Here is a 72,089-nt window from a genome sequence, read left to right as displayed (position 1 = left end):
TTTTTCCCCTCAAAGTTGTAAAGCCAGCAAACACATTTCACAAACCAGAAAGAGGAAAGAGTCAGCGCACCAAACAGAACGGTCAACAGCTGGGAGAAAATTGACTTGAACTTTATCCAGAGATGATAGGGAAAAGGAATTAAAGGCTGTGGGATGCTTATAGCAAGTGAGAGTATATACAAATGCGTTAGAGGGAGATCATTCAAACATCTTGAACAATTTCCCAAAGATTTCTGATTTAAAAAGCCCCAAAAGATGACTTGGCCCAACACGCCTCTTCTCAGCAGTTTCATGCAAACTTTAACCCACATGCTTCTCATTTATTTACACTTGATGCATCAAACAGTTCTTGAGCACGGGCTGTTTGACTCCTAAGAAATGATTTGAGCCTTTTATAGAGCTCTGCTCCTTTTCTTTGAAGTCAGTTTTGCCAAACTGAGTCTACTTGACTTGGGATTCTGCACTGAGCTCTTGCGTTTTCACACAACCACTTAGGGAGCTTAGATTTCATTAGAGCCACTGAGTACAGTGAAACCCAACATCCAGCCCTCACAAGAAAAAAATATTTTTGTTCCAATCCATGGCAAATAAGATTTTATTTGCTTGCTGATTATTTCTCTGATTGGGGTTTACCACCTTACATTAAATCTTCTCTCAACAATCATTCTTTCCCTTCTCTTGATGTGGTTGTTCAATGATTTGATGATGGTGGTGTGTGTTCGTGCGTGTGTGTGTGTGTGTGTGTGTGTGTAAATGTCATTTTTCCTATTAGGCTCCTTCTAGTACCCCATTGCTGCCTTGTGTTGATTTTAATGATTTTGAGGTTTATTTGATATTTGAAACACTAGTTTGTCTTGAAAAAAAATCTATAGTTATCTATAATAAATATAAATGACTTTACTCCACGATTTCTGAATGAAAAAAAAAAAAAAACCTAGATTTCAGATGGCGAGTTACCCTCAGTGAGCTAGTGTGACCAATTAGCAGCTCCTGTACATAAACCCAGGCCGTGATTGATTCCAAAGCCATGGTGCACTCTAACATGTTGAATGAAATCCCGGTTAAATCCCCCTTGTAAGCATTTCAGCCTCATGAAGTAGGTGTGACAAATCAAAATGATGTGGCTGCACTTCCCAATTTAACTTCTTTAGATATTGTTTTATACAGTGAAAACACTACTGTTGTCAGCTAAGTGTGTTCAACACTCACAGTATTCTAGGGCCTGGTTTACTGTAAAGATATATTTGCACTGGGTTTACATAGTCGATGTTTTCTATAGAGCATCCAGAAGCTTGGTGGGATACCAGGGGTGCTGACATTAAAAGACAGATATTTAATTAAGCGAGAGGATAGGAAATCCCCACTGCTAAGTAAAAACATGTAACTGAACATGTAATCAAACTCAAGTGCAAATCCTGTGGGTGAGCTCTGGCTTGGGTGGCCTCAGTCCATTGACTGGCTGTATTTACTGAGAGCCATCAAGTAACAGTGGGGCTAATCCTTGCTTGGGTTAGGTCACCAGGCTATCACCACTCCCTTTCTTTTAACTACCTCCAATTTCTCTTAAATTCTCTATTGTCCAAATGAGTTTCTCATTAGAACTGTTTCTCCTCTCAGCTTGCAGATTTTCAGATTCCAGTTCCAAAGATAGGCATGTGAACTTCATGTTTCCTTAAATAAATGATAGTATTTCCACTCACAATGAAGTCTTCAAATAAATAGCTAAATGGGAGGAAATTATATTATATTTTACATGCAAATAAAAGAAAATTGGCAAAAAAACATCTAAGTTCTAGAATATTTGAAAAGTAAGGAGTAAGCTATCCTACAATTACTAAAGTGATAATGTTTAAAGATAATTCAACCATATCTTCCACTCAGTATGTGTGAGCATTCGTGTTATTAATAGCAGAAGAAAGCTAACACAAGTTTCCAGGGAGTTTAAGAGAGAACTGCCACCTTTAGAGAGACAGGATGAAGGGAAAGCAAGAAGGTAGCAGTAAGAGGCATGCACCAAACCACACTCATAGCTGTGGATCACATTGATTACTATGAATACTGAAATAGTCATTGTTAGTAAAACCAAGAATAGCTACTCTTGTCAGAACAATATACAATAAGTGGATGAAGTGAAATAGTACATTTTATGATGGTGGCATCATAGTAGCATCAAGGACTGGAGTGCTGGCTCAGTGATGAAGAGCACTGGCTGCTTCTCCAGATGACGTATGTTCAATTCCTACCATTTATAAGGTGCTTCTCAACCATCTGTAACTCCAGTCTCAGGACCTTCTGTGGCTTTTTTCAGGATTCAAAAAAACAAACCATACACATAAAAAATAAATAAACAAATGTAAAATTATAAAATATAACATTAAATTGACATGGATTTCAACCTAATAATATCAATTACTAGATTAAGAACAATCAAAAAGTATGACAGAAGGGCTTTGGAAATAATCTCACCCACACTTCAAGAGTTTACAGAGGGTTGAATGAAAAAGTAGTGTTTCTTAGATAGAAGTGGGACAGGGTTCTCTGAGCTAGAGACCTACATTCCATGCCGGCTACCTTTGTGTGATTCCTGTCTGCTGGAGGGGATAGGAAACTAGGGACAATCAAAACTTCAAAGTTTGAGGCTCCAGCTGAATTCGCTGGCACATTTCAAACTCCGATGTTATCTGGGCCACACATGACATAGATGTGTAGGCTTTGAGAGCTAGGAATCTGTCCGTGGATATAAATGTCATGTATTTAGCACTCAGAAAAACAAAACCAATTTAACCAGCAAAATCCAAAGAGAAACTTCCCAGCTAAATTGAGTCCAGAATGAATGAAGACTGACGTGGGAAGTCAAAATGTCTGGGAATCAGACAAGTCTAGAATCCAGGCAAGAACAGACCTGAAGCTGGGTGGAGTGAGCCTGAAGTTTGGCTATGACTACAGTATTGATTGTGAGTATTGAGTATAGATTATGCATATAGTGGGTTCTAAACCAAATCAAAGACAGTCTTATTTGTGAAACTGAAATGACTATTCTTTTAATTTATGAGGCTGTGTTACCTCAGCTCATTAAATACACACACACATAGAAGGCCCAGTCACCATCTGGGAGATTTGGAAAAGACATTATAAGAATTGTCACAACTGGTTTTCAACTTGGCACAGGGAGTTAAAGGTTGGGCATGTTCTCACAGGATCTCAGTTATGATTTGTTTTTATTCCCCCACGAATAAAAAGGAGAGTGTTAGAAAATGTTACCTTACCAGGAAAGTCAAGGGATGAAAACAGTTGGCTTTTAGCATAAACTATCAATGTCCCGAGAGTTGCCTCTCCTGTCTTTTGCTGCTACCACCTTGCTTATACAGTTCTATTGTTAATATTTACCTTATAAATATTCTAATGCCACGCATCCCACAGTCATACAGAAACCACTTGAACCTTGTCAAGGAGATTATAGTACAGAGACTAGGAAACTTTACATTCTCTTCAAGATGTCCTCCATAAAGCCTCAGGCACAACAGTATTTCAGGAATTTACAATCCAATGAAGAAAATAATAAATAAATTTGGTAGATGATAAGTTAAAGAAAAAAAGTATTTTCTTTAAAATAATATTATTTATTTAATGACTACATGATGGAGGCCCAGAAACAGAAAGTGGAGGGAACCCAGCTTCTAAGAGCTAGCTCCATTATTTGTGTTACATAGGGATCAGAGAGACATGGACCTCTGAGACAAGGTCAGTCCTCTGTGATAGAACCCATCCTACGGTCGGCTGGTGGTTGCAGACCATCTTCCTGCAACTAAAATACTTCATGGGCCTCAAGAACATCAACAGCAGTTGGACTTTTCTTTCTTTTACAGATTCAACACACCAAGTTACAACCAAACACAATGGAATATTTCAGACACCTTGAAAGCCCAGTCGGTCATTGAAACTATCCTAATTATTATAAACAGTGTATGTATGTACTTATGTTATGTATGTATATATACATATATGTGAGTGTGTTTTAATAGACTAAGGCTGTGTCTCACAAAACCAATAAATAAATACAAACCAAGAACTAAATATTTAAACATTGTTAACATCTAAAATGAAGGATACATAGCATGTATATGCAATTTATATTGCTATAAGCACCAGAGACTTGTCAAAATCTGCATTCAAAAAATCATTGCTAAGCCCTGTTTTGTGATATACCCTTCCACCAAAATGTGACTATGGAACGAAAGTGGAGATCGGGGAGAAGTGTCTCTCTCCAAGCAGAGTGTTCAGAGGCAACAGAGGCAACACTTGAACCCAGCCCTCTAAAGGCAAAGGCATTCTACCTGGCGATAGCCAGGTAGCACAAGGGGCCAAAGAAGAGCAGCCCACCCATTTACATTGTCTTAGCTTTGGAGTGTAATTCAGTACTTGGAAAGGGGAGTCGGCAGAACCAGGAATTCAAAGTTATCCTCAGCTACCTAGCAAATACTAGCAAAGCTTGGGGTACACTAGACCTCAACTCAAACAAACGAAGCATATGCATTCTTTATGGTACTTTTGTATAGTTCAGTCACTACATTTTTGAAGTACAATTTTTCTGACAGTCTCATCAGATATAGACAGATGTTGGAGTCACTGTTCTTTCTCAATATACATAATACTAAAAGCACACATGTGTATGTGAACACACTCACAGAGAGAGCTGTGGAGTCACTCAGATCTTACACAAGTGTTCACTTTCTGAGAAGTCATGGGTTCTCCCCGCTAAAGTAGAAATATCAGAATCACCCAGAAAATGGTGGGCTCAGCTAATGCAGAGTTCTTACACAAAGTTTGAGGTTTATGGCGATTGCTCCTATAAACATTTTCTTAATGTAAGCAAAATATTAATCTCATCTATTTTCTAAATGTTTATTGCACAGAATTAGATGACAGCTTTGCATCAAACTATCTGGAATGTTTACATAGTTCCTATTATATAGCAGTAGACCATAAAAAATATTGTTCAATACTTTAGAAAGTTAAATTCATTGGCACTTATTCAACTAAATAATTAAAAAATATATGCTTATGAGCCCTACAATATAGGAATTGACACATATTTGAATATTTTTATTTCTTGAATTTTCTTTAGTGGTGTTTTGAGATAGAGTCTTACTCTATAGCCCAGGTTACTCTCAAACATGTAACAGTCTTCCGAGGTCCTAATGTTGAATTTTAGGAGTGAAGAAGCCCTATACACAGCCAGTTCTTTTTTTTTTTTTTTTCTATTTTTTTTTTTTTACCAGTTCTTTAATCTTAAATATGGCTGCAAGTCTGAGGAGATAACTTAGTGGTTGCAAGCACATCCAGTTCTTGACAGGTCCACAGTTCATCTCCTGGCACCCATATAGGGCAACTCACCCATATAGGGCAACTCACACCCATCTGTAACTCCAGTTCCAGGGTGTTTGATGCCCTTCTTGACTCCACAGGCAAATGCACTCATGTGTAAACCTTCCCGCACATACATATATCCATAATAAAAATATTTCTTTTTAAAAAATCAGTACAGGGGCTGGTGAGATGTATTAGTGGGTAAGAACACTGACTGCTCTTCTGAAGGTCCTGAGTTCAAATCCCAGCAACCACATGGTGGCTTACAACCACTCATAATGAGATCTGACGCCCTCTTCTGGTGTGTCTGAAGACAGCTACAGTCTACTTACACATAATAATAAATAAATCTTTTTTTAAAAATCGAGTACAATTTTAATGTACCTTTAAGGTTTGGAGTTTTTCAGTCCTGAGTGTGTGTGGTTGATATTTTCTCATTTCTTCCTCCAGGAAAACACTGATTCTCAGAAGAAACCTTACATGCTCTGTCATAAGTCACAGCACAAGTGATGACAGGGCTGGCTGGCTGGCTTAGCCTCCAAAAGTACTTGTCTCCAGGGCTAATGACCTCAGTTGGCTCACCAGAACCCTAGGTGAAAGGAGAACAACATTGACTCTACAGAGATAGTCTTTGACCTGTATACACATGACGTGGCACAGCTGCAATTGTGTTTACACACACACACACACACACACACACACACACACACACTAATTAATTAATTAATTAGTTAGTTAGTTAGTTAGGTTGTTAAAGGAGAGATTATAGGACAGACTGGGCCACCCTTACTATTTACATTATGTACATTCAACATCACTTTTGGCCTACTCCCAAATCCTGTGTTCTTACGCCTCTCATCTCTCGGTCTTTTTGTATGTTTGTTTGTTTTGTTTTGTTTCTTTTTTAACCTTTTTAAAAAAACAAACAAAAAAACAAAAAAACCGTCCAGTCACTGTTTGCTTGCTCCACTCTGTGATTTTCTCACCAGCTTTCTCCATTTAATCCAATCCAACTACCATGGACTCTGTCCTAAGGTGAAAGGATTAACTGTTTGGGCTGCAGAGTTGATCCCCACTGTCATCCATGTCTTCCTGGTGGGCATTTGGAGCAAGTTCCTCCAATTCAAAATCTGGAAAGTTTACTGTGCAACTCTGGGATTCTTCAGTTTAAAAGGGGAGGGGGGCGCAGTCCCCTTGTTCCCATTAGAAGAGTCTGTCTGTGAAGTCTTGTTTTGCAATGAGCACCATGTGGGAAGAAAGAGCAGGTTCAGAGCATCATAATAGGCACAAAAATAGGGCCAATTTTCACATTACAGATCTAAATTGGAAAGGAAGGAAATAAAGACATCAGTGGATAAAATTAATGTAATTGGAGAATACTGTAGTCAGAGTATTTGTTTGCTCTAATCTTGTACACGATATAAAAATGTTGCTGCAATGGAGCCCAGCTGCAAGTAATCACAGTGAGGCCCAAGGAAATCAACAGAGATGGTCTGCTAGAGAGGCGGCTGCCTACGGAGCTTTTCCTTGGAGGAAAATAGACACTCCCCAGCAATACTGTGTGAAGAATGAGTTGCAGCTCTGAGAATCCCTATACCTGCACTAAGGCACTGCTGATGGAAAGCGTGAATAGCTCCACAATCTTCATTTCCATGGCAGAGGTATCATATTGTATAATGATGGGCCCCATCATCCAGAGGACCTTGAGTATGGAGACCCTTTTTAAGTGTGTCTGTACATAATGGAGAAGGGATCCCATCTGTTAGTGTCTCAGAGAGTCTGGGAACAAGTGATCTTTTCTTTATATTTAAGTCATTTACTTATTTTCTTCCAAACTTGAATACAGCAAAGCCAGCATCATAAATGTGATGCCAACACACAGATTTCAACTGGAGGATCAACTGTATATTCCTACTTCTTTGCAAATGGATTCAAGAATGAATTAGCCTTAGTTATGAACATCTTGCTATTAAGTAGGAAAGCCCATTATTATTGTTTCGTAAATGTCCCTCAAAGGCCCATGAATTGAACGATTCTTAGGTTCAGGTGCTTTTGGAAGGTAGAGGAACCTTTGAGAAGGACGTACATTAGGGAAGGGGACTCAGTCAGGGAAGTTGGATCACTAGAGGTGACCTTAAAGGGGATCATGGATATTGGTTTCTTCCTGTTTCTCTTTGTACTGGCTAGTTTTGTGTCAACTTGACACAGCTGGAGTTATCACAGAGAAAGGAGCATCAGCTGAGGAAATGCCTCCATGAGATCCAACTGTAAGGCATTTTCTCAATTAGTGATCAAGAGGGAAAGTCCTTTATGGGTGGTGCCATCTCTGGGCTGGTAGTCTTGGGTTCTATAAGAGAGCAGGCTGAGCAAGCCAGGGGAGGCAAGCCAGTAAAGAACATCCCTCCATGGCCTCTGCATCAGCTCCTGCTTTCTGACATGCGTGAGTTCCAGTCCTGGCTTCCTTGGTGATGAACAGCAGTATGGAAGTGTAAGCTGAATAAACCCTTTCCTCCCCAACTTGCTTCTTGGTCATGATGTTTTGTCCAGGAATAGAAACCCTGACTAAGACACTCTTCATACTTCCTGGTCAGAGTGAAGCAGGCAGCATACATAGATCCACTGTGTACTCGGCACCAGACTGTGCTTGCCTCCTCTTGGACTAAAACCAGAAAAGCTACTTGGTGAGGAACTAAAATATTCCAACCCCAGATAATTCTTTCTTACTCTTTAATTTGATTATCATGGGTACTTTGCTACTGTGATAAAAAAAAAATAACATATTCATTTCTATTCTAGTAAAACCTGTGTCTTTCTAGGCATAATTTTTGTAGAAGAGTGAACACTGACTCCTGACTGTGTGTGGGTTTGCCCATGGAAGGGATTGTCTCTCTCTTGGCATAAGGAGACATTCTTGGTTTCCACAGACGAAGTGATACTTGCTGCCTGAGTCACCAATCATTATCCAATATTTAACAAGAGAATGTCAGTAATTTGTTTTGCTTTTGAGCGATACTCTTCTGTAGCTCAGGCTGTCTTAATACTTGAAGTATAGACGAGGCTGACTTTCAACTACTGACCCTCTTGCCTCTAGCTTCCAAGTACTGGACTGCAGTCATGTGAAAGAGTATAGTTTTGATCATACAGCATTAACTTGAAGTAAAGTCAGATGTCAAATTTGCGGGGCTCTTAAACATAAAATATAACATTTCTGTTTACTATTGCCTGTCCTCACAGTCCCAGATGGGACACCCTTAGTCTCATGTGAATCAGAACACACTTCATACAGAGTGTCTGCCACATGTTCTTTGCAGAACCATTTATAACTTGAAAGCAGCCTAAAGCCATTGGACGACATTTGATCATGTGACCCATTCCAAAATGCAATATCAAGGAAAAACTTGTCCTCTGTCTTGCTAGTTCATTTTTCATGGGCAAGCATCAGCACTCTTTGAGGGCTCAGTATTCATTTTTGAATAAGTACTTGACAAGTTTCTATGAGGAATTTTAAGTTTGAGAATCATTTGCTTAACAGATGTCAGGACACTCCTAGAAATTTGCTAAGATTTACAAGTTCTTATATAGTTATTTGCATTTATAAAATGATTTAAGAATCCATTTTTAGTGCCTTGGCTGTTTTTTTCAATTGTGTGTGTGTGTGTGTGTGTGTGTGTGTGTGTGAGAGAGAGAGAGAGAGAGAGAGAGAGAGAGAGAAAGAAAGAGGAAGAGAAAGAGAGAGCATGTGTGTTGGGGTGTGTGTGTATCTGTCTGTGTGTTTGTGTGGATGTGTCTGTGTGAGTGTGTGTGTGTGTGTGTGTGTGTGTTTACAGGGCATAGTACAAAGGTCTAGGCAAGAAATCCCCCAGTGAGCTATAGCTCCAGCCTTAACCCTGTCTTCAGATTAAAACTTACTGACAAGTTTAGTTAAGAATAATGTAATGGTTAAAGCATACTTTAAATTTTAGCTTAATAGCAAACTTATCTCCTGTGTTCTTAGCAGGACTGTAAGTGGATCAGTTAATCTTTCCATAGCCCCCTCTTTCTGAAGTGGACGTGATAACTCCTACAACCTATGCTGTGGATTGTCACAATGATGGATTCCAGGTCCTTTAATCATGATGATTGACATTATAGAACTTTTCCCACACTGGAACTCATGCTACTTGTTTTAGTGAGCTCTGAGGAAAGGACAGGGTAAAGGGGAGACATGAGCTGAACCCTGAACTAGAAACAAAGTGTGGTCCATGTGAGGAAATGATGCTCTGTCCAAAGCAAGGGGCTGTGAAATCTGACATGTGTGCACAGTCCTCATTGAATATCCCGCTCAACTCTGCTGTGGTTCGGGTGCTATAAATTGTAATGTACTCTGCTTAAAACTGATGTGAGAGGATAAATGTGTCACGTTGTAGACCTTTCTCTAGTTTTATTGATATAGAACTGATTCAGAACTAAAACTGTGTTTTCTAATATGACATTTTTGTATAAGTATACATTCTGAAATGAATACCACAGGAAAGCAAGTTAACATTTTTGACCTTTCACAATTATCACCTGTGTTGTGTGTGTGTGTTTGTGTGTGCATGTGTGCCTTGTGTATGTGTGAGGCTGTGTATGCTTGTTAGTATGTGTGCACATTCATGTGCATGTGGGTAGCCATGTTCACATGTATGTATGCGTGTATGTGTACATATATGTGTTCGTATAGAGGGCATTTAAGATGTACACTAAGTAACTTTCAAGTCCACAATACATTGTTTGTTGTTGACTGTAGTTACAGCAGTGTGCATAGACCTGCAAAGCTCATTTTTTTTCTTGTCTAAACAAAACTTTAGAAGCTCTGTTTCCTCATGTACCTCACTTCTTGTAGATTCTGTATATAAAATGTGCTTGCACAGCACTTTTCTTTGTGTGCCCGTTTTTCGCCTTAGTGTAAGGTTCTCTCGGTATACAGTGGTCTAGATGAGAATGCCCTCGCAGGTCCATACGCTTAAATAGTTGGTCTCATTTGGTGGAACTCTATAGGAAGGATTAGTAGATATGGTTTTGTGGAGTACGTGTATCACTGCAGGCATGGTTTCAGGTTTTCAAAGACCATCCCCCTTCCTCATGCACCTCGGTTTTCTGCTTTTGGACAAAAATGTGAGCTCTCTGCTGTTCCTGCCTCCTTGCCTTTGCTCCGCCATCATGGACACCAACCCCAATGAATTCATAAGCCCCAGTGAAATGGTTTGTTTGTTTGTTTGTTTGTTTACTTTGCATATGTTGCTCATGGTGTGTGTGAGTGTGTGTGTGTGTGTGTGTGTACATGAATATGCACACATGTATGAATAGCCATGAAAGCCAGAAGAGAGAGAGTCAGTTTATAGCTTCTTGGAACTGTAGAAAAAAACCTCTTAATTGCTGAGCCATTTCTCCATCTCTCCAGCCCTTGGAATCATTTAATTGGTCTCAGATGACAGAATATCTCATTTTAAGATATGTGTATTATTTCTTTGTGTATATGGACATTTTTTCACACTTTCAATAGATTTACCAGTCAACTTAAGTTCTTGTTTCCCCCGAATTTGTTGTATTTCTGCAATGTTCATGGGGGCTGTAGATCTCTTGACATATTGATTTGATTTCTTTTGTATACAGGGGTAAGATTGCTTATATTGCACCATAGCTCCTTTTTAAACCTTTGATAAATATTCATACCATTTTTAATAATAGCTCTATTAGTTTTATTCCTGCCATCAGAGTACAAGGAAGGGATGCCTTTTCTCCATGGCTTCACCAACATTGTTAATTGTCTTTTGGGTAGTAGGTATTTCAATAGATGAGAAATGATTTGCTAGGTACTGTTGACCCTCATCATGTCAGGATCTAGAATCACCTCTCAGGCAAGGTTCCAGGCACACTGGTGAGAGAAAATATAGATTAGATAGAGGAGGCGGCAAGTCCTACCTTAGCTTGGAAGAATCACTCCATTAAATGGGGATAGCAGGGAAGGACAAAGCAACCTGACCACTAGCATTCATCTCCCTCTGCTTTCTAAGTGTGGACACCAAGAGTTCTGCCTCCTCATCCTGCTGGTGAAGCAGTGTTCCTGTCATGATGAACTGTATTCTAGGTCTGTGAGGGAAAGTAAACACCTCCTTTCAGAAGTCCCTTCTGTCCGGTGTGTTTTGTCATGACAAGGAGACAAACAACAACACCCCTCACTTGGGTTTTAAGTTGTATTTCTCTAATGATATGTTTGCCAATGCTTGCTTTGTTTTTAGAAATATCTATTCTCTGAAATGTGGCTGTGTGTGTGTGTGTGTGTGTGTGTGTGTGTGTGTGTGTAATTCCAAGACTCAGGAGGCAGACACAGGAGCCCTTCAGGTCTGAAACCATCCTGGGGTTCATAGTGACCCAATCTCAAACAAAACAGATCTAAAACAGAACTAAATACAACAAAACAAATAGACAAACATAACATAAACAAACCAAGCATGCAAACCCAGACAGAAAAAGACACATATACACACACACATACACACACACATACACACACACACACACACACACACACAGACAGAGACAGAGACAGAGACAGAGACAGAGACAGAGACAGAGACAGAGGAGGGTGCGGTATGGGGAGAGCTATGATCAAGCATTTTCAGATGAGTCCTTTGCAAATGTCTCAGTGTTTCGCTCACCCTCAGTGTATCCTTTCTACTGTATAACCTCCATTGGAATACAGAAGTTGTTTGTTTGTCACTTTATGCATCTCATTTTTTACTCTTGCTTCTGTTGACAATACTCCTGAAGTGTTATCAATCAGACCAAGATCTTGAGTAGTTTATTTTTTAAATAGTTTCTGTGGTCTTTTATCTATTTTGAATTGACTTTTATATGTGGCATGAGGCAAACTTCCAATTTAACTCCACTGGGCACAGATACCTGGTCTTGGCAATGCTTCCCTTCTCTGTGTACTTGGTACCTTGTCAAATAGAATATGAACACATTTATGCTTTCTATTCAGTTCTATAGACCCATATGTTGCTTTTGTGTTAACACTGCAGATTCAAGGAGTGTGACGTTGGGATATATTTCTAAATCAGGTGGTCTAATGCCTTCAACTTTGACATTTTTTCTTGTTTTGTTTTGTTTTGCTTACAATATTTTGACTATAGTTTTTTGACATTCATACAAACTTAAAGACCATTTTGCTATTAAAATTTTTTATCTGATACTATTGAAGATTTGATCTATATAAAATTTTTTGATATGTAATTATTTTTTGAAGACAGGGTTTCTCTGTATAGCCATGGTATCCTGGAACCCTCTCTGTAGACTAGGCTGTCCTCAAACTTACAAAGATCCACTTGCCTCTGCCTTCTAAGTGCTGGGATTAAATGTGTGCCACTACCATCTAGCTTGGCTTATAATTCTTTACACACCATAAAATCACTTATCTCTGACTTTCTTAAATGAAAATCAAATTTTCTGGAAGATATTTTTGCTTGTATTAAAATGATACAAGGGTGTCACATCTTCTATATTTGATACCCTTTCTCCATTAATAAGTGGATGGCTATAAATTCTAAATAAGATTCTATTGGATTAAAAGAGAAGAAGAATCTGATTTTTAAAGTGTACCCTACTGCTCACCTGAGATTTTCAACAATCAATTGTGTGTATGCAAACCTTCAAAATTAGCATTAAGTCACCATCAGTATTACCTTGTCACAACATAGCCTCTGCTTTGAAACAGGTGTTAAACCCCTATATGTCAGGCTGTGAAAAAACAGCCTGCAATAGCAAATCATAGAATGAAGGGTTGACTGTGGCTCACAGTTAGAGGGCACATCACAATGGAAAGGCACCACACAGCAGGAGCATGTGGCAGCCAGCCACATGGCATCTTTAGTCACTAATCACAGAAAAATAGGGTGGCACTCAGCTCACTTTCTCCTATTCACTTAAAGATCTGAGCCAAGAAAATGTGGTGTTTACATTTATGGCAATCTTCTTTCCTCTGATAAACCTCTCAGGAAACTCCTTAGATATACCCAAAGGTTGGTTTCCATGGTGATCTTGCATCCAGTCAAGTGGACCATGGACATTAACTATCACACAGTCACAGCTGCCATTCACCCTAAACACACATCCCATGAGCCTGTTCCACTTGGCTCATAAAAGAAAACAAGTTTGTTTTAATGAGTAAAGAAATCCAACCTAGATTCTACCTGAGTCTCATGCTTGATTGAGGACATGCCCAAGACCTGGAATCATGGAGAATCCAGACCACATTAGCACCTTAATATCTGCACAAAACTTATCAAAAAACATTGAAAAGAAACAGAGGACAAAGTGTTCTGTCCCTGAGCCAGGGGACAAGTGTACAGCATGTCTCTATTTCTGCCCTCTACTTCACAGCTCATTTGGATCTACTTCACAACATAAAACAATCATGGCTGGTGTGTTAGCTTAGACAGTCTTAGCAAACTGAAACCATGTGACAGAGAGAAACAAACAGGGTTTTAGAACTGGAAAAAATGCTTCGGCTCCCTCGAGTGTGGTGTCAGTAAATCAAACTGCGACCTAATGGAGATGTGACTTTGGCTCTGGAGTTCTTCAGGAGTATCTTCCCAGCCTCACACTTCACTCATATACCTACAGCTTCTTTGGTACTATAAAAGAAGGATGCAGAAGAGTGTGTGTCAGTAATAGTGAAAGCAGAGAGGTCCTTCAGGAAGGTGCCTGTGCTAAGCAAGGATGCATTCCCAACTGTCACAACAGGGAACACTATGAATTTCTTAAATGTAGATTACTGCATATTTTGTGTCTTGTTTCTTTACCAATAATTTCTGGTAACTACTTTACTGTATTTCTATATTACAGTACATATTACTATATTTATATATTTTAATACAATACTACATTACTGTATTTGATATATAATATACCAATAATTTCTGGTAGCTACTTTACTATATTTGCTATATTGCAGTACTATATTACTATATTTATATATTACAATACCACATTATCATATTTGATATGTAATATACCAATAATTTCTGGTAGCACTTTACTATATCTACTATATTACAATGCTATATTACTAGTTACTGCATTTACATTACTATAATACAATTCTATTTTACTATGTTGCAATAATGCTGAGCACTTTATCTTCGAATGCCTGTCCCAAGAATCCCAGGATCTGAAGAGAGACCAATAGCTTCTTCAGGAAAAGGGAAATGGAAGTATAGCCTCCAGCTTGTAAAGATGACTTCTGCATAAAGCCAAACTTTGCTGTTGTGTTGATGTAAATGATTTTTCAGTTATACTTGGAACAGGAAGGCAAAGGTGTCCTTCATAATTTTGAATAGTGGTGTTCATTCACATGTCCCTTTAATGTGGCCATCTTAACTTGCTTCCAGAGGATAGTCGGCACAGCTCACACTGGTTATGGCAATTGTGTTAGAAGGTGGTTTGTATTTGGACAGATCACACCAGGCCAGCACAGCTCCACACAAAGTGCTTTATTGGGGTGAAGCGAGGAAGAGAAGATAGAGGAATGAGAGGGGCAAAGAAGAAGAAGAGGCCAAGAGTTTGGGGTCTCGGCCTTTCATTCAGGCCATAACATAATCATGCACACCACTGAGCACAGGTGAGGTGCACAGGTGAAGCAAGCAGGCGAGGTGCATGTTGGGAATGTACGGCAGTTGCCGTGGCAACAAAAGCACAAGGGTCCTTGTTGCCTAGGGATGATGTCATCTCTGGATTTGGAGACTGGAAATAGCTTCGATACCAAAAGTAATCATACTATTACAGCATGCTGTCACTCATAATCTGACTCTAAAATGACTCTAGTAGTTCAAGTTCACAGAGGAGACCTACAAAAGGCCCAAAATGAGCAATCATGAAGTCTCAGGAAATTTTGCCATGGAATACCCTCAATCAACACATATAAATTATGAAATCTCTCAGGTTATCAGCAGCAAGCATGTTATCTGCAGGACTCAAGTTCGTAAGATATTCCCTATCAGATATGCTTACTCCAAGTACAAAACTGCTGGACTGAATATGTGGATTTTTCTAAGTGAAGAATTATGGTCTGTATGAACAAGGTAGTGAAAGCCAAACATTCAAATGAACTTTGTAAACACCGTGATCAATGGTAGAATATAATTTACCTTTAAAAGGGACACATTTAGATCTTCCTTAGAGATTCTTAATAGACAGGCAATTTATAACCAGCAATTAATCTGTGATAGTCTTTCAATGCATGAGATCATCTCAACTTGTCTGGGCAGCAGTAAACAGGTAATTTCAGAAGATGAAAATAATAAGGAAAATGTATCTATGAGAGTTAGTTATTAAATATACCTCAGCCAAATATGAACTTTAAGACATGATCATCAAACACATTTGCACACCATGAAAGTGTGCTTAACTCCTTTGTTCGATGACTGTGGTTTGGGAATTCACCATGTCTTTCCTGTCCCTGCTTGTTCCCACCCACCTCCATAAGAGTTTTACATCATCTGAGAAGCAAACCGTGTAACCAGTCTAAAAATCACTTCGGTATGAATTATTGATATCACTTAGTGCTATCGATCTGAAATTAATTGTTATAAATCCACATCGAGAGGATCAATGTATTTTTATATTGCTAGCAATTAAAACTGTACTTGGGTGTGAGCACCTGTGTGTTTCCGACAGGGAAAATGAGTTTTGCCTCCATCAGCAACTACACGGCACAGAGTGACCGTTCCTCATTTTCTCCAGTTGTGCAGATACAGTTTTCATCTCCTGTGTTCTGTCAATAATTTTCCTGCACTTAGAAATATTCCTGATCTTCAAATTACATGAGTTATTTTTTAGGGCATCTAGGAGGTTTTTTTTTTTTTTCTAACAGAGAAGAATGCATTAATAACTTGACTGAGCTGGAGAATTTAAACCAACTGGAAGCTAAAATGAAAACACCTCTTCAATATGAAAGAGTTTGTTTCATCTTATTACATTCTATTTTGTCAAGTTTGATTGTTATCTTGTAGAAACCTGTTCTTTTCTATTGAGAGACAGAAAGGGAGTGGATCCAGAGGGGAAGAAGTAGTTGTGGAGGGAGAAAAAACTTATAACTAGGATATATTATATGAGAAATGTATCTGTTTAAATAAATTTTAAAACCTCACGTACAGATAGATATGCAAACATAAATTTTAAAAATTCATGTTTCTTTGGTTATCATATATCAAGTTCTTGATAATATAGTTTCCAAATCTATAACATTATATAATAATCTATATTATAGTAATTGAGTTATACATGTTAAGAACAAGTCTACTGTAAGAATAATTAATAGGTCATCATAACTGAGGTATTATTTCTTTGCAATTATAAGTCAATATATACATAATTGAATCCAAACAGTTTTATTTGTCTATTTATCTATAAATACTATGGAATGTGGGCTCACTTTAGAGGAAAATTTATGTCTTTACAAAGCAAACATTCAAAAATGAAATAAACTTCAACTCCCATTGTATGGATTATAATGTACAATTACATAGTTAACAAGTAGTTTATTATAAATATATGTATTTCTATAATTTACACATTATAGGTGGTAGATATGTATAAATGTTGGTTTTTCCTTTCCAGTTAAAGGGAATGCCAACTCACATTTTAGTCCTCCAGGCTAATAGCCTGGCATACCAAGTGATCAGGAATCCACAGGAGAACGAGACGTGCCTGACAGGCAGAAAGAGATGAGTTAAAGAGAGTCTAGCAGATTTCCTACAGACAGGTTCAGAAACAAGGGGGCTGGCATGTGGACATGCTTTAAAGGACTACGGGGGTGACTCAGGATGTAAAGTGATTACCACACAAATCTGAGGATCTGGCTTCAGACCCCAACACCCGCATGGAGACCATTAACAGGCAGATCCCTTGGACTTCCTGGCCAGTCAGTCTGGATGGAAAATGCAAGCCTCAGGTTCAGTGAGGGACCATGTCCCCAAAACTAATGTGTCTTCAAGAAAGACACCCGAAGCCCATCCCCATACTCAGCAAGTGCGCACGCGCGCGCACACACACACACACACACACACACACACACGCATGCGCGCACGTGTGCACACAGAGACAGAACATGCTTTCACTAAAGAGGACATTCATAGTTACTTTTAATCCCACAAATGTAATTTTCCAACAATCATCAAATAGATGCTCTTTATAATTATTAAACTACATAACTTATATAGTTTAAATTATAGTTTTAATTATGAATGGAGGTAGTCAGAAGACAAGCCAGTACAAATTCACAATCGCTTGACTTTGCTTTGCTTTGTTTCCTGGAAGGCATTATCAGTTGTTTTTCTCATTGTTGGGAACAAACACTTGAGACACTTGAGTAGTGTGAATGGAGGCTTATTTTGCATATTTCTTTGAGGGGATGCAGTTGGTCATAACAAGGAAGACCTGGTGGCAGGAGGCTCCAGAAAGTCTGCTCACATCTAGGTGAACCAGGAAGCAGAAAGAGGTGAATATTGAAGTTCAGCTTGCTTTCTCCTGTTGTCTATTGTATTCTGTTCATGTACACTGCCCTCCAAACTAGAGTGGCCTTCCCTCTTGGTTAATCCTCCTTGAGTTACTTTCACAGTTACTAAAGGAGGGTGTGTCTAGATCTAATCAAGTTAGGAATTGCAATTAACAGATTAACAATCACAAGATCTTAAGCATCTAAAAAATGTGTAGAGCATCAATAGCTAAAGAGATCCAAACTACACAACCCCAACAGCAGCTTATTAATGGTTTATTGCTAAGACCATCCTGGTACGTGCTGTTGAGGGTTGCTGGACCCCATATGACTTTCATAATCCACTTCCTTACTGAAGTACTGTCTTATTAGCAGGAAAGTGACCTGTGTAAATGATAGTCGATTCAGGTATTAACATCTAAAATAAGCCCAGAAAATTTCTTCTTTAGACCTCATGTTTGTCTAGTCCCTAAGCTATGGTTCAGAGAGATTGAAAGTCAAAAGTGGAATGAGAAGACAGTTCAAAAGACCTCAAGATCGGAAGTCAGGAAGAGTCTATATCTGTGTGTCCTTCCTCTATGCAAAGGTTTGTACCCACACCCAGCACTGTGTAAATGGTGATGGTGTGATAATGGGAGCAGAAGTTTCGGTGTTGTTTCTTCTACAAACTAGACCGACAAACTGGTGGTCATTGGAATGTCACATAGTGCTGCTTTTCCATGAGGTATAGAACAGGCAGAATTGTCATAATGATTCGGCTTCTTGACTTTCCAGGCTTTTATATTTGTATTATTCTGTATTATCTAACTTCTCTGAAATTAAATATATATATATATATATATATATATATATATATATATATATAGAAAGGAACAATGGTAAAGGAATAAAAAAAGACATGATTTGTTTGTTTGCTTTTGTTTTCTGCAACAGGGTCTCTATATGTAGCACTGACCCTAGAACTCTCTAGGAAGACCAGGCAGACCTCAAACTACAAAGATCTACCTGCTCCTGCCTCCTGAGTGCTGGGACTAAAGGGGTGTGTCACTGGAAGTTATTTTTTAAATACAAATCAAGCCTCAAATTCATATGCAAGAGAGAGAGAGAGAGAGAGAGAGAGAGAGAGAGAGAGAGAGAGAGAGAGAGAGAGAGAAGAAAGAAAAATGAACACAGCTTTACAAAAATTATTTGCACTGCACAAAGCAAGGAATACAATACAGGGAAATTATTAGCATTTGTTTTAATATCACAGAATTGAAAATACTTTGTAACTAATCTATAACTGGAAGTTCTCTCTCTCTCTCTCTCTCTCTTTCTCTCCGTGTGTGTGTGTGTGTGTGTGTGTGTATGTATGTATGTATGTGTGTGTATGTGTATACCCACATGTGCACACACTGTGGTGGGCTGTACACACACACACACACACACACACACACACACACATACACGAATGTCAGAAGATGACTTCAGGTATCTTTTCTCTGTCATTCTTAGCCTTGCTTTTTGAGACAGGGTGTTTCATTGAATTCAGAGTTGGCATCTTTCCTAGACAGGCTTGCCAGCAAGCCCCCTGAATCTGCCCATCTCTTCACTACCTTAGAATTGTGGTGGACATGCATTGTTAATTCTTAGCTTTACTTTAGTACCGGGGATTCAAACCCATATCCTCATGCCTGAGCAGCAAGCACTTTCCCCACTGTGCCATCTCCCCAGCCCCTCTCCTGCATGTTTAACGCAATATTTGCTTAAGAAGCAGGCTTAGTTTTCCGTGACACAGAAAATTCCTATCCCTCTCACTTTGTTCCAAAATTATATTAATGGAGTTCCTGTCATGGGAATAAATTAAAATGGGGCATACGGCATATGGAACGAGGTGGTATTTCTGCACTATGCAAATTACAAGAAAACAATCCCAGTTAGATCCTACCAGTGACCTCGAGGCTGACACAGGGGAGTTCCTGGAGCCGATGGAACCGTGCAGCGAGTGGGTTCATTCAGCAAAGAGCGTGTGATTGTTAAGAAACTTCATTTAGAATCCTTCAGTGGGAGTTTATGAAAGGACTGCTCACATTTAGGTTAGAATGGGCAATTCCTTGTAGCTGTGTACATTTCATATTGTATTTAAGTCTTGAAAATTTCTGTCAGAATCATGTTTAATGACAGAGAGAGAGAAAGACAGAGTTGAGAACTAAAACCATCATATTGAAATAGCAAAATTCATATTCAAATACTATATTCAAATACTAGCCCTTTCGTAGCAATATTCAAATATGCAAGTTGGCACTAGTTTTTATCAATACTTAATGAGTTACCTATTTTACAAAAGTACAATTTATATTTATGAAATGGATCTAGTACTTGGATATTGATGTAGTAGCTATTGTAGGCATTTTCCCTAGAACAATTCAAACAATGATGTTCATATATCTATATCAAACCAAACTTCATCCCAAGCCAAAATTTATCTTTGCATGAACCTCTCTAAATTTGTTGTCTCTTCAGGTCCACTGAAGACAAGCCTAGTTTTGTTCTGTTCAGTTCTGTTCTGTTTTGTTTTGTTTTTAAAATCAAGGTTATTCTTATTCTACCTAGGACTTGAATATAGATCAAAATTAAATTCATCAAAAATTTGATAGCAAAAGAATTATGTTTGACGTCTAAGATTCTATATCGCATGAATAATAGGACATAAAATAGAGGGAAACACAGAGAAAGGAGGACTTCTGCCAGCATTACTGTGTTCAACAAGTTTCAAGGTGAGAGTCTCTCTGGTTCTGAGAAGTGTGTGCTTTAGCTACAAGCGGCAAATGTTAGGTAAAACCCCAGAGGATATAACTGTCGGTATTCTCTCTTCTTTCTTTCTGTCCTTGTGGCCACATTTTTAAGATACTAAGTATTTATGACTCAACAGTCCTATCAAGAGATCATCACAGCACCGAGGAAGGGAAGAGGAGAGGCCAAAAGGAGCCAGAGGAGGGGACGCTAGGAAGAGAACATTCTGGGGATAAATCTAACAGGAAATCGCTTAGCGAGGCACAGAGCCAACTGCCATATGCCCCAACAAAGATCCCAGCGCCGAGCAGCCCAGGGAGCAGTTCCATCATTAGCCCCTCACCCGGCCCTGGTTGAAACTCATTTAGCCCCATGCTGGACTTTCATTAGGCCAGTCTCGCATCAGATGCTCCCGTGTCTGGGCTCCGGAGCCTTGTGGCCCTTCGCTGGGGAGGAGGCCAGACTCTGAGCTCTGCAGGGACCCAGATGGGAGCTCCTGGCTGACAGATGCCAAAGGGGGCCTCATTGCCATCCCTTCCGTTCTGTTGGCATTCTGTGGCCCAAAACCTTCGGGGTGAGGGGGAAGCAAAAAATCCTGAAGGATTCAAACGCATTTTAAACTTGAATTCTGCTGGAAATAAAATGGATTTTATTGGGGGCAGGGTAGGAAGCTGAAAGGAGAAAACGAATTTAGGCAAGGCATCGGCAAGGAGCTGAACCGATGGTGGTCATTTTCTTTAACCTCCAGACTGTAATGAAAAGTTAACGAAGCAATGGCTGCCATCATATTCAAATGACGCACATGTGAAATTTTGGAGTATATATATTTTTTCTTCTCCCTCATAAGAAAGACGCAGGAAAAATATTCAAAGAAGAGAAGAACTAATACCTGAAGAAGAAGCAGAAGAGAGGTGGTTTCTTCTAAGAGAAAACCGGAACCAGCATTTTGCAGACTGAGCTCCAAAAAATGGAAGGTCTCACAAATCAGTTTTTTTTTTCTTTTTAATTTTTAAATTTGTGATAATTCTATCAAGAAATCCAGATGAAGGACAGGCACGTAGCTGACATTGAGTTTCTTTGTGTTCTTCTGTCCAAGAGAAAATATTTTTGATATTTGAGTTACCGGTTATTCTAAAAGTCACTATACTTCGTTCTTTGAAAGTTTTTTTTTCCAGAAATATAGCAGAACCCCGAATGTACATTTTGCTAACATTTTAAAGTTCTATGAATTTCAGAACAAACAGACAGCATATAGTCTAGGAGCAACAAACCAATTTTTATTTCTTCCTTTCCACCTTCGGTGATTTTATTTTCTTAGTAGTTACAAGCCCATTCTTTCATATGTTATTGCTCATACTAATACAGTCAAATATATCAAATAATTGTCATGCAAACAATTATTTATTTGCTTTTCTATCTAGTATCTTGAAAGTATGTATCTTCCAAAACAGTATGCTGAACGGCAAAATTTTTTATCAATAAAATAAAATAAAAGCTCAGGAAATTTCCTATTTATAGTATTTTCAAATAAAAAATATCTTCTTCTAAATCATATGTTTAGAAGAGATTGATAAAGCATTATTTGAGTATTGTTTAATCCTCAGAAATAGCAGAGACAATTCTCTGCAGAATATGAGGAAATGATGTCCGTGATAAATGAATTGCTGTGGGTCTGTCTGATGTAGAACCTGGTTGGTCCTATTCCACTCTCCTGTCCCCTTCCATCTTCTCTGGGGTGAGGTTCCCAGATACCTTTAGGTCAATGGACCATGGAGATCTTGCCTAGTACAGTGAATCCCTTTATCGTGTGCTTCTCTCCAGGCATCTATGCCTGTTTGCCAATGACACGTAGCTTATTGTCCACTTAATCATCCCGGTCTATGTCAATTTGTAGCCATGTTCTGGAACATTCCTGGAGAGATCTCCATTTACTGGTTTTTCCTCTTTAAGACAGGAAAATACTGGCAATTTCATGTATCTGATTATCTAAATAGTTAAATATCTTGGAGGGGGTGCGGGGGGGGGGGGCGGGAGGACTACTAAGGATTAACATATCCCAGGATGGCTTCTTAAGGGGGAAATGGCATAAAAAAAAAAATGGCATCACTGTGAAAGCCAATCAAAGATAAGAGTCAGAAGCTAAAATTACTGAAACTTGACAAGTGTGTTTCCCACCTCTCCTAAAAGAAAGAGTATAAATCATTGAAAATATCAAATCGGTTTACTATGGCTTTGAGCTTAAGAAGCAGAGTCAATGCAGATATGAACACGTATGTGTGTTCACATATGTGCCCAGATGTAAAGGCGAATACCAAACACGTTTTGTTTTCTTCCCTAAATAGTTTTTTCCCCCACATTTGACATCTCTTGCCTGGGATCTCAGCTTAGCTGCAGTGCTAGCAAACTGGGCCAAGCGCCTCTTTGATGCACCACAGGTATTAGCTATCAGTCTCATGGAAGCCAAGGCAGGTGGGCTGTGTTGAAGCGCCACCTACCGAAACCTCAGCTTCCCCGATCCTGCGCTCTCAAAGCTTGGCATTTTACTACATTAACTGGTTCAGGTGGGGGGAAAAAATCCAGAGCAGATGAAATCCTATTTTTGGCAAGCAGAACTCGAAGAAGTGTGTCATCTTCCGACTTGACTGATTACAGCAGTTTCTCTGTGCTGATGCTTTTGTGATCTTTGCTGAAGAGGACTGTAAACCAGAGAGACTGAGCAGCTTGCGTGTTCGTAAACTGGGTCACTTGTGAGCACACGGAACGAAGGGAGGGGAAAGGGGAGAGGGCAGTTTCCAAAGTAATTTGTCTATTTGTGAGGTTTTATTCTGAATGGACTTGATTTGACCTTCTAGCTCTCATGATACAACCTTACACATTCACACAGTCAAAGCTATGAATGGGTTACATTCCTCCTAACGAAGGTGATTACCTTAACACTCCAATAGACTTCTGCGCGGAGGTTCCTTTAGCTCCTTCAATCGACGGTGCATCCTCATATGACTAAAAGAACACAATGTGCAGGTGAGTGGGATATTCCACTTCACTTTAAAGTGAGAACTGCAACGTTGTCCACCCATCTTGCAAACGGAAGAGCAAGTCTGTGATTGGCTATGAATGTCTTCCACAAACTGACTGTGAGTTAGATATTTTGGGGGAGATTTTAAGGCAGAATGTCTTGTGTGTCATACTGCGGAAATAAATTCATTTTTCTTTTGAAAACAATTCCTTACATGTAGAATGTAACGCCCCCTCCCCCCTCCCCTGCAAGGAGGCTTGCTTGCAGTGGGGAAAACCATTTAGTATGACATAAAGGCATCTGAATTTCTGTTGGCATGATTTAGGGGCAGGGGTATTTTGATTTTCTTCCTACTCATTTTTTAAAGTTATGGAAGTAGCAAGTTCATCCCTCATGGACGCATAGACTATCTATTTAAATAATATACCACAGGCTAATTCTGCCAGTGCCAATGTAATTTTCTGAAAGAAGATAATTTATTTAATATGTCTGTTTTAAATAAGCAAAGTTCTGAGGTCTCTCTAGTAAATATATATTTGCGTGATATATGTAAGAGCTGTGCAGAAGTCTACATAAGCGAGGAAGTCATTTATACACTTAACTGCTAAGGTAACACATTTACATGGGCTCCCTTGGAGACGGTGATGTGTTATTATGTTGACTTTTAGACTCATGGACTCCTGAAGGGAATACCTCTTGCATTGCCATCTCTTTTTTCACAATGGCCATGACCCCTACATTACCAGGGATGTTTAATTACCAAAGTCGAAAGTCAATCATTTTAAGGGATTGGTTTAAAGTCGGAGGAAGGTAAAGCAGATTTTAGAAAAGCGACTGAGTCCTCTTTCTCATCCCTTATTTACACGGTGCATTGGGTTTTCAAAGGAAAAACAACTTATACCTTAAAAAAAAATAGTGTTATTCTTTCCATCATAACACTTTGGGCTTTTCAAGCTCCTTTGCTTTTAAGCCGTTATCGTTAATCAAAATCAGAAGTTGCGCACGCAGGGGAATTACAACCTTACCAAGGGCTGGGGCTTTCCTTTATGGTCCCCCGTGAACTCATTTTGGTTTTTGACTTAAAAAGAACAGAGAATGGATCCCGCCTAGGAAGAAACTTTCTCTTATTTCCAGGCAGTATATGGTTTCTCAGTCTGCCCTGGTAAAACCCACGCTAATCCAAAAGTACACTTGTGTCAGATCACAGCAGCTATCCACTCAGAACGAGAAGAAAAGGCCCAGAGCAGGGCCCGTGGAATCATGAGCACACGGGTGAGGTGGGTTGCCTGTCAGCTTCAGAAATCTTGTCAACACCATATCAACAAGTCATATTGCACTTATCCCTTAGGCAGCATCTCCAGCTAGGAGGATGCTGGCCTTGCATGCTCCAGGGTCACATCATATTCTCGCTTGGCTCCCCTGAGGGAAGCCTGTTCACACTCCAAACTGGAAAGCTCCAGCCAGGAAGCTATCGATGATCCAAGGTAACTGGTGGGCACAGGCCGTATACCCCACACAAGAGACTGTGGGACACTCCAAGCACCAAGCCAGCGACAATGCAAGGAAGCAGGTGCGTTAGGACCTTTCATAAATCATTCAGCAATTGCTTGAAATAGTCATATCTGTCTTACCAATCTGCAAGGGGCTTTTTGCACATTGATAAATAGCAATTTGTAATACGGACTTCTGTGAAAGGGTTTTTGGCTTAGTGGATTCGGGGTTTCATTTCAAAACGCCGTGGAAGAGGCATTGTGAACTTGCATAAAGTAGATGGAAAGTGCCACTTTTGTGCTATTTGTGAGTGGTCACCTTCCTAAAGTACCATCGTTAGTTTGTTTGTAAACTATGATTTCCATGTCCAGAGCTGACTTTAGGAAGACCATGCAAAGTTCAGGGAAGCACACTGGTGTAAGGCCACCAAGGGACATGGAATGAACGTGTTAAACATTTTAAGAAGTACCGAAGGTTGTGGAGATGGCTTGTCAGCCAGTTTAGACAAGATATTAACATCCAGGTTCTATAATAGACTTTTCTTCAAGGAAATATGGCAGAGAGTGATAGAGTAGGGCACTCCACATCCTTCCTGGCTTCTAAGCACCAGATGAACAGCAGCATATATACATGTGTATAACACACACACACACACAAACTCACACACAAACACACAAACACACACACACACACAGAGGCAGAGGGGGGCAGAGAAAAAAGTCACTGTAAGATGAAACAGACTACATCTAATTCTGCAACTCTGAATGCATTTCAAATACCATAAATAAAGCCTTCCCGGTGTCCCCATGAGAACTTATCAGGGGCCAGAGAGATGACCCAGGGAAAGATGCTTGACATGCAAATTTAAGAATCTGACTTTAGATCCCCAAAACAGGCAAGAACTGACTCCTAAAGTTATTCTCTGGCCTCCACATACTGGCTGTGGCACAGGAATGTCTATTCTGTCTGTGTGTCTGTATGTCTCTCTCTCTTTCTCTCTTTCTTACAAACACAAGCACAACAAATAATTATTATCCAACATAACTTACTCCTGATGACCTATCAATATAAAGTTTAATAGTAACATCTCTAATCAAAATACCTCTATCTCCACAGAGCACATGTATGTGCCAAGGTATTTCATGTGCACTAATGTATGGCTTTATACAACTTATAAATACTAAGCCATTTATAGATGAGAAAAAGAGGGCCCAGAGAATTATATGTAATTAGCAACAAATAACTGGAAAATAACATAGATTGGGCATACACTTAAGTCCTGGTATTTCTGAATAATAATAATAATAATAATAGTAATAATAATAAAAACCCTGGTTTTTAAACACACGACATGAGATAGACATTTACCCTTTGTTGGTTGAAGATTTTATATGAATTATTTTATTCTTATGTTTATTTTCAAACATAAAATTTTTAGGAATATCATCATAAATAACTCTTCTCAAAGCAATTAGATTGTTTTCTATCATATTTCTCTGTGGTTTTGGGTTTAGAATATTAACATTTATATTCTAAGTCATGAGATTATTTTTTCTTTATGGATTAACAAAATACAGATGATGGAGAGAGGAAACTTTTATATTTAAAATTAATTTCTACAATTGCAAACATGCCAAGACTACTATGCAAATTAGAGGATATTTAAGGATATACAAAAGAAAGTCAATAATTAGCTCAAACAATAAGCACCTTGGCATTTATATCTAGTTAATCATATTTTTTTTCACCTTCAACGAGGCAACATCTAAATATGTGTCCAAAATTCCCAACTTTTATCTTACTTTTGGCCGTTCATCTTGTTTAGCACCTGGCCTAATTGTCAAGTTTAAAACCTTATTAGTGGATACAAGTCTCTATTTAGACATTTCTTTTAGCTTTTCCTTCTTCATGTACCAAGTTTTGAGTTCAAAACCCCTGATTGACACTCATAAGTACAAATTTTAAGCAGCCAGGTATTTCTTGTAATGGGGTTAAGCTGTTTACAATGAATCATGAAATAGATAAGCTATGCCAGCCCTGTTTATATAAAAGCAAAGACCTCCAAGTCAGCAGAGTTTCATTCAAGTTACTGCAATAATCCTACAAAATCCTTCATGTTATCATTGGTAATTGTCTAGGTTTGTAAATTAATTTACTAAATTAAGTGGATCAAAAAAATGATACTAGTGATTTCCCCCCTTGGATTAAGGTAATTGTACTTAGAATAATCCTAGCAGATGTGCAGTCCAAAACTTTGGTACCCACCCAACGTTATCTGATATGTCAATATTTTCCTTACACAGTGGTGGAGCAGAAGCGGAGCTTAGGAAATGTTAAGTTTTTCCTACCATCTGATCCTTGAGCTGGTGCAAGCTAAGGTCACCCAGAGAACCTAGGAAATTCCCTTCTGCTCAAGAGGAGCTGCGCTGCCTTGCTGTATTTAACTATTTAAAGAGGAACACATAATCAGAGTTATAGCCAACAGTCATTTCTCTGCATCAAATCTCTTGCTGAATCTGCAGGTAGATAATTTCCATATACACACAGATTTAGCATCCATGCTTAGGAGATGTTAGAATAGTCCAAGAGTCAAGTGACTCTGTATGCTGCAAAGGTCATACCCATCATAACTAAACCTAAGATTGTCTATATGGTTTACTGTACTGGAAAACAGTATGCTGGACAGATTAAAATTTCATGTCCAATGGGACTGTTTTATTTTTATTTTTATTTTTTGCCCAAGTAGATCATCATCAGGGTTTTCTCGAGTGGAACTAGTGCAGTGAGCTCATTGAAGGAAATGTATCAATGCATCTGACCCAGGGTGATGCAGAATTAGAGTCCACACCAAGTCTAGGTCCGACTGGAAGTTTCTCTTTCCTCTCTCTTCACATGCTCTCCACTTCCCCAAAACATAAACGTAGCTGTGCCCAGGACCACATCTGCTGACTCTCCTTCCAGCCCCTATCCTGTTCTTCTCTTGACACAGCTTGCTCTCTGATCGTCCACATTCAGATTAGAGTAGGATAGAAAATATCTGTGCTAATAAAAAGGCACATAGATATCTTAAACAGAATGAAACTGTGGCTCTCATTTGCCTAAAGCATAGGTATTCTCCAACATGAGAGAATTCAGTGGGAAACAAAGAGTAAAGGTTTCCCAGGATTTATTCATAGCACTATGTAGAAGAGAAACGTGGCAGGATTATAGTACAGGCATTGGCTTCCTCAGAGCAATGTCTACTTTAGCCTAAAAGCATCTTCAGGCACTCAGTGGTGTATAATACTCCGTGTGATGCTTTCTTTGGTATCCTCGAGGAATGGACAGTTTCTTTTCCTTCTTGCTTCTGACACAGGAAGTTACCACTTCTCAGGACCAAGTACCTTGTCAGTGAATAATTACTTGCAGCCCGTCTACTTTAGCTCCTCAGCTGACAGCTCATTGTGATTGGAGGCCATGAGCTGTCCATCTTTCCCTGGGGTTGTAGCTTCTGCTTACACTCTCTCTGTTCAATCTCTGTAGGAAGTGCACATTCTTCTTGGGAGACCCAGACCCTCTGCTGGAAATTATGTTGTCCCGTGACCCCATATCCATTCAAACTTCACCACATTGACTCTGATTCCCATGTTCCAATTTGCTCATGGGAATTATTTCAGCAACTTCAACAGGGCTTTACTGCCAAGCTTAGCATAGAGCAGACACTACTGTATTCTAGAATTACTAACACTATCCTGAATGGTCACTAGATTTTTTTTAACTTCCTGACTTAATTATCTTGGGGCATTTTATATAGAACCTAATGGATATTTAATAAGGTATCACAAAAAATGAAATTAATTTGCATGTTCTCTTTTATTGTAATGCCTTCATCCTTCCAACAATGAAGAAAAACATGAGCACTCTAAACTGCAGGAAAGAAGAAAAGAAAATGCATCACAAAATATTTTTTAAGGGTGAGTTCAACTTCTGCTTATTACTCTTTTGACACCACTTAAAAATGTGGAGCTTTTAAAAACACAAACATGTTTTTAGAAACACTTACTAACATTGCTAAAAGTTTGTTCAGAAGAATTACTAGTAACTGGGAATGTCTCCCTGCTGCATATTGACATGCAGAGCATGGAAGTAGATGCTTATCTCTTCCCATCATGTAGGTCCTGAGGACCACCCCGTGCCATCAGGCTTCATAGCACACACCTTAACCTGGTGAGCACGCTATCTAGCTTACTCTATCTAGTCTATTATAATAGATACATTTGGACTAATCTGAGACACGGAGTGGTGATGTTCTTACTGTTAGGTGTACAGCTAAGGCTTAAATGCTTCAGTCTGTGAAGATACAACATACTCTTAACTAGGAGGACACACTCTTAAGGTTGCCGAAAGCAGGGTTCCCTTAACCAACAGCCACACCATCATCAGTCTTTGCTGAGAATCATTAAGAACTTTATACTAAATTTGGGGCTCATAGTATTATTAGTGATTTCATGTTATCATTGAGGAAGCTGAGGTATTAGAAACAAAATTATGTCCACACTTTTCAAATAGATGGTAGAGTGGAAATTCTAATTGACATTCATGCCTATCTTCAGAGGTTAGATCTCCATCACATGACCTAGTACTGACTGTATAAGCATTGTCTTACCTTGGCTATCAAAGTGAGGTGGGAAGGATGTATGTCCTTAAGCTGCAGATTAATTGATGGTCAACCATTTTGAGGAAATCCTGACCTGAAAAGTGATTCATTTTCCCCATAAAACAGTCCATTTCAAGGGTTAGAGCACACAGTTTAAAACCTGATCTGACCGATTGCAATGGGGCTCGTGGCAGGGAACTTGGAAAGCGTGAGCAGGCCACCAGGATGGATCCTCAGCACGGAATAAAGGCTCTCTATGTAAACAGTGGTCACTAGAGGCCAGTAAGGTTTGCAGGGGTATTCGATAACAGGCTAGAACATAACCAGATTGAAGGAATAGGTACGTTCTAGACTTTGGTAGCAGACTAAGGAGACCCTAGTTTACAGCAGTTTATGTGATACATTATGAAGATTTACAAGAGGGAACTTGGGTCCCAAACATAAAGTAATGATAAGAAGAGTTTCTCAAATATGTCAGTGAGGTTGCATCCTTGTATTGAGATACAACATTGTTCCCTATTAACATGCACAGTTAGTAAAAGTTCATCAAAAACTTTAAAATCACATTTAAATTTCAAAATATAATGAGTAGGTCTATGTGGCATAGCTACAGGGCAAATTCGTATACACATCTATCCATTTTTATCAACATTACCCTGGTCTTCCTTTGCCAAACTGCCAGTGCTCCCAGGCACTCAGGCATAGAGTTCAGAAACTTGCCTTTGTGTGGACATCATTTCTCCATCACCATCCCAAGCTGCGTTTGGTCCTGCAGTTCTATGGATCTGTTCCTGAGGAACTGGACCATCATCCATGAACCTTCCTTTCATCCTTCCCTCTATCCCTATTGCTGCAACTTCACAGAACAGCATCTCCACTGCTCCAAAGCTTTCTGGCAGGCAGCATCACAGTTCTCCAGTGACCTGTGGGCTTCTGTGTGCTGTCGTCCAGATAGTCTACCCCGATGAAGGTAAGGGTAATCATTTTACAAAGAGCCATTCACGTTCATTCCCTTCCACGCTCAGTTCAAGGTTCTGCTTCTTCATATAGTGCATATTAAACAGCTGAGGTGAAATCTCTTGGAGAGAATTTAGTGTTATAATGAACATATTTTAAATCAAATTACTTAAAAAAGAATGAGTGGGGGGTGGTGGTGGTGTTTGTTTTTGAGTCCTTATGAGTTTTACTAGAGGGCTTTATCTGAAACAAATGACAATTAAGGCCAGACAGATAGCTCATTACTTGAGAGTGTGCACAAAAGACCCAGATTTGATTGGGAGCACACATATCAGGCTATGCACAACCACCTATAACTCCCACTGCAGTGGATTCAACAACTACTTCTGCCCTTTGCCATTGCTTGCACATGCATATGTATATGCGCGCGCGCACACACACACACACACACACACACACACACACACACCTATTTCAAAATAAATCTATTTTAAAGGAATTTTCATGCTCATTTAAAGGGCACCATGGATGATATCCCTTAAAAATGTCATCCAGACAGTTAAGAAGACCACACACATTCATACTTGAATAGCGTAGCACTTCTCAAAGATTGTTCCTCCTGCAATCCAAATCTCAGCAAGGGTTTAAGTCTAGCCTCCAACATTCTACATTCAGTATTATTGTCACTGTCACCATGCCTGGCCTGGGTTTTTTTTTTTAATGGCCCAATCATGGTATTTTTTGGTGAGTATATGTATCCATTTAATTTTTGCATAGACTAAGTGTGAGATTGGGCTATTTGACCATTATGTAACTCACAGTGCAGTCCTCCAGTTTAAATGCACCAAAGAATTTAACACATTCTAGATAAGAGTTTACTGGGCCCTTTGTAATTTAAGAAATTAAATACAAACAAAACAGATCCTCAGTGTATAAAGGCTTTCTAATTTAATAGAATACTTGTAATGGTAGCAGATGCATATTTTGAAGTCTTTTGTGGGGTGTTTATCTAGGGATTCTCTTGAAATATTAATTCACATGTGTCCTCAAAAAAATCTTATCTACATCTGGTTTACAAAGAGGAAACTGAAATGCAATGGAGAGTTGTATGCATGCTTTTAATATAAAGAGAATATGGTTGACATTGCAGAAGAATTGATGCTTTAGATAAAAGGGCAACTAACCCTTCAAATCTTCATGTTTTGATCTCTGCTTCTCATTTTGATTGGTTTCATTGCTGGACATTGTTGTACCATCTCATCCAGCCAAGTTACTCTGATACCAAGAGGAACATTTTTATTCCTTTATATCATCTAATATTAGCAACTCTTCTTCATGAATTAGTAACTTTCAAAACCAGGACCTATTTTCAGATATTACATCATCAATGTGAATTCAGAGCAATAGATTTTCACACTAACAAACTCATGAAGGATACTTAGGATTTCTTGATGGTGTGTAGCCGCCAGCAGCCACAGAGAACTGGGTTCATGAAAGGAAAAGTGGGGATGGATGGGAAGGATGGATGAGAGAAGAATGAGACCAAGACAAAATTTCTAATCAAGTCCCAATGTTTAATTCTTAAGACTGAATATAAAGAGGGGAAGGCCATCCCTTACTTTGCCAGGATCTCACCAGGAAGACAAACTCAGCTGCTCAGCAAGTAGTGGCTTCTTGCAGGAAGCTGCAGAGGTGGCAGGACATAGACTTGGCCTAGGTCTAAAGACTACACCCTAGGTGGGCTAGCCGACTGAGGCAAAACAAGGTCTGATAGAGCGCACTTAAGGCTAGGGGAAGGGCACAATGGTAAGTAAATATTACCTTATCTTTCATTATTTATGAAGCCCTTCCAAGTTTGACTTCTGGAACATCCAAAATGATGAATGTGGCTGAGACATTCAATGGTTAGTCTCCCCAAACACAGACAATGAGTAGCCATAACACTACTCACCAAGAGATCCAGATGTATTCAACCTTTTAACATTGACAACACCATGTACAGGGCTCACATTTGAGAATCGTGCAGTCAAGCTTCAAAACATTGCCAAAATATCTTCATTATATTTTAAGTAAATTTGTACTTTTGTGCTGGGCTGTATTCACAGGGCACTGCAGGGTGAATGTGCCCTGTGGGTCACAGATTGAAATGTTTTATCCCAAGCCAGAGGACTGAGTGCAATATTTTGGCTTCCAAGTGGGTCAGATGCTCATTTTATGACCTTCTGCAAGTTTTGGAAGGGGCTTTGGTAGAAAGATTATAAGATATGAATTAACCCCTGTATTCAAAATCATCAAAAAAAAAATCAGCAGAGATAAGCCATCTAATAGGAGTAAAAACAGCATGAGAAACAAATGTCTCTTTGGGTCTTCAGGGGACTCCCCAGGCAATGATAATGAACATCATGGACCTTTAGGGATTGTGTATCTAAAGTTGATTTATTAAACAGTCAGAAGATTTTTTTTTTTAATTTGCAGGAAATACTAGCTGTAAATGCATTTAAAAAAAAAACCTGCAGGAGTTCTCTGGAAATGTTTCTGTATTGATTTCATTGTTGCTTGAGTCAAATATGGATGTTTTCTTCTTATGCAAAGTGCTGATGTGTAGCGATTTGTGACTGGGTTCATGCCTTCTGAAATTCTCTGTAGGGCGTGTGAGAAACCATATTGAAACAGTTTGAAATTGGAAGAACCCCATTTTCTTTCTTGTTTTTTTTTTTTTTCACTTACTCAGCAGCAAACAAACTAAAGACCAACCACAAACCTTCCTTCCCCTCCCCTCATCTCTTCTAGAGAGAAGGAAAATATATTTTCAAAACTCTCTTTGTACTTTCAAAACACTTTGACACATTATAATTTTGCCCCTGTAAACCCTCTGCTAATTCCTCTATTTTAATCTCCCTAAAATTAGCTGCTGTCTAGCAATTATTTTTACTTACTATGAGATGCTGTCTTGTTGGGAAGATATTGCGAGGTGCTGGCCCCAACATGTTTCTAGTGTCATTAATTTAAAATGCCACTGCTCATCAGAAGCTTAAGTCATTCTTTACCTCTAGATGAGTTTTGCCACGGACTGATGATTGACCGCTTTCCCAAGGAAGTCTTTCCACATTCTTCTTTCATTTGTGTTCTTTCTATGTCTAGGACCTTGTCAGTATTTGTGGTACATCTAGAGGAACATGGCGTGCACTGGTGAATGTCACCTGCACATTGAGATGCAACTGATGGCAATGTTTTAGGACTGGAGCGAGCTGAGGGCACCTGCTCTCAAGGTGCTTGGCATAGCTGCTGTTTGTTATGGGATAGTTTTGTCTTCTTTTTTTTTTTTTAAGATTTATTTATTTATTATATGTAAGTACACTGTAGCTGTCTTCAGACATGCCAGAAGAGGGCGTCAGATCTCATTACAGATGGTTGTGAGCCACCATGTGGTTGCTGGGATTTGAACTCTGGACCTTCGGAAGAGCAGTTGGTGCTCTTACCCACTGAGCCATCTCACCAGCCCCCCAGTTTTGTCCTCTTGAAGGACAGCAGAACTCAGTTGGGAGACACAGACAGTTTTGACAAGATGTTTATTTAGCCAAGCAGTGCAAGGACTAGAAAAAGAGATTGGACTGGCCTCTCCCAAATAGGAGGAGCAGCAACACAATAGGAGCAGCAACATAATAAATTCAGCATTATTGAATTGAAATTTTTCGTGACTATTTATAAGGTTGGTGGTGTATTCTTGGTGACTCTTTTCTTCTCCCAACTCATGGTGCATTGAATCTCCATTTCAGAGTATTTCTTTTTCCCTTCTTTGACAGATTTATACATGTATGAAATATATTGTGATTATATAGACCCATTTTCCCTGTGGTATCCCTCTTCTTTTTCCTCTGAACTCCTAGTCAATGAGTGAGTGATCACATTATTAAAGAAAAGTGTCACACACCCCACTGAAGCCAGCAATAACCATTAGCTCCTTAGAAAGGAATGGGGTCTCATGTAAGCCTCTTCTATCTATAATTGAACATTGGAGGGTAGCAGCTCATGCAGGTAGCCATAGCTGCTGTGTGTTAATGGGTATGACTGCAGTGCTGTATCTGATTGGTTTCAGGCCACTCTTCCCATTCTCCATCACTTCCATCCCTTTCACTCTGTCTTCTGTGATGTTCTCAGGGCTGGAGAGGACACAGACATCCCACTTAAGACAAGCACTCCTCCTTGCTTTGCACACTCTCGGCACTTTAACCACACAGGAGTCTGTGCATTAGCATCCACCCTATGCAATGAGTATTTTGATGCAGGCTGAGAGTCACAGTGAGTCTATGGATTTCAAGTCAAATTTACTTAGAAGGCAGTTTGACAACATGTTCATTTAGGGGTGCTCCCTCCTCAGGCACACACCCTCCCTACCCACAGGCTTTTGACTAGGTCTGATCACTCTGCCTTCCTTTTCATGGAGTGAGCCTCTTGATCCTCTAGAGAAGCCCACACTGATGATGGGATTGAACCACTGTGCAAATGATATAATGCAGCTGAGGTCTTCTAAATCTGCAAAGCCTTTGTTAGTACACATTTCAGAAAATGCCCTGACACCTTAGTTTCTGATATAGAGGGAAGCCCACTTGATTTAGCTCTGCCCTCAAGCATGTTGTCCCATCTTATATGAGCTTTTGTACATACTATAAAATGGTGCTAATTTCTCACTGCAGTCTTTACCCACAGTCTTTGTGAGAAGTAAGTTATATAATGTACCTGAACCCCAGAGCCCAAGGCATATGGCCAAAACTAGATGAACACCAATACCTGGTGTCGCAGTGAGCAGCTGACTACTCTTCCCATACTTGAGACTAGACCAAGATTTCAAGATGGTACTAAATACCAGCATTTAGGCAAAGCAGCACACTTAAAAATAAGATCCATGGCTGACAGCCAAGCTCACCGGTAGTATTAATAAAGACTACAGAGTAGAAAAAACCCAGTACAGATAAGCAAATGGGAAGTTAATATATATCTAAGACCTATAAAGGCTGTAACCTACCATGTCTTCCTTGGATGCAGGAAGCACGTCAGGCATACACACAAAATTTAATGTGAAGAACTGAGAGCTGGGTAGAAGTGATGAGTCTGGTAACTAAAACCACAAATACTTAAGTTACCACAGAGACAAAACTTCTGGAAGCAGCCACTCAAAGAATGAGGGCTAAAGGCAGGAGCCATGGGAATCTTTCAGAATTGCAGCCTACGACGAAGGCTCGGAGGCGGAGGTGACAGCCATGGCAGCTGCAAACTAGATGCAGCTGGGCTTACAGGAAGGCACTGCGGGGGCAGCCATGAAGAAGGCTGCTGGGGTAAAGGTTGTTGCTTGGGTAACTTTCTTGGAAGCAACATGGGGGAAGAACAGATCAACCTGATCCTACGGGAAGGTTTCTTTCCCTCTGCCAGGTTGGTCACTTCCAGTATCTGCTGTTGTAGAATCTGCCAAAAACAAAACCAACAAAACAAAACAAAACAAAACAACCCAGCTGACTATGCAGAGGTGTGAATTAGGTCCTAAACCTCTAGTACCAAGTAGCATGGTCGGAGTAGATATGGCACCAAAAGACAAGTTAATACTGGGAACAAAGTCCAATATGATGCCTTCATCTGAATTCCTAACTTGAGATGATGCTTTCCATCTATGAAAAAGTAAAGCAAGGAGACTCACAAATGAGTGCCCACATCATTCTCAGGAGATAAACCCCAATATTATCACCTTTTCTTAAGAAGAGCCTGAAGTGTGAATGTCAGAGTTTATGTAAGTTACAGTAAGATACTCATAACCTAGACAACATAGCTAAGTTAAAGCAAAGAAGAAAATAAAACAAGAAAATAAACAAACAGACAAGTTAAAATCAGGTCATTGAAACCATCTCAGCTAATGAATGCATGCTATATCACATTCAGAAAAAGTAACAACATAGTTGAGTTAGGTTAATGCCCACAACGGCACAGTAACACTGTGCATGGTCTAGGGTCCTACTTTAGAATTCACAAACCACTTCCAAATAGTAACTCCAGCTCTGCTTTGCAGGAAACCTGGGTGAGGTTTTCTCTGCAAGTCAGGGGTCACTCTTCTGCTTACCCAAAGTTTATTTCAGTCCTCATGTTATGTGGGCTTCACGCAATAAGTACATATGACCTTGACCGCTAATTCTAAAAGGAGTCAATAAGTGAATGTATAAATGTATAAGATTCCAGAATTGAATAAAGCAGTATTGTTCATTTTTTGAAATGAAATAGATAATACATAGAGTTGCAGGACTATGATGTACACTTTGTTAACATTTACAGGGCCCGATGTATTGGTATGTGTTAGTTTAATTTTATTAATAATAAAACTAAACCATGATTTATTAAAAAAATTCAAAACTTGTGACTGACAATGTCAAATATGACTTTTATGATTCCTAAGTTGAAGGTGTGTGTGTGTGAGAGAGAGAGAGAGAGAGGGAGAGAGGGAGAGAGAGAGAGAGAGAGAGAGAGAGAGATGCCTTATTAATCTTCATCTTGTTCCCTAGAGATAAGATGTCTCAATGGACTTAGGGCTTGCCACTTTAACTAGACTGGCTGGCCAAGGCTCTTGGAATCCTCCTATCTCCACTCCAGTGCTGGGTTTACAGACACTTGCAGCCATGCCTAGATTTTCCTTGGGTTCTACGCACTCGACCTAGGCTCTTCATGAATTGTGCAGTGAACTCCTTTACCGATGAGCCATATCTCCAGCAGTTCAATGGCATTTTCCCTATGGGACACCCACAAAAGTAAAGGGAAACAGGAAGTAAGTGCGACAGAAAAGAGTGGGGTTTTGTTTTGTTTTGTTTTCCATGAGACTTAGGCAATCAAGTTTTGGGAGGAAAAACGATTGTCCTCTTCCTTAACTTGAAATAGCTTCAATGTTTCCTTTTGTTTCAGATAAAGCCACCTAAAGAAACTTACAAGAAACCCACCAAAATTACCCAGTCAGACTGACCGTTTTTGGGTGAGGATGACCTGGAGTAATCTTTGCTTGTAATAATACCAAAATTTCCGGGCAAGAGGCATTCTCACTGTCCACCTTTGTGTACATGATGGTTTGTCTTCAACTGAGCATGCTCCGCAATGTGCCCACCTCTGTGCAGTGCGGTCTTTGATGTCTGAATGTATGTGTTTCCCAATTAAAGCTCCTTGCTTTTTTTCTAAGAGGCACTGCGTTGAGAATTATCTACTGTTTCTTCTTACCTGCTCAAACCAACAAGTCTTTCTTCCCTCTTTGCCAGAGTCTTGGGTGTGTTTCTTAGCTGCCCACTTGCTCGTAGATGCCCACAGTAGTACTGTGTTTGATAATATAAGTCTTCTGAGATAACTCTTGTAGTTCCATCTCCTATATGTTTTATACAGAATATATATGTATGTATATGTACCACACATATCTATGTGTATCTGTCTGTCTGCCTGCCTGTCTGTCTAGCATATCTCTTCCCATATTTTGGTATTCTAGATGCAAATGTATTTGTGTGTTCACATAAGTAAGTCATTTCTTTTTTGTTATAGAACTGCAATCTAGCATGTTCCCCTGGTCTGCCTCATAGACATTTAGCATATATATATAAATGTATTTCTCCATTTCTAAATTTATGTATCACTTCCTCTAGGAAGTCTATATTCATACACTCTGACTAGGACAAAATTTGCTTTTAGAAGTTCAATAGCATGTGCTAATCCCACAGTTATGTACTTGATTCTCATTTAACATTATGCTTAAGGAAGACAAAGTTGTTTGTAGCTTGCTGTCTAGTTTTCCCTGTGGAGCTGACAGCTTTTCAAGTACAATAACACCGCCACCGCAGAGCAGCAATGCATGTGTGTTTAACGCGCTGCTGATGGACTCTTCTGCTCAGAAGGACAGTGTTGGGTCCTGTGCACCAGCTGTCCCTACTGTCCTGCCAGCTCCTTGTCCCAATTATGAAAGATCACAGGAGGAAGACAGCGAGGTATCTTACTGCTCTCTCTTGTCCTGGCATGCCCCAGCACTTGCCTTTCTCACAAGCTGCCAAGCCTTATTCATTCTGAGGGAGGATGAGAAGAGGTATCCCTGCAGCCCAAGCAGCCCGTGCTTTCTCTTTATTCATACAAAGAATGGGATTCAGTGTGTGGGATTGCTGGCTTTGCTCCTAGACAGAAGCTGGAAGAACCAGAAAGTCCATGACATATTTCTTGTCTACTGTCTGAGAGTTTTCACCCTGACAACCATCAGTGGTCAGTGAAGAAGTGCAGACTGGGTGGGATGGGCTGGGGATAGGAAACAGAATGCTACCAGTTCAGCCAAAACATATTTCTCAATCCTTTGAAGGCCGTTGAGCAATAAGACAAGATGCAGTTAATTTAGGATTGTTTTTTGGTTTTGTTTTTCACTTGTGTCCTGATGTCTGGGAGGCGTGATGGGAGTCTGGAATGATACTGGAGGCACTGTTGTCTTTGCTTCTTTAAAGTCACATGACCTGAAGAACATGGAACAAAAAGCTTTATGGTGTGCAACACCATGATTACTGACTTTTAGACATACCTTTATCAGAAAAATTTGAAACAAAGTTCCAGAAGATTAATGTTAAACAATTAATTCCTGCTAAAATCTCTACAGTTCTTATTTTTAAAGGTTTTACCATTTTTCTACCAGTGCTTGGGAGACAGAAATAGGAAGATCTTGAGTTCAAGTCTATCCTGAACCACACAAAGGAGCCCAGCTTAGATTACCCAGGGGTGTGTGTCTCAGTCACGATGTCTGTGTTGAAGAAAGGGATGATAACAGATTCATACTTTCAAAGTTTAATCTCTGCAGCAGCTCTCTGGATTGCTCAGCTTCTACCTCAATGTTTTAAATCTACCAGTTTAGCCGTGCTTTAGGAGATCAGCTAAAACAGAAGTATATTGTATTTGGAAATTTTCAATATGCTTCTTGAAAGTGGTATAGTTGGGTTTTGTTGTTGTTGTTGTTTCCATCTGTTTTGTTCAGTCTCCAAAGTTACAAGTTTTTTCATGAGCTTAGTGTAGTGGATGAGTCGGGTAACTTTGACTTGACTATATATCCAATATAAAAATGATGGGTAATATTATACCTATGCATAAATGAGTGTGAAGATCTATAGTGCCTGTCTAGGAATGCGTGTTACAGTTTTCTCATTTTCTTCTTGCTAAATTGAAGAAGGTCATTTTTTTTTTTCCTACCTAACAAAAATTCTCAGCTTGGTCAACTCGAATATCTGTGTACTTTCACTCATGAACTTCAGGTCTAGCAATAATCTTGCTAAATCTGTAGTACTTAACCTTCCCTTTGGATAACTAGTCACTAACCTCTGACTGGTATAGATGCTATTGTACAGCAGGTAACAGATGGTCAGCCACTCTAACCCTTCCTTCCTTAGCTTGGATTCATTAGGTTGGATTGGACAGAATCTCCTTCATCTGAGAGTTTGCTCTTTTAAATTTCTGATCTTGTGATCCCACCATGAAAATTCACACTTGGACACTGGCATCCAGGAATGAGCCGCCCTCTCTTCAAGACCCCATTGCAATGTTTCTATACCTATAGTAACCACATCTTGTCTATAGGATATCAGTATTACTACTTTTTATTTTCCTTTATGACTCTAGATCTCTTCTGTGGATTCCATCCCTAGGATCCTCAGATTTAACAGCAAGCCTTCTCTCATACCAAGTTGCCCATTCTCTAGCTACATTTGTTTACCTGGTTACATCCTTCTCTCCTTCAAGTGGAACTTCCTCCTTGGCTTTTATCTGTGCTAACGTAAAATCCACAATCCTCCCCAGACAGCTCATCCAGCTAACTTCTCTTCTACCCTTAGCTTCCCTAGTTTTTCTTCTTCATAGCCAAAATTCTCAAGGGATTAAATTTGGTCTTGTCTACGTTGTAGTATGTCTATCTATGTCACACACTGAAATGGGTTTTATTAAGCTTCACAATGACTTCTAGGTCATAAAATGTAAAATACATTTCTATTACTTTTATACAAGTCTTTGCAGTTGCATTCAAATATTTATTTATTAAGATCTGCATCCAATGCTATTTAGCCTTTACCCTAAACTTTACTTACTTTAGTGCTGTCCACTCTGTACTTTCAGGTTAACCTAATCTACATTAAACTCCAAAAGTTGACTTTAAGCACTTCTGTGTTTGTAATTGTCTTGTGCTTACAGATTATTTTTAGCCCTACCTAGTCAGTTCAGATCTCTTCTGACTTCCAGACTCATATACTTAATTATTTACTTAACATTTGTTGGGGGGGGGGTGGGGAGTCTCAAAGGCATCTAAAACTAACACCATCCAATTAGAACTCATGTATATGTCCTTGCCCTACCTCTAGCATACCTCTAAAGCTGCCATCTTACCTTCCATTATCTGAAGAATTTGAATAGTTCTTAACAGTCTCCTTTTAAAGTCTCAACTGATGTCCCTTGTGCAGTCTCTCGGGGTTCCACTATCCTAGACCACACTCATGACATCTTTCTCAATCATGGCTTTAGTAGGTTTCTCATGGGTTTATCTACTTCAACTCTCCCTTCTAAAGACTTTCTAATGGGTGCCATGTTTCAAAAAAAAAATTACCCATAGTAATTTTTTATTTTCCACTGGTGCTTTACAAAAAAACAACAGACAGCCATGTCATCCTCAGACAGTTTCTTTGTATTCTTTGCTGACCTTTGCTTTCTGGGATACTAGCTCATCTCTCGGGAGCTCAAATTTCTGTGTTCTTTGCTGTCATGATGTTGGATAAGCTCTGTCCACTCTTATGGTGTGGTTTTCTCTCATACAGTCATGTAGGCAATGGTAGTTGATGCCCAAACAAGCAAATTAAGTGTCCTTTACTTAAGGAAGCCTCCTTTTGTCATTTTGTCAGGTCATTTTTCTCTATTCCCTGTTCTCAGGGCATGTGCCTCCCTCTGCTGTAATGCTCATTGCAGGAGCAACTGTTCATGCTTTACAAATTATTAGATGAATATCTTTCTCTTCTACCAAAATGTAATCTATACAGAAGTACAGATGAGTCTGGTTTTGGTTGTCAGGGATTATCACAATGAAAGCCATGTGTGAGGCAGGCAACACATAATTCATGGTCTAAGAAATGGGAAAAAACCCAAAACAATAGTTAAGAAATTCGCACATAGAATACAAAAAAGGATAATGGAACCATGAAAGACTATGAAGGAAGAGAGAAAGAAAAAAAATTAACAAGAGAAAGAAAATTGAAAAAACTTGTTTGGTAGGAATAACAACCAAAATCCATTTATTAAGTGTTTGGTAAGTGCTAAGCACTGTGTTAAGATCTTTGAAAGAATCATAAAGAATGAACTCTTTTAATCTCTGTCCTCTCTGTGGGACACAGGGAAAGCGTGGGACCACAGTGTGTTTAGATCTTGTGATTCAAATCTTTGTCTGCCTGGATTACTTTAAAGTCTTTCATCTTGAATTAAATATTTAGGATGGTACAAAGTGCCTGGGACTTTGACAGGCAGCTCATGTGTTTTCTAACAATACATAAACAACAAAAACATAAACAAATAACAACAACAAACCCAGAACCTTCATCTAGATCAAACACATGAATCCATTTAAAATAAACAAGGCTAAGCAGTAAATGACCATCTCTCCTATTATAATAAAATACTTTGATTTTTTAAAAAAGACATATGTTGGGCATCATAATTACTTCATTTCTGAAGAGAGATAAATGGATACTAATCTTAGCATCTAAATTTGAAAATAATTTATGTTCTCAACCTCATCTTCAGTCAAAAGACCCAGTGTCCCATATTTTAAACACAATAAGCAAGAGAGCAGCAGCAAGAGAAGCCAAAGTAATAGAGACATGGAAAGAATTTAAATTTGTTGCCTGGTTACACCCAGTGAAGGCAGCTGAACATACCCTCTGCTTGAGGTCTAGGCTCCAGTGTGGCTGTTCTACTCACTTCTATTATGATAAGGGACATGGTCTCTAATGGCTTAGCCTTCTGTACAAGGCAAAAAGCTCATCCAGGAGAAGTACCTTGTCTCAGAACAAGCCTTGGTTTTCCAGGTCCTTTTGCTCTATGTGACTTAGAATGGAGGAAGGAACAAGAATACCACTGTAACCGCCAATGCTATAGTAGCGTGAAGTAACTTGAGATGACTTTTTTAAAAGGCATTTTATTAAACATGACTATGAACTAGCTAGTGTTTACTAAGCTATATGTCATGGGGTTTTGTATATGTTAATTTACTGCCATAATTAGCTATTAGAATGGATAATGTCATCAGTTTTCAGATGGGAAAACGGAAATGGGGACAGGTGTGAGCACACTAACAGCTCTGTGAGACAGAGCAGGCACATTTGCAAACGTCCCCTCAAAACACAGCAGCCTAGTAGAGTTTAGTTGGAGATGATCTTTAAGAGATTAAAAGTCTGAATTTTCCTAAAAGTTTAATAAAGAGATGATATCTTGCCTGTGAAATAAGGGAGGAAGGTATTTAAAATCCAAGAAGACCCTATTTTCAAGGACTATAAATTCTATGACATCGTTAGACTTAAAACACACAAACAAACCTATCTTATCAGTGACGTTCCCATTGTAGTCTGAGTTTCCTATTGTTGACTTCTATTCTTAATATTGGTGTTTGCAAGTAGATATCCCTGATATGAATACGCCTGGAATAAAATCCATGTTAATCTTTCATGAAAACACATCTGTTGGTAAGAGATCATTAAAGTCTTCCATGGTATTTCTGAGTGAGGTCATAATTTAGATTTCCCAATCAAGCTGAATAACCAAGTTATTTTTGTTCATATTGATATGTAGGACATATCCTTGGCTTTGTATGAGTAATGATTTGCTTGCCTAAATCAGTTCCTACAACTGTTTTTATTAAGTTTAGGGAAGGTGGCTGACTGCCTTGCTAGTTTAAAGGAGTGTCTGATTTCTCAGGGTTTGGAAATGGTTTGGAAATTTTAGTGGCTAAAAGTGCTAACAGTTTGTCTATTTCCATGCCTAACCAATGGAAAATGTTTCTAAATAGGGCAAAAATCTGGAAGCAATTTCTCAACTCAGGAAATTAATTGGCACACAGACTTGAGATTAAGAAAAGGGAAGAACAGAAAATAGAGAATTTCACAGCATGGACTCTGATAAAACACTTAGCAGCACTGAAAAACACAAGAAAGTATGGAGGCTGGCTACCAAGACAGTCATTTGAAAAACACAAGGATGCAGAGAGGCTGACTATACAAGCCATGCTTATCACAGAGGAATAATTGTGCCTTAGAATTATTTTTTAAAGGTTTATTTCTTTTTATTTTATGTGCATAAGTGTTTGCATGTACATATGTGCGCCATACGTACATGGTGCCCTCAGAGGCAAGAAAATGTTGTTGAGCCCCTGGAACTGGAGCTACCGGGTGAGCTGCCATATGGGTGCTAGAATTAAACCTAGGTCCTCTACAAGAGCCGTAAGTGCTCTTAAAAGTGGAGCTATCGCCAGACTATAGAAGTTATTGTCTTAAAACCCACTGCATAAATCTATGGGACAAATGAGACCTTCAACGTTACTTACTATGAGACACTTCTAAATTCTTGCGTTTTAGCATGGACCTCACATCATTTTCTTAAAGACCTAGTTTATCTCAGGGAAGTTTCTCAGGAGATTGTATAACTAGCCTGCACACAAGGTCATCTAATTACAAAGTGTGAGGATCTAGTAGAGCTTTAGTCTTAGCTGTAGGAAACTCCAGAAAGGCCAACCTGTTGGCTGATGCAGGCTGGGTATTCTTCTAACTTAAGCACTGTCTTAATGGCAAGTCTCAGGCTTACCATATCTGCAAAGACCATCTCCCATTCCACCTCTCTACTGTATAAAATTAAGTGTACTGCTGTTATTTATTATTATTATTATTATTATTATTATTATTATTATTGCATTAGCAAATAAGCTAAGGTTTAGAAGGCAACACTACATGAGAGGCAAGTGAAAGATTCATATTAAATAGATGAATGAAATAGTCATTTAAGGGGCATTCAATAATCTAGAGTAAATGGAAGTTAGATGGACAGCCTGGCTTCCTGCAGACTAGACATTAAAAAGTACAATGCTATCACATCTTTTTGAGCTTTTGTTTTGTTGTTGTTGTTTTGCTTTGTTTTGTTTGCATTGTTTTTTGTTTTGTTTTGTTTTTCTTTCTTTCTTTCTTTCTTCCTTCTTTTTTTTTTTTTTTTTTTTTTTTTTTTTTTTTTTTTTTTTTGATGACTACTGTTGGCTCTCCGGATGCTGCTTGTTTTTTGAAGTGGTGCATAAGACCGTGCGAGTTCAGGTCTTTCAAACACAGGAAAAAGTGTTTGTGCCTAAGCTCTAATCTAGGCAAAACTTCTCAACCCTATTGACTTACCCAACTGCTTTGGGCAACTCATTGTTATTCCCACCCTCAGAGGAATAATGTGTATTTCACATACAAACAAACAAACAAACAAAAAAAAACAACAAAAAAAACAAAAACAAAAAAACAAAAAACCCACTGTGTACTAAAATAGATAAAATGTAGGAAACCTTCAAACCTTAGTTGGTGACCCTGTGAAGTTTTTAGAGAATGGTAACTATGCATGAGAAAAATAACAATGGTGAAAAGAAACGTGGGAGAAAGAAATTAAACAAACTGAGAAAAAAGCAAACCAAGTTCACACTGGCAGCTGTGTCTTGTGACGTGTCTGAGGGGCTCTGCTGCTTTACCCACAGAACGCAAGTCCACTTTGGACTTAGAGCCAGGGATGGCTACACTCTCAACCACGAACATTGTCTTCACCATCCCACCAAACAGTCTGTGAGCAGGACTTGTACATGTCCATCCATCCTTTCCTTCATGGGGCACCAGTGATCCCGCAATCCTCAGTCTATCAGGCCATGCCATGCTTAGAGGTTGGTAATATTACATTGTTCCTTCATCTCTTCATATCACTCTCCTCATAGCTCTGTATCCAGCAGCATGTCCCAGCAACATCTTACAGAGATGATGTACCAGTGGAATGTCTAATAAACTCTAGTATTTTCCCAGTTAAAGGGTATCCGCCTTTTAAATCAATATGGGTTCTACCTGAACAACAGAACAAGTAAAAAATCAGCCCTGTTGTCAATGGAGGCCTGGTTTCAGGTTCCCCGAGAAAACAGAGCTGAGAAGTGACAGTATTTACCTAGTCTATTCACATCTTGTATATTTTACATCATTTCTTAAAAACCTAGGACATTGGATGCAATGCACATAGTTACTAAACAGCACTAATAGTTAGGATATAGTGATAAGAAAAGGTATGAGCATCCTTAGCACTGCCAAAATTTATTCTCAGGGGCCCCTCTTCCTTCCTGGAGGGAAGGTTTCAATTCTCAGGAAGCTTCCCTATAAGAAACAATGGATATATAGGTCCAAATGCACATCTTTATCTGTATGGCTCTCTCTAGATGAAAGGGATAGATAGATAGATAGATAGATAGATAGATAGATAGATAGATGATAGAATAGATAGATGATAGATAGATAGATAGATAGATAGATAGATAGATAGATATAATAGATAAATGATAGAGAGTTGGTTAGATAGATAGATAGATAGATAGATAGATAGATAGATAGATAGATGATAGATGATAGATGATAGATGATAGATGATAGATGATAGATAGATATAACAGATAAATGATAGAGAGTTGATTAGATAGATAGATAGATAATAGATGATAGAATAGATAGATGATAGATAGATATAATAGATGAATGATAGAGAGATGATAGATAGATAGGTAGATAGATAGATAGATAGATAGATAGAATAGATGATAGAGAGATGATAGATAGATAGATAGATAGATAGACAGATAGATAGATAGACAGACATACACATATACACACATCCCATCAAGCTAGGCTTGAAGCTCATAGGGAGTATCACAGTGTCTGAGGTTTCTGTACGCAGTGCCCTGAGTTCCTGAATCAGAAGCAGTGCTCTATTGTGGGAAGCCACATGTGCCATTGCTGAGTGGCACTGACTACTGCTGGCCACCACGCATAAGATTGGACAAACAACCAATGTGTACATATGCAGGAAAGTTTTTTGCAAAAACACTGCCTGGCCCAGGCATGATAATGAGGTTCTGTAAGGTACTAAGAGAGTAACCAATCGGATGTGAGACATGCAAATGAGATATGATAATGAGGTTCTGTAAGGCACTAAGAGAGTAACCAATCAGATGAGGAACATGCAAATGAGGCTTAGTGCATAACCAATCCGGGTATGAGACACGCCTCTCCTAGGCCTATAAAAGCAGCACCAGTTCTGGGCTCGAGGTCTTTTCGCCTCTGCAATCAAGCTCTCCCAATAAACGTGTGCAGAAGGATCCTGTTGCAGCGTTGTTCTTGCTGGTCGAGTCCGGTGCGCGCAAGACTCTATGAAACCCAGTCCCATTGGATAAGACATTTTGAATGTCTACTAATGACAGATATGCTATGTCCAGGGCAGAGAACTCCGATTCCAGAGGTACTTTCTATACAAGTGAAAACAAGCTATTGTTCCCGCCATGAAGGAAATCACTTAATCCAATTGTGTCAGGACTGGGAATTCAGTCTCTCATGTTTGGTCAGTTAGGTTTTCAACAGAATCCATAGGAGTTTGACTTTAGCTTTGTGATTTCTCCTCTAGGCTCCACAGTCAGGCGCACTGCAAATTGATGTCCATTTGTGTAGTCTGTCCTTTACCACAGACTTTTAAGGGTCGCCCAAGCAAAGCTTTGGTGTGGCAGTTCTCCAAGTTTGGACATTGTTTAAATACCGTGGAGAGCCATCTGCCCCCAGGTCCGACATTCATCCCCTAAGTTAATTTGTCACAGTAAACAGTTTTGAGTGACAGGGAGTATGGCAGAGATCAGCAGCATACAGAACTTGTCCTTTAGAAAAGGTGTCTAGGTACCACCAGTCTCTGGTGCAGCATCAGTTTTATTAGGAAAAGCTAGTAAAAAAAAGATCAGTCAGAGATGAGCCTTGGTATCATGTTACAGCACATGGTATTGGCAGGATGGAGGTAGATTACAAGTGAACAAATGTGGCCCTTTTTCCTGGATGTGTTTTTTTCCTCCACAGTATCCTCATATATGAATGACAGAGGACAGTGCTATAGCCCCATTCCCCAGGACAAATATACGCATTTTATATACGCATTTTATATACGCATTTTATAGCACCCTAGGAAATGTTGGGATTGCTTTGATTAAGAGTTGAAAATATCTATTTAAAGATCAGTTTTTCTAATTCTTCTCAACACATGCCAAGACGATGCAGTGGTTTGGAAACGGACCCCACACTTTATTAATGTCAGGCAGTAGAAGGAAGCGTGAGCATAATGAGAAACTTTCATGCACGACTTGACTAATCACTGTCTCCTCGCTAGTCCCTAATGTAAAGCAAAGATCCTTCCTCTTTTCTAGAGGGCAAAATAGGTCCAGCTATAAATTCCAGCTTTCCTAAAGGATAGGTCTGTATCTCTCACATTGCAGTGTTAAATTTATTTTGATTTAAGGTCTGGTTAAAGAAAACAAAAACAAAAACTTGTTTGGAGCTAAAGAGAGGGGTCCGCAATTGAGAGCATTTGTTGCTCTTGCAGAGAACCTGGGGTGCATCCTCAGGACCCACATCAGGCAGCTACGAGCAGCCCCTCCTCCAAGTTTCAGTATATCTTGCCCACTTTCCTATCAATAATCACATTGACCGTGGCACTTTGTCTTTTACTACAAAGTCTATAATATTATCACACATGTAAGAGAAAAATGGCCATAACACGATTCACCCTACATTTAAAAAATGTGCTTTATTCAATTTAAACTATTTTGAAGTTAAGTATTCTAACAGTTATTGACCAAGAAAAGTTATATAAATGCCCCATGGGAGGCTGAAGTCTTCTGTTTAACTATTAGCATATCAACTGTGACTAGACTAGTCAGCTCTTTAGTTTTAGTTTAGTTTTGTTTTTTTTTTTTTTTTTTTTCAGCTCTCCAGTGTCTATCTTAAAATTTACCTTATTCAAGTTACATTTAAACCTCTGGTTATTGGTTTAGGATTATTTTAATGTTTATAAAACTTAAATACAATACATCGATCTTTATTTATCCTTTATAGTGGATCAACTTTATTTGGGGTATTTATAAATTAAATGTGTAAATACACTCGGGTTACTTGTTAAGATCTTTGTGCTATAAGTTTAAATGATTATTTTCATCTTGTCTCAATAAAATGTAGTACAATCTATTTATTAAAACATTTGGAGCTTGGAGAGTCAAAATTCCCATTATAGGATTTTTAAAAAGCTTTATGAAAAAGTCTAATTTTCAAACCATAGGGTTTGTCTACTTTAAATATAAATATATAGTCAGCCCATGATTGAATGATTGTATATTTTTGTTATGTAAAGATCTCTGGTAACTCATTTCCTTGACAAGCTGGTACCATCAGCATCCTCAGAAAGCCCTGGAAGGCGTGGACACTTACTCATATAGTGTATATTACCTTACATCATCTTCTACAAGGAACGTTTGAGGTCCATCCATACTCTAGTATGTACTTACAACTTAATTGTCTCATTATCACAAAATACTTCAGTGTTTAAATATGCTACATTTGGTTTGTCCATTCACTGAAGTATTTTTTATTGTAGCAAACTTTATCCGATTGTGAGTACAGATGGATTAAATATCTGTGTGTATTTTTTCGTATGTGTCTGCATATAACTTAGGGTGGTGGCAGATGAGTGAGAAACTTCTTGACCATCTGATAGCTCAGCCTGTAGAAGCCGTTGAAGAAGTTACCCCATCATGATTTGCTCTGGTACTCTGTGGTTTCACTGCTAGTGTCTGATGCTCTGTGTGTGTTTTGATAAAAGTAACGTTCGTGTCTGAAAGGGGTTTGTATTTTACCCGTGACTTACCTTGGTGAACCACCTTTCCGTTTATATTAAATACTTGTAATAAATATCTATTTAAAGCTTTTGCTCATTTTAAAGTTGATTTTTTCCCATTGAAATATTATTCTTTACATGTGTTGACTACAAAGAGTTTATTACTTGTAGAGTTTGCAAATGTCTTCCCTAAGTCTGTTGTTAATGTTGTCATTTTGTTAATAATGACTTTAGAAGTGTAAACACTTGTGTTTTAATGAAAAACATTGTATAATCATGACCTTTTCTTTTATTGCATATGCCTAATGTGAAAATTATGAAAGCTTGATCTAACTAGAAAAAACAAAGATTACTCCTATATTTCCTTCCAAACTTTTTATAATTTGGGCTTTTATATATAGACATAAATCTACTTGAGTTCATTTTTTGTATATGATGTGATATAATAGGATAAACTTATCTTTTGTTAAATAGATACCCAATTTTCCCAGTACCATCTGTTGAAAAGATTATCTAAAACCATCTTAAATTGCTTTGTCGCTCTTTTGAAATTAATTGACCATAAATATAATGGCATTTGGGGATTCTGAATTCTGTTCCATTTTGTCTGTGTCTGTCCTTATGCTAATGTCATATTGCTTTGATGACTGTACTCCATATTGTGTGTTTTGCAAAGAGAGGGTATACATCCTCAAATTTGAGCTAATTCTTAAAACTTGTTTATTGTCATTTTACATACTTTTGTTTTACATATATTTCAGTTTGTCAGTTGTTACAAAACTAGGGATAAAGAATTTCATAATTGATGGATTATCTTCAAGAGAACCATGGTAACAATAGTAAGTCTGCTAATTAATAAAACAGGAAGTGCCTCTTCACTTAGGCATTCTTCAGCATCTTGTCCATTCTCTATATTCTGCTCTCATTTCCTTATATTTACACCAATGCGGTTTAATCTTATTATAATTCTGTGATAGATTTTTGATGTGAGATTGTTTTATGTTTCTCTTCATTTGCTGAAATCATTGTACATGTGGATTTTTAAAAAGCAAACAAAAACATTTCTTTTAATTATATATAATTGTATTACTAGTACTGGAAACTTAACATTTTTCATTGATTAAATTGTATTCTTTAGCTTATTTTTGTATTATTCCTGTAATAAGAATTACAGCTTAATCTTTTGATCTTTACATATTAATTACATATTAATCTTTTGACCCAGAACATTGCTGAGTTCCATGTTATCATCATGGTTTCTTTTGTCTGCTTGTTGTTGATGGGTTTTCTTTTTCTTTAGAATTTCCTATGTAGAAGATTATATGATCTATATGGGAAACAAATTTTTGTTTTCATTCTGGGTTGAATACCCTTTAATTTCTCTTTATTATCTGATTACACTGGCCACCCATTTCAAAATGTAATCAAATGGAAGTGCTGTGAAGGACACAATGTGAGTGGATGGAAGTGGAGAGACACTCACTTTGTTTTTGTTTTTGTTTTTTTTTTACTTGTGGAAATCCACTTAATGCTTCATAGTTATGTCTACTCAGTGTTAGCTGGCTCATATCTTGTATTTCTTATCAGGTTGAAAAAATTCTTTGTATAGCTTATATGTTAAGAATTTTTATTGTAATTAAATGGATATTATTTTTTTCTGTACCCACTGAGAATTTTCAAGCCATCTCTCTTCTTTAACCTATTAAAATTGTGTGACATCAATCAGTGTTTTCATTTCAGTCAAACTTTGCCTTTCTGGTATGAATTTTATTTGGTCACTAATCATAAACCTACTCCTCACTGTAAGGTCTTACTTGTTGAGTTTTATTCAGGAATTAGATGGTTATACTTGTGACCGATATTTCTCCATAATTTGTAATGCATTTGTTTGGCTTCTCTCAAGACCTAAATTACTAAATTCATAGATTGGGTTAAAGATGCTCTCTACTATTTTTTTTTATGTGCATGAAAGTATTTTTGATGTATTTTCATTTCTTCATTGGGGGAATTTATCAGGAAAGCTATTTAGGGCTAACATTTTCCTTGTAGAAAGAATCATTCACTAATTTTATCTTTAAATTATGAAACATCTAAACAGTGTTTATTTTTGGAGAGTTGATTTTGATAGATTCCAGGTCTGTTTTGTTTTGTTTGTTTTAGGAATTTTTGACTTTTTTGCTAAGTGGTCTAGTTGTTATTGTAATGTTGTTCTTAGTAATCCCATTAACGTTAACAATTGCTGTACATTTGTGGAAATATTCTTATTTGATTTGTGATTTTAATAATTTGTCTGGTGTCATTTATTCTTTGATGACTAGACCTAAATTCTTGTCAATTTGACAAGAAACAATTTTTACTTTAGTTATATTTATTTTTCTATCATTTTCATATTGTAGTTTATTATTTTTGTGTTAGCTAGTTTTATTTCTAGCTTTAAGGCTGCAAATTTCCAAATGAACACATCTTCCTCATTCTTTAATCCTACACATTTTTGTATCAGTTTCTATTTAAAATGTCCATTTATCTATTTATTTAGTTAATACTTGATGTCCAGTAAGTCATTTAGAGGTATGATGCTAAACTTAAAAAAAAAATTGTAAATTTCTCAAATCCCATTATCCTGTTGACTTTTTGTTGTTGTTGTTTGGTTTTTTGTTTTGTTTTGTTTGTTTGTTTGTTTGTTTGTTTGTTTGTTTGTTTGTTTGTTTTGATACAGGGTTTCTCTGTGTAGTCCTGGCTGTCCTGGAACTCACTCTGTAGACCAGGCTGGCCTTGAACTCAGAAATCCACCTGTCTGTGCCTCCCAAGTGCTGGGATTAAAGGCATGTGCCACCACTCCCCGCTCCTGTTGACTTCTAATTTGACTTCATTGTAATTGAAGTATATATCATTTGTGGTCCCAATGCCACTGAATGTATTAATTCTGCTTTTGTAGATGGACACATAGTCCCCAGTCTTCACAGCTTGTACTCACATTGGAGGAACTGACAAACTCCAGTCTACCCAGACTTAGAGCATCTCTGAGATATCAGATCCTGTCTGGAATGTGGGAAGAGAATTCTGCAGGGGAGTCCAAGGAACCCAAACATCAATCCACATAACGCTGCAGTCCAGCAAATCTCACTACAGAGAAAAGTTCTGGGAAGAATGAGTTGTCAGCAGACATTTAGGGGAAACAACATTGATGTGGCCACAAAAATATCTTCATAACTACCGGGTCAAGCATTCTCTTTGATTTTTACCAAGGGGAAAATATGTATATATCTTCTGTCAGAAGAAAAGCTTGGAGTGAATAAATCAGTTCAAGCAGGATGTACTGGGTGTCTACCAGCATCAGACTCAATGCCAGATACTGCATTGCACTATCAGGAGGTCAGGAAAGGCTCAGGGATGTCTACTCAAGTAATAGCATGACAGAAAAAAAAATGTTCTAATTTAAAATATAAAATGCATGCATTCTTCCTCATTCTGTTATATAATAAGGCTCTGTATACTTAAAAGCAACACAAGCAAATATACGACATCTTCCTATGTTCTTTCTCTACCACTATCCTTCTCTCTTCCCTACTTTGTTCATTTCTCTCACACCTTACCCCCTTTTCTTTCACTTTATCTTATTTCATCCTTTTCAACTTCTTCCTCTTCCTCCTCTTATGTTTCCCCTTCTCAGTTCTCTCTCTCTCTCTCCCTCTATCTCTTTCTCTCCCTCCCTCCCTCCCTCCCTCTCTCTCTCTCTCTCTCTTCCCCCCTTCATTTCTTTCATAGAAAAGTATAAAATCAATATGTAGAGATGAAATATATTGGAACTTCAAAACTTATACCTAGGATCAACGTTTCAGGGCAACATATATTTAAACTTTAACATTCAATCCATAATAAAAGCTAAAGAATTCCTCTTTAAGGTTTGTTTTATAATTGCAAATTCTATATTAGATAAGGTTTAAAATAGGATTTTAGGAATATAAAACAAATCACATGCAAAAGATACTTTGATAAACCTGAAATTTAAATACACTTATGGTTTCACAGGTCTGGTCTGCCATGGATCAAAAGTATTTGTGATGCAAAAGACATGCTTACATAGGTCATGTACAAACTCATTTCCTGTCATCATTCTCTAACCAATACAATAGAACTACTATGTGCAAATATGTATATCATGTATATATGTATAATATATACTATATATGTGTGTTTGTATTATACATGTGTGTGTGTGTGTGTGTGTGTGTGTGTGTGTGTGTGTGTGTGTGTATTAATCTAGGATGGCTTAACAAATGCAGAAGTACAACAAATGTACCCACTACTTTTATTTATTTGTTTGTTTGTTTGTTTATATTTGAAGGTGTGTATTTTATTTTTGGACAAGTGTGTGTGTTTGCAGATGTGTATATGTGCTAGAGGAGGACAGATGAGGGTGCTAGGTCCCCTGGAGCTTGAATTACAGGTGTTATGAGCTCCTCAATGTAGGTACAAAAATTACTCTACTCCTCTGCAAAAAGATAAAGTGCTCTCAATGTCTGAGCTGAGTCTCCTCTTTCCTAACTTTTTTTTTTTTTTTCAAGACAGGGTTTCTCTGTATAGCCCTGGCTGTCCTGGAACTCACTCTGTAGACCAGGCTGGCCTCGAACTCAAGAAATCCACCTGCCTCTGCCTCCTGAGTGCTGGGATTAAAGGCATGCGCCACCATGCCAGGCTTCCCTAACTCATTTTATACAAGGGACTTGAGCAAGTTCAGATTTGCATATCTGTGGAACGTTCTGGACCACATACCTTCAGATGCTGCAAGGCAAGTACATTGCTTTATCATTTCTCCTTACTTGTGATTAAAATCTCCCACAGTTCACTAAAGAAATTTTAGAAATCTTGACATAGGTGTGCTGCAAGCCTCACTCCAAACTATGCCCAATGGTCAGGGTTGGTAAGATCATGACAGAACTAGATCCATGCCTTATAGGAGCTTGCATTATAGTGGTAAGATATTACTGCAGTATTAACAGTCCTGGGTAATGGGTTGTGAGTGGCAAAGTACTAGGAAAACAGAAGAATAAGATGGATTTCATCTGGAATGATTGGAAAACATTACAACTTGGTATAAAATTAATGTTGTTTGCATTTAATTAAAACAGAACTATTTTAAGCTACTGTCCTTTCCACAAGATGGAAATGGGTCTTTTTATGTTTGTTTTATTGATGTCTGTATTCAATATTTGAAAGTTATTGCAATTAATATTTATTATAAGTTTCATCATTTTTTTTGAGCTCTTGAGTATCTTGCACTATTATTAAACTTTGCAAGCCTTGGAAAAACCAAAATTTGATTAGTGAATTTTTCTTAAATTTATTTTTCATATAGTTTTACAATTGGGTGTTGTTTGAAGATAAAAAATTACCCATGTAATTTTATACATCAACCGTTACAATTGCTAAAGTGCATTATTATTTTTAATAGATAGTTCATGTTCTAAAGGAGACTTTTGAGCTATTTTAATAAAGCTTCTATTCCCGTTGTAAAACACAATGATTAGTCAGGTAATTATAAAATAACCTGAAAGAAAACATTCCCCTTAATCTTGTTCTTCTACACAAATTTCTTGGGTGTGTTCTTCCAAAGACAAAGGCTGGAGACAGCAAGCTACCTGAGGTGGTAAAGAGAAGAGTTGGACACAGACAAGCAAGGGCATTGTGAAAGACCTGGTATTTCCGATGACAAATAAAGAGTCAATTCAGGCAAGTAAGTATAATCCAGCAAGATTGGGCACAGTTGTTGGGTTCACCCTATACCACTCGGATAGTAATTCAAATAAATAAGACATAATGCATTTAGTGATGAAATCCTGCTAAGTCAGATTATGACTAAGGAAGGAAACAGCTCCACGTAGTAAATTTGAAAGAGTAATTGACATAGATGAGGCCATAGCTAATTATCTTTTGAGCTGAAGAAGCCAGCCATGACAGAGTCCACTGGTGACACCATGGTTTTTGGGGTAAATACATGGGGTTGAGAAGCAGTACAGTGATGGAGTGCTTGCTTAGCATTCAGGAGGCCCTGGACTCCAGTGCCATCACCAAGCAAAAAAGAATGGATGGATGGGAATGAACACCAGCCATTTGTCTATTCAGTCACTGCTTTGTTCTAAAAACCATGCCATGGAAGTGTGAAATGAAGAGCGGCCAGAATGCCTACATCACAGACTCGCATCAAAGGCATGGCTCATGGCTTCAAAGTGTAGTTCGTTGTGACATTTTCCCCATCACATAGCCCATCAGTAGAGCCTCATGTTCCTTATGTCTTTTTACCTTAGCTGTCGGTTTTATTCTCTGTGACAATCTAAATAATCCAACAAAAAGACATGTAGTAAATGTCTGTAATAGAGGAATGATATTTAGTGTGTATTTGTTTATTTGTCTTCATATACTTTGATATCTTGATACCTTTGCCTTTTAAAATGTGCTTTTTATGTCTGGGATCTATGTGTAAGTTAAAAAGAAGATACAATAAACCAAACTGTCTACCATTCTTGAGTCAATTACAAAAGCAATCTGCCAAGAGGATGATGCAGGTGAGTTATTTATATCCCACCTCATCAATTATAAAGAAGTATAATAATATATCCTGGGATAGTATGTCAGTGTGAATTTCCAGGATTTTAAAGCCACCAATGAAAGGCAAAGTGCTCAGGGTGCAGCATTTGATCTTTAGAAGTTTGTGTGTTTATTTGTCGATAAATTTGAAGTGACAAATAATAAATGCGTGCATTCGGGTAAGGGAATGTGATATTTGGATGTGTGTCTACATCCTGTGAGGAACTCACTATATTCTGGGAGAATTAGATGTTCTCTTGACCAAGGTAGCTTGCAACAGTACAAGTTTGGTGCCAAAGATACTGGTGTCATATCCAAACACAAGGACCCAAATCCTCAATTAGAGGAAGTGTGTCCCTCTTTCTCCAAATCTGCCTTAGGATGGGTGACTTGTGGTATTTTAATGTCTCACTATCTGAAATGTTTGAATCTTATAAAACATTATAGCCATGCTTAATGTTTTGTCATTTTGTGCTCACAAAGCAAAGTCATTATTGCCTTCCACTTCCCCTGCCGTTCTAATCAGAGTCTTAACATAATCATCCAATTAAATTCTGTGAAGAAAGGAGGGCCCCATGACTCTATTCCATAATATGAATTATTTCCTGGCTCAACTATCTCCTTCTTTGCTCCGTAGTATGTGAGCCACAGAAATATTCTAAGGTTCCTTTTAACAGGCCATTTCTATGCTTTTCAGAATAAAGCTGCCGAAGTCCATTCTAGGGCCAGGTATGAGCCCAGACTTGGGATATTAAAAACCACCCCTGGGATCTAACAGCCGAGCAGGTTGATAGATTCCTTTTTGCCCTTCTTTCTTATTGCAGTGAAACTGAGCCAAAGTTGTAATTCTTGAAGAGTTTCTGAATGGGAAATGCAGCTCAAACCTGGGTGCTGGCTGCTCTCTGCATGTTAAAAGGTAATTGAATAGGGGCAAGCCCAAGTACAGTTGGAAATGTAGGCTAGAGGCACTAAGTTGCAGCCTCAAAGAGGTCACACTGAAATGAATTTTTTAAAAGGACTATAAAATTGCATCTGAGATAGATGGGGAGCTAAAGCAATATTTAAATGAAATTGTTATGGATATAAGTCACTTTCTCGGCATTATAACTATTTCTAACATAAAATATGTTTTCACTTCATATATAAAACATTGTTATTATTCACACCCTATGACATGTTAACATATTAAAACTTAAATGTTTAATGCATATATTAAACTTCTGTGCCATCATTAACCCAGCTGATGAATTTTCTCAGAAAAAAATAATGGAAAAGATTGATCAAGAGAGATAATTTTTACAAATTAGAACAGAAATATGTAACTCAAACAGTCAGAAGATAAAAATGTCTTATTTTGAGTTTCCACCCTTTTCTTCTTTTCTTTCCTTTCCTTTTTTAAATTTTTTTTATTTTTTTAGGACTCATGGGATCCTTACTGCCATTTGTTTTCCTATTAAGTGACATTTCAAATACTTTATTATAAACATAAATCACATCTCTCAAAAAGGCAAACGACAAACTAAATTTGAGATCTGACTTGCATTTTTATGCCCTACCCAAGACGAAATAGATGAGCAGCCACCTCATACACTCAGTGAAGGATAAACAAAGAGAGACAGAGGAGAGCAGAAAACATGTCACTGGAAAATGACATCTGCCCTTTTAACTCACAAATGTCTTGCTGGGCCCTGTCACTTTGGTTGACATCTGTTACATATCCCGATGCATGAAGATGTAGGAAAGACCAATTCTATCTGTAGTTGGCTTGAGAAAATGTGTCCTCTGTGTGTGTGTGTGTGTGTGTGTGTGTGTGTGTGTGTGTGTGTGTATGTATGTGTGTGTATGTGCACGAGCTATGTATTAAGCTGCCTTGGTTTATTTACAGACATGGCCTCACTTTTATTTGTCCTTTAGAAACAAAACGACAGGCTGCAGTGCACAGCCTGGTGCACTGGCACCTGAACTGGATGGTGTGGGGTATTTTGAAAAGCCTACATGCTCAAATAGACAACTTGAGCAAAAGAATTTTCACTTTGAACTAAAGTGTCTCCAGTGGAGGCTTGTACGATGCACACGTCTTGTCTAAGATGAATTACTCTGATTAGCTACGCTGCTTCTCACCACCAGGAACATTTAACAGAATAAGGGTCTTGAGAAAGCAAAAGTAAGATGTGCAACATAAGGAGAGAGTGGCTGAGATATCCAAAAGCTTGCTTTGTATTTTTGCTACTTGACAATATGGTCAGCTAGCCAAAAGATCAGCATCATCGGACGCCAGTAGAAATCTCTTTTGTCAGGCTTCATTCCACACTCCCTGGAGTAAATGCTTTAGAGGAGAGCTTGCATCCCGGCAAAGCCTGAGGTAATGCCAGCTCTTGCTAATTGTTTGAGATTTGTGTAAATAATAAAGTATTTGAGATGCCATTTAATAAGAATACAAATGGTAGTAGGATTTCATGAGCCCTTAAAAAAAAAATCAAAAGGAACATGAGGGTGGTTAAAACTTTGAACTGGTTAAAACTTTTATATCTCATCACTGTGTAAGTTATATATGTTCATTCTAGTTTAAACTTGAGACTCCCTTACAGCAGAGAAAGAATGAATGAGCAAAGCTGGAAGACACATTCCAAGTAGAGCTTGTATTTACAATACTGCATGATCTCAACGATGTAAAGATCAAACAGATGACTCAACATTAAGCTTTCAGCATTGTCTTATATCCAAAAAGGCATGATGATGCTTGCACAGACCACAAAGATGTCAGCAACTTTATCATGCTCCCTAAAGAATAGGCAGCTAAACAGACTCTATCTAGACACACATTTCCTGAAGAATTGGAATGTTCCTTAGGGAAAAGGTTTTAAAGAACTATTATTTGATTTCATATCCAAAGCCAGCATTTTAATATCTGAATGTCACTTGTAAATCCTGGGAAAAGCATGGGACATGAGACAGAACAAACCCAGAATAGTCAAAACCTCTGTCAAACCCAGAATAGCCAAAACCTCTATCAGAGGTTACAAAAGTCTGTGAAGCCATCATAATCTCACAAAATGAAATTTATAGTCAAAGTGGTACTCAGTAACAATGAAGAGACACAGCTCTAGAAAAAGAAGGAGGAGAGGAGGACGAAGAGGATAAGGAAGGAAAAAGGAAGGAAGGAAGAAAAGAGGGAAGGAAGGAAGGAAGGAAGGAAGGAAGGAAGGAAGGAAGGAAGGAAGGAAGGAAGGAAGGAAGGAAGAAAGTCACTGGCTCAATAGGAAAAGGACACATTTGCTGAATATGTGCTGTGTCATCCTCAGGACACCAGAGCAGAACTTAGGGCCCTGAAGCTGTATGCAGTCTTGGAGGGTTTCTCCAGCTTGTGCAAAGGACACATCCTGGGCTGAGTGACAATGTAGAAGGAACCTCTGCTTCTGCAGAAAGTAACATTTCTTAAAATTCTTTTGTTTGAATCAAAATAAAGGAGCTCGGTGCATAAACTTTGATTCCAAAGGCGTATTTGGTGATCGATAGAGACAGTGGCGAAGCATGCCGAGTGGGAAGCAAAATATTTCTTTCTCGGGAGTTAGCAGTGACTCCACTTTCAAGCAGTTTTGTGAAGGTTCAGTCTTTCACTACACAGATAGAACACAGATGAACATGTATGTTATGTGTGCATGAATATATAACTAGATACATGTACCAAAAGTGGAAGTAATTCTATTACTTTTACCATCGAATTGTTTACCTATGTCTTAAGCATGTGTTTATAGCCATAAGTAATCTACTGTACCTTTTCTAGTCTGGGTTTCTAGTGGGCCCTGAGCAATCTATTCCCTAGCTGCACTGCAAAGTGTTTACCAAATGCCTAGTTGTTCCTTGTAGACTGTTTCCATTTTCACACTGTTGCAAGCAGCAGCCTGGTGATACGTTTTGTTGTCTTCTTACCATTCCCTTACAATAAAACCCGAAAAGATATTAAAATTATGTTTTTAGTAAATACCTGCCCATCCTTCTATCCAACTGGCTCAGAGGGTGACTCTAGAATGGGCCTTTGTTGAGTTTCAGCTTATTAGATTTTTTTTTTCATTGCGCAAGCCTGCAGAGAAGTTGTCAACGCCTAATTGTGCCATCAAATTAATTCATGTCGTACCCTGCTTTGTGGCACCTGGACATTTGTGCCTATGCCCTACTCAGATATACAGGCTTTATTAGATGCCCTAGAAGCAAGGTAGTTTCCAAGTCCACATTCTGAGCTGTATTACCAAGAGAGTATGCCACGTATACTCTACAGAGGCGTCCCTGCTATGATTCCATATGTGCAGCACGGTGTTCTGCAATATGGTGCATTAAACATTGTAGAACATACGGGGAAATATGGGTTTATGGCAGGTCACTGAAACCTGGTGAAAATTTTGTAACAAAGTACTAACAAGAAAAGCAACCAAAGATGCATGGGACACACTCTAGTGAACCAATTTTTACTTTCTACATGGATGTAAACTCCCAGAAGCTTCTCATTTTAACAGTGATCAGTCTTGTCACGATGGTAGTCTTGGATCTAAGCTGCAGCCTTCTTTATTAATACCTATTTCAATATGAGAGAAGAGACTGTTTGCAGAGAAATTTATCCTTACTTGAAGCTTTTTCAGATAGGTAAATATAGTGGTTCTAGAAGTTTCTAGTAGTTTAAGGAACCACTAGTTTAAACTATGGTGTGATGTGGTGTGTGTGTGTGTGTGTGTGTGTGTGTGTGTGTGCGCGTGTGTGTGTGTGTGTGTATGTACGTACATGCAAGTGAGTGTGCATAAGACACATGTTTATTTTTGTGGTATTTCTGTCCATGTAGTATTGGAAATGAAAACTGTCCCCTTGACCTACATCTTCATCCAGGTCCTTATCTGTGTGAGGAAAGTTGCCATCAGTGCTTCAAAATATTAACGTGCAATCACAAATCTGAACCTTTATCATGTTGCAGTGACTTAAATTCTGGGGTTATTATGGAATGTTCAACCACTGAATTAAGGTGGCATGCATCACAGTGCATCAGATATCATGATCAACACCCAAGTGTCTAAGGCAGAATTATGTATGTATCCTATTTCAAATACATAAATCACCCTTTATAAAAACCGGAATCTTCATAACAAGCCAGAACGATAAAGACAATAAATATCCCCCTGGCAATCAGCTCACTCCCTTCAGCAGTGAGTTCAGGTCAGAGGATGCAGCCCCACAAGTTCTTAACAGGGTGCAGGTGTTCACACGAGTGAGTTCCTTGACTCTGGAGAGAGATCCTATTGATGAAACGTTTGTTACAAACTCTTCTCATCAGAAGACACTCTTGCCAATAGTTAAATAAAGAAGAACTGAGCAGCCAGGAACAGAAAACCCCTGATACTTGACAGAAAGCAAATCTTTCCTGTTGTTATTTGATTGCTTCTGGTGTTGTGTCATAGTAATGGAAAGCTTACAATCACACATTCCTTCTTGGATTTTATTGTTTTATTACCCTGTTTTTGTTGGCTGAATTGCAATATGTCTTTTTTTTCCTACTCATCTGCTTAGCCGGTAGATTGAATGGTTGTTTTTAAACTACCCTTCTCTTAAACACATGGCTGGGGGCTATACATCCTTCCTTATGTGTTCTTACTTGCACTTCCCCAAGTCTTGAAATTCTGTTTTCCTTGCCATTTAGTCTAAATGTTTTCTAATGCTCTCTATTCTTTATGTAAAACCCATGCAGTATTTAGAAATTCATCTCCTAATTTCCATGCAGTTGGGGGTGGAGTTCTTGCCTTCTTTTCCTTACTGACATCAAACTCAACTTCACGTTGGTCTAACAATGTTCTTTGAATGTCCCAAAACCTTTAAAGTGTGTTGAGGTCTGCTTTATAAACCAGTATCTGGTCAGTTTTGACAACTGTCTCATATGCAATTGGCTGCTGTTGAATAAGGGACTCTCAAGCCAGTTAGATCCTATGGGTAAGTGCATTTGTTGAGGACATGATCAATTATCCCTGGCCCCTGATAATCAAACTTGCCTTCCCTTCTACATTGCTGGGTCCTAGCTTTTTATAACAGCTTTTTATGTTCCATAAGATTGAGCCATTTGCATCGGTGGACAGTATATTCCTGGTTTTGTTGAAAGAAGCATGCCTGTTGAAGAAACCTATGTGTTAGGAGGCCAAGGCTGGAAGTGAGCTGTATAGATGATAACTTTATTTCAACAAGAAGTAAGACCTGGACTATTGGCCAAATAACTTTCAAAACAGAGAATTCTGTATTGATGTTGGAGATCCTGGAAGTGAAGCCCTGAAATGAAGCTGCAACTCCATGCTGTACCTTGGTCTCAGTTTCCCCATCAGACTCTCAAGGTGAGGGGGTTGGACATATAATAAGAGAATTTTAACCTACAGAACACATGAGCCTAACCTTAACCCCTAATCCTACCCTAACCCTAATCCTGAAGGGATGTACTGACTCCAGACACAGCAATAGATTATGATACAGTCTATTTTGAAATTTTAAATTTATTTATATTTTGCCATAGTTGCCCTGTGATTACAGATATTTACTGAGGAACGTTGTTTTCTGAAGGTCAGGGTTTCTGAACGTTGTTCCTAAGGCATGGAGAACAAGTGATTTTTCAGAGCCGTCTCCTTGACTCATGAAGTTCATTTTTGATTACATGCAAACTGAGAGTGTTTCTGTCTTCCTGGTTGGGCTCTCTCCTGTAGCACTCGTGGTCAAATGGTCTCCATCTTGGTAGCGAATGTAGTATTCATGCCTACATTAGCATTAACACATTTCTCCAATAGTTTTCAGCAAGTGTTGGATCACGAGATAAGCGGTTGTTTTTTTTTTTTTTTCCTGCTCTTGTTAAGCTTCAGCACACCTTGCAATTGCAAGTAGAGTCGTTCTTGCCCTTGGCACTATATTAGCTTTAATTTGTCCACATCTTGATGTTACTCCTGTTGCTTGTCTATATAACATGTTCTGGACAGTGTGTTATCTTCAAATTATCACATGTGATTTTATACATTTTCCTTTCATGAGTTTCACATTTTTTCCCTTTTCCTTTCAATTTGAATGCTTGTGGTGATCCGTTTTCCAGTTTCTCCGGTATTTGTGTTTTTAAACGTGTCTAATCAAGTATCGCAGGCCCTTCGTGGATTCCGTGGGTATTTCATGAGTACTTAATCCATAGCAACACTGTTTTATTTTCTAGAAAAAGAATGAACCAAATATCCTGATAAATACCTTAAGTCCACATTGTTTACACTTTATGGCAAGGTAACACCACCTTCAAGAACCAATTAGTTAATCAATCAGTAAAAGTATCAAATGGTATAGTGACATTGGTACTGTAGAGGAACTTGGCAGCATTTGACAGTAATAGTAAGCGGTGCAATTTTAAAGGAGTTACACAGTGACTGAACGGTAGCCGAGGCAATGACATTGGATGCAATTTTAGTAAGCCCGGAGATCTCGGGCTTATATTCTTCTTAAGAAGTGCTATTCTAGATGCCTCTGAAGCTGAAGCTATCCTAGAATACTCAAAGGAATAGAAAAGATAATTGTTGTTCTTGTGCAGAGTGAAAGAAAATGTTATGTTCAGAGATTTAAAAAAAAAAAAAAAGCCAGGAAGCCAGGTTGGCAAATGTATGTAGACCCTGGAGCTGGGCATGGAGGTACAGGCCTGTAGTTCTATCACTTAGGAAACAGAGGCAGGGGAATTGTGGGTTCAGGGATAGCTTTGGCTAGCCCCTGATAAACAACATGTCCCTGTTTCAAAACAAAACATAGTGAACTGATAAAGCACAGCAAAGCAGCATTAAAGGACAGACAGGAGGACCTTCCTGACTTGAGGAAGACTTCGCCCTTTTGCTTTCGTTGAAGCACTCGATCTCTCAGGGGCTGTGATGATCCCTGCAAACTATACACATGAGTGGACTCAGAAGCATACTATTTTTTTATTATGCGATATGCAAGGGGATTGTGGGACTCCCATGCTCCCCTGAAGATCTACAGGCAATAAATGGTTGCTAAAAGAAAGACACTTGTCTTCAGTGACTTAGCTACTGGTGAGATGCCCATGTGTCTGTAACTAGCGTTTCCCCCATGTTCTTATAAGCAACTCCAGTTAAACTCATATCACACACACACACACACACACACCACACACACACACCACACACACACACACACACACACACACACACAAATAGGTAAACCAGATAATGTCTCCATGTCATGGTCTGCCTTTGTACCTGGCTGTAACTTTGTAGAGCAAATGCTTTCAGGCTCTCCACACCTGGTGTTTGGGTGTTTCCCTCCATGTTCAAGGAAAATGTCATAGGGTGTTGATACATGGAAGGGTTCAGCTCACTGCTATAACCCCAAACTTGCCTGCCGTGGAAGGTGGAGCCAGTGGAGATGCTTTTCTTGTCCATAAGATTTTACATTTAGGGTTTAAGTAAAGACACGGAAACTAACTTAAAGGTGCTATTTTTTAATTGAATTCCTTCTTTCCCCCTGACTGCTTGGGGCATTTTGTCAGGTAATTTGATAGATAGTTTCCTAGAAGGTTTTCATTTCTCTGCTTACCTGGGTTAGTAATGGGGTCAGCAACAACGCTGCTTAGTCGTAGCCCATCCTTGCTATCTTTTTCCAAAAATGTATTACTATTTTTATCATTGTTGTTATTAGTAACAGTATGTGTGTGTGTGTGTGTGTGTGTGTGTGTGTGTGTGTGTGAGAGAGAGAGAGAGAGAGAGAGAGAGAGAGAGAGAGAGAGAGAGAGAAACACTGAGCATCTGCATGTCATTGTAGGAATGTAGAGGTCAAAGAGCAATTTGTAGCATCAATTCGCTCCTTCCATCATGGGTTCTATAAACTTGGGTAATGAAGTTTATGGAACAAGTACTATTACCTGTGAGCCATCTCTCAGGCCCCCTTTTCTTGTATTTTTAATTTTAAATATTTTTACTATTTTCTAAACTTAATATACATCTAAGAGTTCCTTTCCTACTTTTCATAGTTCAGCCTTATTCATTTATGTATTTATGTACTTACTTACTTCTAGATCACTGGGGATTGAACCTGGGCCTTATGTAAGAATTCTTAATACTTAGGTATAAGGTATACCTCTAGCAGGTCCGTTTAACAGCACACTGAATTTTAATATATTTTATTGCATATGAGAGAACAGCTAGTAGCTGTCATAATACCTTAAAAGTTCTCACTCACACTTCCTCTGATTTTATGATAATACTTTACTCATACACATGACTACAGTATTATTTTCTAGTCTTAATTGTTAAGTAAAAGTTTCCCTGTACTATTTTATCTTTCTTCTTCATAACCTCATCATTTATTGAAACTCATGAAAATTCCTCCACTTAAAGCCAATAAGCAGGGTTTTTAAATTCTGATCTGGGTCGCTCCACTCCTGAATTACCCAGCAAGAATATTTGATCCATGGTGGAATGTTCTTATTATAGCTTTTACACTTCTTTCTCTAATCCCTATTGGCATTGGGTCAGGCCTTCATTGGGTGAAGCTTTCATTGGGTGAAACCATCATTTTTTCCCCTGTGAGAATACAGCTTCCTATCCTTATCCTAGATTTCTTGAGTTAATCTCCATGATTCTCCACTAATCCAGTGGGGTAGAACTTTAAGGCTTTATTCTGTGTCTTTATTTCTCTAAATTCATATCCACCAACCTTTTGGTGATGGGGTTCAAACCCAGGGCCTTGAAGATACTGTTAGCACTTTACCATGAAACCACACCCCAGGCCTTCAGTTTCTTCTTAATCCTCAGGAATGAATTGTTCCCCTTTCTGTAAAGGCCACACTTCTCAGAGCTTCCTGGCTGTCCCTGTGGTGTGTTTCTCTCACTGCTGAAAAGGGATTACACACCACATTGTGTCTCTCCACTTTGGCCCTTTGTGGTTATTGTCTCCCGAGTGCACCTATAGAATTTTGCTCATAAATATGACATCAAGTCATACACGTTCTTGTTTCTCTCTTGTGCCTCAATACTCAGGACTCTTCTCTTAGACGTGGACGTTCTTGGGGGCAAGATCTTCATTTTGCTTCTTGTGTCACTAGCGATTAATATACTGCCTGAAACACTGTGGACAAAAATAAAAATAAGCGTTTTCAGTGGATAAAAATATAAATGATCTGATGTGTCTGGGTCAGTAGGCATCCATCATTGTTTCAAAAAAAATTGCTGAAAGTGTGGCCCTCAGGTATTGTGAAAACAAATTTATCTTTCTATATAAAGGAAAAATGAAATTTCACAGAGAATATTAAATATCTTGCTCCACTGAGGTATTTATGAGGCTTCTGAATTGAATTGGAATTCCTCCCTCAATATAAATCCTAGATACAAGTCAAGTGTTCTTAGGGGACTGGTACTAGAAAAGGAAACAGAAAGAAAACCAAACATTAGGTTTTAGTCTAAGAATTTAAGTGCTTTCTTAAGCCCACCAATATAATCAGATTTATATTTATTTTTACAGAAATGTTTGCTCTGCTAATGCATGCCTAATCAAATAATGGGTGTTGCGTGATGGAAACTTCAAATAAAGTTCTTAAGGCTGTCAAAAAGTAAATAAGCTAACGAGAATTGTATTTCTTTGTTGCCCAGTGGACCTCATAAATGATTGGGTTGGACATGGTGCAGTTAGAAAGAGGCACATAGACCCACATATGCATGCACCCTTAGCACTTTATCCTCTGGCCCTCACCCACCCCCAAAATTTTATTTTTACCTTCTGATGATGTAAGTTCAGTTTTTAAAATGCCATATATTTTACAATCTATTCTCTCTTTTTTTTTTTTCATTTGATTTATTTTTGATGAGTTCTTCTATGTTCCAGAAAGTACCAGAAAAAACTATTAACTAATTAAATTTACTATGCACAAAATAAATAGCCTTATTTATTATCTATGTATATTGTTTTTATAGATAGTCACATGAAATTTACCTCATGAATGAATTTGATTTTTAATTTGTACTATAGAGAATATGGATGCACATTTAATACTGTCAAGTACTATTTTAGATTAGTTTGAAGTTGATTTGAATTTTGAAGTTTTTTTGAACATCATTAAATTACTTGACAAGCCTAGTATGGTAGTCCACAGTTACAATACCAGCACTAAGGAAGCAGCAGGTACAAAGGGATTTTTTTTCTCAAGTTTTAAGGCCACCTTAGGTTATGTAGTGAGTTCTAGGACAACCTGAGCTATATTATGAACCCTTCTGTCTCAGAGAAAGAGGGGGGGGGAGAGGGAAAGAAAGAGAGAAAGGGAGAGAGAGAGAGAGAGAGAGAGAGAGAGAGAGAGAGAGAGAGGAGAGAAAGAGAGAAAGGGAGAAAGGGAGAAAGGGAGAAAGAGAAAGAAAGGGGGAGAGAGGGAGGGAGGGAGAGAAAAAAGAAATAAAGAAAAAGAAAGGAAGGAAGAAAAGAAGAGAAAGAAAGAGAAGGTCTTTGATATGATGTCCACAGCCTGTGGGGTTTTCATCTGAACATAATAAACCTATGATACAAGGATTAAGATTTGTGACATGGTGGTTGTAGAATTTTACCATAAGAAGTAATTCTGGATAGCCTAATATAACACAGTGGAATATGGTGTACTAACAACGAAATATTCCTGAGTGAAGCATGAAGTGATTTTTCAGTGGTATGATTCATAAGGCATGGGTCATCAAGCCAAATTTTATGAGACATTATTTTTGAAAGATTTCATTAAAACAGATTTGCAAGCCCTGGGACGAAGTGGCAGAAGTTCAGATTGTCTGTGTTTACTCTTGATTGAAATCTCTTTCAGTGGAAGAATGGGAACAGCGGGTCAACAAGTTCAACTTTTCTAAGTCTGAGAATCTGCTTTATTAGAGAATTTGGGTTTACACAGTGTAAAACAGTATGAGCAAGATGAGAGTGCTGGGCTCTGAGCTCATGAAACCTGAAGCCACCAAAAGCACACCCCAGGAAGAACATCGAAACCTAGGGAGGAGCCTAAGGATTTGATGGCTGTGGTTTGAATGAGAAATGTCCCCTCTAGGCTATGCTTTGGTTTCCTGGTTGGTGGTGCTGTTTGGGGATGTTGTAGAAGCTCTAGGAGACACAGGTTTGCTGGAGGAAGCATCCCAGTGGGAAGGGGGCTTTGGAAGGTCCATATCCCAACTACAGTTTCCACTCTCTTCCTGTGTGCAATTGAAACGTGATCATTCAGATCCCTGCTCTGACCACTTGCTGACAAGTCTTCCTCTCCATGATGGACTCCTCCTCTCCTGGAACCATAAGTCAAAATAAACTTTTTATTCTTTAAGTTTCCTTTGGTTGTAGTATTTTATCACAACAACCGAAAATCACTAATTGGAGGGGTGGGGGTGGTCTTTGGAAGAACATTGTTTCTTTTTATCTAAGATGGGAAATGTCTCATCAAACATAAAGAAATCTTTGATTCCAACATTTGGAAAACATAAAAATAGACTAAAATAACTGTCTTTGTATTTATTTAGCTCAATTTGCACATGACAATATCCCAGGATATTTGAGAAAAAAAAAAAACCCTATTTGACAAAGGTTGCTGGTCTAACTGAATGTCTCTATGTAAAAGAATGCAAATAGATCCATGTTTATCACCTTGAAGAGAATTCAAGCCCAAGTAGACTGAAGACATCACTATAATACTAAATCTAATAGAACAGAAAGAGGGGAATAGCCTTGAACTCATTGGCACAGGAGACAACTTTCTGAACAGAACACCAAGAGCTCAGGCACTAAAGTCAACAATTCCCTGACTTTATGACGCTGTCAAAGCTGTCCTTTGTCTGTATGGCAAATCACCTCGAGGCTGGCTTATCTGCTGCCTTAGTTAGGGTTGTACTGCTGTGAACAGACACCATGACCAAGGCAAGTCTTATAAAAAACAACATTTAATTGAGGCTGGCTTACAGGTTCAGTGGTTCAGTCCATTATCATCAAAGAGGGAACATAGCAGAATCCAGGCAGGCATGGCACAGGCAGAGCTGAGAGCTCTATGTCTTCATCCAAAGGCTGCTAGTGGAAGACTGACTTCCAGGCAACTAGGGTGAGAATCTTAAGCCCACACCCACAGTGACACACCTACTCCAACCAGGTCACACCTATCCCAACCAGGTCACACCTTCAAATGGTGCCACTCCCTGGCCCAAGAATATACAAACCATCATATTCCATTCCCTGGCCTCCATAGACTTGTTCAAACACATGAGTCTATGGGAGGCCATACTTAAACATAGCAAAATGCAAAATTCATTTAGCCCAACTTTTGAAGTCCTCATAGTCTATAGCAGTCTCAACAGTATTAGAAGTCCAAAGTTCAAGATCTCTTCTGAGATTCATTCAATCACTTAACTGTAATCCCCAAAGAAAGACAGGAAACCAGCTGGGTAAACTTCAAACTCTGCATCTCCATGGCTGATGTCAAAGTGGTCTTCAGATCTCCACTCCTTTTTTATCTTGTTGACTGCAATCAACTGCTTTCTCCTGGGCTGGTTCCACTCCCTGTTAGCAGCTTTTCTCAGCATGTATCCCATGGCTCTGGCATCTTTAACATCTTTGGGTCTCCAAGGCAATTTCAATGTTACAGCTTCTTGTTTCAGTGTCTGGGATTCCACTAGATCTTTTGGGCTCCTCCTAAGGGCTGACATCACTTCTCCAGCTCTGCTCTCTGTAGCACTCTAAGCTCAGGTTGATCCACTTCACTATGGTTGCTGTTCTTGGTGATCATCCCATGGTACTGACATCTCCAATACACTGGGAGTGTTCCACTCCAACTAGGCTTCACTAATAGCCTCTCATAGGCTTTCTTCATGGTGCCAAGCCTCAAATCCTTTGCATGACCCCTTCAGTCCTGGGCCATCAACTACAGCTGAGGCTGCACCTTCACCAATGGCCTTCCATGGCCTCTCACAGTGCCAAGCCTCAGCTGCTCTTCATAACCCCTTCATGCTTTCAAAACCAGTACCACCTTAGTGACTCTTTCCCATTACCAAGTACAGCTGCAGAGAGAGGTACAACCTTGGCTATCTCTGGAACACAGCTTCTATGTGCTCGCAGAAAACACTTCCCAGAAGATTTCACCTCAGTGACTCTGGTCTCTTCTTAATCACCACTAATTTCTTAGCTCCAGCTAACCAGCATCAATTGTCCAAGTAGTCCCTTCTATTATTCACTCTAAAGCCAGAGCCACATGGCTGAAACTGCAGAGTTCTGCTGCTTGCAGGAGCTGGAACATGGCCCCCTTGTTCTATTAAATAATCACCAGCTTTCTGTTCTCCAACTCCTTCACTACCTAAGATTGGCTGTTCTGGATCTTGCTCTGTAGATTGATCTTGAATGCAGAGACCGGCATGCCCGTCTCTTGAGATTAAAGGTGTGTATCACCATGCCTGGATATAAATTTAGCTGGGTAGGATCTTGCACCAAAGTCCCACTCCCTTAATTTGTTATCTCCTAGAACACAGGATTTTGCTCCATTTCACTTCCTGGTACCTCTTTAATACTCGAACCATATATTTTATATGAACCATATATTTTATATTTTTCTTTTCTAAGCTTGCTATGCTTGTTCAAACTTCTCTTCATAAGACTTAACCAGAGAACAAAGTCTCTGCTGGGCTTTTTTGAAACTTCCTTTGTCAATCCAATTAATCTGAGTCTCTTCACCTTAGCCTCAGGCAGACTTTTCAGACAAAGGCAAAAAGTAGCCACATTCTTCACCAAAATACCACAAAAAACAGTCTTTATGCCACATTCTGAAATTATTGTCCTTTGAAATCACTTGGGCAAGGTCAACACAGTTCAAATTACTCCCAGCAACAAAGTCTTCCATATTCCTACTAGGATGACCGATTAAGCCCCATTTAAAGCATTCCACTGTGTTCCAAATCCAAAGTCCCAAAATCCACATTCTTTCAAATAAAAGTGTGGTCAGGCCTCGAGCCCCGGGCTTCCTGGCCAGCGGAGTTGCCTGACACCGCAAAGGCCCACACAGGATTCCCCACGGGATCCTAAGACCTCTAGTGAGTGGAACACAACTTCTGCCAGGAGTCCAGTTCGAACACGAGATATCTGGGTACCTTCCCTGCAAGAAGAGAGATTTCCTGCAGAGAATACTCTACCCATTGAAACCAAGGAGAGTGCTACCCTCCCAGGTCTGCTTATAGAGGCTAACAGAGTCACCTGAAGTACAAGCTCTTAACAGAGACAACTATAACAGCTAGCTTCAGAGATTACCAGATGGCGAAAGGCAAACGTAAGAATCCTACTAACAGAAATCAAGACCACTCACCATCTTCAGAACGCAGCACTCCCACCCCACCTAGTCCTGGGCACCCCAACACAACCGAAAATCTAGACCCACATTTAAAAACATTTTTCATGATGATGATAGAGGACATCAAGAAGGACTTTCATAAGTCACTTAAAGAATTACAGGAGAGCACTGCTAAAGAGTTACAGGCCCTTAAAGAAAAGCAGGAAAACACAGCCAAACAGGTTGAAGTCCTTAAAGAAAAACAGGAAAACACATCCAAACAGGTAATGGAAATGAACAAAACCATACTAGAACTAAAAAGGGAAGTAGACACAGTAAAGAAAACCCAAAGCGAGGCAACACTGGAGATAGAAACCCTAGGAAAGAGATCTGGAACCATAGATGCGAGCATCAGCAACAGAATACAAGAAATGGAAGAGAGAATCTCAGGTGCAGAAGATTCCATAGAGAA

General features: G+C 38.7%; 1 long non-coding RNA gene across 1 annotated transcript; it reads left to right on the top strand.

Moving 5' to 3' along the window:
- Positions 1 to 23,355: 23,355 nt before the first annotated feature.
- Positions 23,356 to 53,037, top strand: Gm32243. The gene is made up of 3 exons (XR_382222.3): positions 23,356 to 23,677; positions 29,050 to 29,116; positions 52,664 to 53,037. It is a non-coding gene; the product is annotated as a predicted gene, 32243 (long non-coding RNA).
- Positions 53,038 to 72,089: the final 19,052 nt, after the last annotated feature.

This window comes from Mus musculus, chromosome 13, assembly GCF_000001635.26.
Source record: "Mus musculus strain C57BL/6J chromosome 13, GRCm38.p6 C57BL/6J".
Taxonomy (NCBI): Eukaryota; Metazoa; Chordata; class Mammalia; order Rodentia; family Muridae; genus Mus; species Mus musculus.
Note: the sequence above shows the minus strand (reverse complement) of the source record. Positions and strands in the feature narration are given on the sequence as shown.